Source organism: Diadema setosum, chromosome 20, assembly GCF_964275005.1.
Source record: "Diadema setosum chromosome 20, eeDiaSeto1, whole genome shotgun sequence".
In the NCBI taxonomy this organism is placed as follows: domain Eukaryota; kingdom Metazoa; phylum Echinodermata; class Echinoidea; order Diadematoida; family Diadematidae; genus Diadema; species Diadema setosum.
In genome coordinates, this window is record NC_092704.1 from 2,487,098 (window position 1) to 2,559,186 (window position 72,089).

Consider the following 72,089-nt stretch of genomic DNA (forward strand, 5'->3'; position numbering starts at 1 on the left):
CAAGTGGGCGAAGTTGTGCCTACCAACTATTAGGGGCACATCCTCAAGGTCAAAGGTCGAGGTCAAATGCTGAAAATTTCACTATTTTCCCCATATTTATGCAATATGCCAGGAGTTTTTTTTTTTTTTTCTGGAAACTTGGTGTATACATGTAATACCAAAAGATTCTCCAGAGAGAGTTCCAAGTCATGAGTTCAAAGGTCAGAGGTCAAGTGAAAATGTTAGAATTTCACTTTCTTCCATATCTTAGAAATGTTTCAAGCTATCTTCATGGAACTTAGTATATATGCATACGGTATGTACTGACTAGCAGTGATTATCTAGGGAATATGGGGGTCATGGGTCGAAGGTCATGGATCAATCTAGGTAGAGGTCAAATTCTCATAATTTCAATTTTTCCCTCATTTAATGCAATACTAGATGGATTTTTCTTGAAACTTGATACATACATGTACATACCATAACCCAACAGAGGTTCTGTTGAAAGTTTCTTGCCCAAAGGTCGAAGGTCAAGGGAAATGCTAAATTTCATTTCTTGGTCCATATTTTGAAAGAGACTCAAGATATCATCATGAAACTTAGTACATAATATCTGTTCTACCTGGCAGTGATTCTCTTGGGAATTTTAGGGTCATAGGGTCAAAGTTCCAGGGTCAAGGCCAAGTTACACATGGTATATTGCAAAAGTGTTACTATATGATCGTGAAATTAAACTTTTTCTCCATACCTTAAAAGTTTAATCGATGCATAGACTTATAAAAAAAGGTTCAAAAGTGAAGTTAAAATTCTCAAATCCCCAAATACCTGCGCTTTTAGGCCATATAACCAGCCATCCCATTAAACCTAGTTCAAGGAAAGTGAACATTCAACACATTTGTGACAAACCTGTCATTTTGATATTTTGCCAATTATGTCTTCAATAAGCTTTAGAAAAAAAGGGCCACCTCAAGCAGCTGGTGGATCTTTTTTATGCCTCCGCCACGAGGTGTCGCCAGAGGCATTATGTTTTCGGGTTGTCCGTCCGTCCTTCCATCTGTCCTTCCGTCCGTCCGTCCATCCGTAATCAATTTTGTGGACAGTGTACCGGTATCCAAAAATCCGTTAGAGGTATCCTAATGAAACTAGGCATGTATATGTATTAGGTGGTGAAGTTGTGCCTATCAACTTTTGGGTGCACATGCTCAAGGTTAAAGGTCAAAAGGTCAAGGTCAAATGCTCAAAGTTTCACTATTTCCCCTGGGCGTGTTTACAAAATTAAAGGGGGGCGCACGCAGCCCTCCTCCATTTTTTTCTTTTCATTTCTTTTGTTTCAACAAAAAATAAAGGGGGGGGGGGTGGGCCGGTTGTGGTCCTCCCTGGATCTGGCCCTGTTCAGCATGTCAAAAAGTCGTGTCACAGAGTCTAGACTATGTTGATCTGTTTCACCATTTTTAGTCCTTACACGAAATTGGGGTGTGTAGCTTTTTGTTGGTTTTGTAATGTTTGTCACATGCGGTCTCATCTCCTGTGCAATAAAACCTCTCATTCATCTCATGTGATAACAGATTCAGTCCCTTTTTGCTTTTCTTTTTTCAGTTGCAGACTCCCTTCCAGTATACAAGAGATGGACATGGCAGTCTCATGGATTAAGATGGAGGAAGAAGATGATGACGAAAATGAAGCAGGGGAATATGAATCCCAGTGGCAGGCGGTCTATATGGAAGACAGCACTGAAGCAGGTACAGTGTGCATGTAAAGTGATTTCTGTCAAACTGACGCGGTTTTTGTCAAATTATTTGCCTAAGAATATGATTATGAATGCAGCCTGTATGATGAAGTATATTAAACGCCAAGAAAAAAAAAATGTATGGGCTTATCCCGTCAGACCCTGAAATATTGTTGACCCTAGAGATTTAAGAAAAAAACCCTTCGCTATCGCGAATACGATAGCACATTTTCGCTTCCATGCAGTCGCTATTTTATCTCAATATAATTTGCCATTTTATCTCATGTGAGTTTCACAACTGTCATCTTTGTTTAATGCAATTTAGCAACTTGTTTACATTTCATCCTTGTGTGTGTACATTTATGCCAACTATTCCCAGGGACAGTTCATATACATATATCTTCTTTTACCCACTCCCAGTAACTTCTAATTCTAGATACCCCTAATCTCAGCGGGTTTTTTGAGGGACTTGAAACGGGGGGGGGGTCTTTTTGGCCCCCCTTTCAGATCTTGGTCATGGATCATGACTTGGCAAAAATTTGCACTAAGGTAGATGCCAGATCTACAAGAGTTCATTGGTTGATTTTTATGCCTCCGCCACAAAGTGACGCCGGAGGCATTATGTTTTCGGGTTTTCCGTCCTTCCGTCCATCCTTCCGTCCGTCCGTAATCAATTTTGTGGACAGCATAACTGAAAAATTGTTGGAGGTATCATAATGAAACTTGGTAGGTATATGTATGTATCACCAAATAAAGATTCTCTCGTGAGAGTTTGGGGTCATGAGGTCAAAGGTCAAGCGAAAATGTTTAAATTTCACTTTTTTCTCCATATCTTGGCAATGGTTCAAGGTATCTTCATGGAGCACAGTACATATGCATGTACTGACTGGCAGTGTAATTATATATCTGTGGAATTTTGGGGTCATGAGCTCAAAGATCGGGGGTCAAAGGTCAAGGTCAACTCATTAAATTTAATTTTTCTATCATATTTTTGCAATGCCCGTCGGATTTTTTCTTGAAACTTTGTGTATACATGTATTACCCAACAAAGATTCTCTTGGAAGTTTTTTGGCCAAAAAGTCAAAGGTTAAGTGAAATTGCTAAATTTATTTCTTCCTTCATATCTCGAAAGTGGCTCAAGGTATCATCATAAAATAAATATATATGGGTAATTCTGTGAAGTTGGGGCACAAAGTGTGACATTTTGGCATAACTCAATACTAATTATACTATACATGTTCTTTATAGGCTTTACATTTGTATTGAGACCATACATTTTCCTGGAAATTTTGTGCCATTTAGACTTAATTTTGATGAAGTTATTTTTTTTTTAATGTAACGGTGTCCTGTAGCATCGTGATGTGTCCATGTAGCATCGTGATAGTTAAAATCTGGTCCTGAAAGACAAATTAATGCAATTAGCTGGACCAAAATTTGATATTATATGCATAATTACTAGATTAGTCAGATAGCTAAATATCTTAACTCTCCTTTCCACAGTTTTACTTTTACAAGAAAATTACACAATGTGTCACTATGCTACGCAGTGTCCACCAAATGTCACAAAAAAGGACACCGCGTAGCATCGTGATACATTTTGTAATTGTATTTTTAAAATTGTGTTTAATAACTTCATCAAAATTGAGTCTGAATGGCACAAAATTTCCAGGAAAATGTGTGGCCTCAATGCAAATGTAAAGCCTACAAACAATAAATGTACAGCATAATTAATATTGAGTTATGTTGAAATGTATTTCACGATGCTACATGGACACTGCCCCAACTTCATGGAATTACCCATATGCATGTTGTGCCTGACAGTGATTCTCTTCAGGTCATAGAGTCAATGGCCAAGGGTCAAAGGCCAGGTCAAGATGCTAACAATTTACTATTTAACACAGAAATTAGAGTTTTTCTCTGTAACTTGAAAATTACTCAATGCATAGAGACTTATAAGGGTCTAAAGTCATGTAAAAGTCCACAAATCCCCCAAAATACGTGCTCTTATAGAAAATGTAGCCATTCATCCAGTTAAGTCTAGTTCAGGGAAAGTGATCATTCAACACATTATAACATGTCAACTTAATATTTTGCCATGAGATGAAACTGTCATCACACACTTTCATGGCATACTATAGAACTATTAGGAGAATCATACATTATGGCGGAGGCATACCAGTCGCCATAGTGACATTTCTAGTTCAAATTTTAGTTGATGTATTTTGTATCAAATGATGTATGCTAATTTATGCAAAAATGTTTTTTTTTTTTGCCTATAGATAAAAAAATTTAAGATCCAAGACTTCTAATTCTTGTTGAACGTATTCTTTTCAATATCCTCAACAATAATATTGAAGGGAAAATTTGGCTCCATAATTATTTCTTATGTATTTTATTGTTTTATGAATTTCTTTTTTTTTTTACTTTTTTTTTTGTTGCTTTATTTTTTGGTCAAAACTTGTTGCAGAAACTTTTTAAAGGGTAATCAGGCTAAAATAAGTCATTACCAGCCATTGAAAGTAGAAATATACAAGTGAATTAATTGTAAAAACACAATTTACATTGGATTTGTACACAAAATCACATCTCCCCCCCCCCCCCCCCCCCATGGGAATAGGGTTAAAGTTGTAGTACTGTAGTTAATAGTAAAGCATCTATTGCCATGGACAATTCACCTTGTCACTCCCCACAGGGGTATTCCATTACGGTATTAAATAAATGGACTTTATGATGACCATCTTCATGAATGGTGCCAGCAACTTCTAATTCCTTGCAATGTATGTCTTTCAATACCCACTTGCAGAAGAACGTGATACCAACCCATGCTCAACTTCCTCAATTCCAAAACTGGAGAAGGAAAGAGAAGTCGTGGTGAAGACTTACAAGCTACCTCTGTATGAGGAGTATGGAGGAGAATTCACAAGTAGTGAAGATTTCAGACAGCACCTAACAAGACATGGATCCAGACACACCCAAGAGAGCCCTACCCCACCAAGTGATGATGGTGGTAGGAATGTCACCAGCATGCATTATTCTCAAACCATAAAAGTGGCATCTGATGACAAGTTGGTTCTGGTCCAAAAGCAGCAACTTCCAACTTACCAAGCTGATGGTTTGACAGTCTTTGATGGACCAGTAGATTCCATGTATACCACTGATACAATTGTCAAGGTTGAATCGTCACTGCCAGGAGACCTCCATATACAAGCAAGCAGCCATGACAACTACCATGACTGTGATGGTGATTAATTTTGAATTTTTAGCAATGCAAACGTGGCAAGAAATATGCCAAGTTAACGATTAACATTGTGCATTATGTGAAGAGCTGTTTAGACATGTGGCAGATAGATATTTTTTGCCAAGGATATCTGCATTTTAATAGTGAAGATGCTTTTAACAATATTTAAAATTAGTTGGGAGAGTGAGAAACCTTGCTTTTCTAAAGAAAAAAAAAATGCCCTACATTTTTGTTGAGCCCACCGGAGGTGTGGTGAGACTAAGGGATCGCCTGTGGCGTCTGTCCGCCCGTCGTTTGTCCGTAACGCTACAAAAACTTGAATAATTCTCTACTGAGGATTTCAATCTCAATCAAACTTGGAGGGAAGAGTGGTTATACAAAGTTACACATTTTACTAAACATGAAGGGCACCTCAAGGTCAAAGGTCACAGGCAGAGGTCAATGAACTTTAGGGCCCTATGTTAAGTTTTTAGGACGTGTTTCGTTTATGGCTCCTAACTTTTGATGTATCTGTCTGTTTGTGACCAAACTTAGTTGGTAGATGTCCCTTGGGAAGGTAAAGGTTGCCACAATGTCAAAGGTCACAAACGGGTCAACGAACTTTTAGGGCCCAATGTTAAGTTTTTATGGCGTCTTTTGATTATGGCTCATAACTTTTGATCCCTTTGTCCATTTGTGACCAAACTTGGATGGTAGATGTCCCTTTGGGAGGTGAAGGTCATCACAAGGTCAAAGGTCACAAACAGGGGTCAATGAACATTTAGGGCCCAATGTTAAGTTTTTAGGGCGCGTTTCGATTGTGGCTCATAACTTTTGATCCCCTTTTCCGTTTGTGACCAAACTTGGACGGTAGATGTCCCTTGAGGAATAAAAGGTCATCACAAGGTCAAAGGTCACAGAAAGGGGTTAACAAATTTTTAGGGCCCATTGTTAAGTTTTTATGGCGCGTTTCGATTATGGCTCATAACTTTTGATCCCTTTGTTTGTGACCAAACTTATATTGTAAATGTCCCTTGGGGAGTTGAAGTTCACCACAAGGTCAAAGGTCATAGGCGGGTCAATGAACTTCTGGGAGGCCTTATTTTGTGAAAATGATAGCCTACATTTCTTTTTTCAATGGGAAGAATTATGATATAAGAAAACAAGCCCTAAGTTAATCCACAATATATAAATTTATTCCAATACTAAAATGTATAGGCTTTGTGATCTGCATTTGTACTTTTAATCTTCATGAATGGTGTCAGTAAATTCTTATTCCAGATGCTCGAATTTAAAGGTGTAGTATACAGTTAGTAATGCATTTCTTGGCAAGGACAATTCACCTTTTTGCTCCCCTAAAGTGTTTTTCATTAAGGGAATGAATGGACTCTGTAATGAACATCTTCATGAATGGTGCCAGTAACTTCTAATTCTTTACCATTTATGTCTTTCAATACCCACTTCCAGAAGAACATGATACCATACCATGCTCAACTTCCTCAATTCCAAAACTGGAGAAGGAAAGAGAAGTCGCGGTCAAGACTTACAAGCTTCCTCTGCGTGAGGAGTGTAGAGAAGCATTCACAAGCAATGAAGATTTTAGACAGCACCTAGCAAGACATGGATCAAGGCACACCCAAGAGAGCCCTGCCCCACCAAGTGATGGTGGTAGGAATGTCACCAACATGCATTATTCTCAAACCATAAAAGTGGCATCTGATGACGAAGTGGTTGTGGTCCAAAAGCAGCAACTTCCAACTTACCAAGCTGATGGTTTGACAGTCTTTGATGGACCAGTAGATTCCATGTATACCACTGATACAATTGTCAAGGTTGAATCTTCACTGCCGGGAGACCTCCAGATACAAGCAAGCAACCATGACAACTACCATGACTGTGATGGTGATGAATTTTGAATTTTTAGCATTGCAAACCTGGCAAGAAAAGTATTAAAAATTCTGCATTATGTCAAGAGCTGTTTACACATGTGGCAGATAGATATTTTGGCAAAGGATATCTGTATTGCAATAGTGAAGATGCTTTGACCAATATTTGAAATTAGTTGGGAGAGTGAGAAATCCCTAAGTTAATCCACAATGCAGATTCCATTACTAAAATGTATAAGTTTTGTGATCTGCATATGAACTTTTAATCTTAAATTTAAAGTTGTAGTACAGTGTATATAGTAAGTTAGTAAAGCATTTCTTGTTAAGGACAGTTTACCTTTTTTGCGTTATCCATTTTTAGCTCACCTGAGCCAAAGGCTTAAAAGAGCTATTGCCATCACTCTTCGTCCAGCGTCTGTCATCCGTCCTTCGTCGTCTGTTGTTGGTAAACTTTTTACACTTTCATTTTCTTGAGAACCCCATGACCGATTTTCACCAAACTTGGCAGGTAGCATCCCTAGGGGAATAGGATCTCAATTTGTTATAATGGGCACCGTGCCTTACCCAGGGGGCCCCCAGAGGGACCCAAACCCTCCAAAATTAAGGAATCTTAACCCTAAAGGTGTGATTTCACGGAGCACGCAAACGATTTGTGAAGGACGCGAATGGCAAAATCCAGCACTCATATTTTAGTCTGCAAAAAATCGCCAAACAAACGTAAGGGTTTGGAAGCGTCGCCAATTGTTCGCGAATGTCGTTTTTACTCCTGCGAGAATTTCAAAAAAGTTTGAAATTTTTTGCGAACCTTTTCCGCACACGTGGTCATGATTTGCTCTTGAATTGTTCTCGAAAGTGTCTTTAAAGCCTCGTCATATGCTCAAGACCTTCGCAAGACACGCGCGATGTTTGCAAAATGTTTGTGAAACCCCAAACAGACTCCGAATCTTTGGAGAATGTCTTGCGTATGTTACGCGAAATCTGCAAAGTTTTTCCGATCATTTTACGACGTAATCGCAAACTGTTCGCGTACCTTTTGAGACACTCTCGCGAATGTTTAGCGCAAGTTTTGGGGATGTATGACCTATACTTTTTCTACAAATAAAATCGTAGCATACATCTGAACATCAAGCAATTATTAACAACTATAGTAACAAAAAAAAAATTAAAGACTAGCAAAGAGAAAGAAGTGTTTGATAGACAAAAAAAAAATCACAGAATACACTTAAAATTAATCTAAAGTATGTAAACTTTCCTTTGAACTATAGAGATTATTTGTTGGAGGAACTGCAAAAAAAAATCAAATGCTTTACTAGTGGAAATAGGTCCTAGGAAAAACAAATGTAGCAAGGCACACGATAGAGAAATGTGAGAAAAAGAAAGTAGAAATAGAGGAAAGAAAAAAAAATCAACTCAAGACAGCTTCCGCCTCTCCTTGGGTACGTTTTCTCCAATGATTATTGAAAATGCTTCGTTGTTCGCATTTCCGTCGCGTGTTCTTCGTGTACGTAACGTGCTGTACTTTAGCGATGATACACACGACATTCGCACATACGTCGTGGAAACTTCGCACAAATTGCGCAAGAGTAGTTTTCGGCTTCGTTGTCGGAACACATTCGGAGATTAACTTTTCCAAATATTGGATTTTTCCATTCGCATCCTTCGCAAATCGTTCGCGTGCTCCATGAAATCACACATTAACTAGACCGGGCTATTTAGGTAGATCATAGAGCCTGGGGGAGGGGGGACCGCGCGATCGCGATGAAAATTGGCACACACATTGCCTATGACGTAATCTAAAGTACTACGAAGTTAGATTTTTAAGAAGATGTCAGTTATGCTAAATTACGCTAATTTATGCATAATGATGCATGAAATCAGACAATTTGGTATAAATCAGTAAATAAGGCTCTAAATGGGCACATTTTTTGTGTAAATATTCTTTTTAGTGTCCTGAGCAAATATTAAGTGCCATCAAAAAAAAATTCTTAGGTATTTTATTGTTTTTTTTTTATTTGTTATGTATTTCTGTGTTTTTTTTACTTTATGCTTTCGTTGTCTTTTCGATAAAATTTGTCCGCAACATTGTTTTGAACAAGAAAATATGTTATTAATTGATTTTAATCAATAAAATCCCCAAATAGTCATACTTTATTCATTGACATTTGCCTGTAAGCACAGTTTGCATTGAAATTGTACACAAATTCATATTTTTGAGCAATTTTTGGTCTGACATGCACGTACATATTTATGCGCAACTTCGGAACCGCGCGCCCTGGCATCACAAATTTGGTGTCAAAAGATGCGGGAGACTCGAAAGAAAAAAGTCATGAAATGTCGCGGCGATAGCTTTTCGCATTAGTGATACATCGCGCGAAACATCGAGGGGGGGCCCTCGGAGCCCACCCCCTGGCCTAGTTGAGGTTAAAAAATCTTCTTCTCTAGAACTAGAATTGATAGGGCTAAGTTAATTCAGTGCACTCCCGTTACAACGAACACGGTTGTAATGAAGTTTTGTTATAATGAAGTAAAACTTATGGTCCCAAAATTATCGCCATTCAAGTGTATGGTACAAAATTCGCTTATAACGAACACGGTTATAGCGAAATTTTTCTTTTAACAAAGTCTTTACCGAGTGCCACTGACGAAGAAAAACAAAAGGTGCTCTGTTATAATGCACTGAGGATCGCTTTCAAAAATATGTAGCGGAACAAGCACTTATAGGGTCTCTGCATGAGTGAATGCGTCACGTCACTGTGTGTTCCCCTGGTGTGTCACGCATAGTTTCCGAGGGGAACTTCCGTTATTGTAATACAATAATCTGATATTGAATAACTATTTGTTTTATTGTTCATATTGCTTTCCAGTGTATGAAGAGTATTCAACAAAGAGAATAATATGCTTTGCTTCCTTTTTTTCGTTAATTTGATTTGTATTTGTTTTTTGTTGTATTTGTTATAACCAAATTTCGTTATCACAAAATAAAACTGCCAGTCCCGAGCATTTCGTTATAATGGGAGTGCACTGTATTATGAGTTGGTACATTGATGACTGTAATTTCAAGTTTGTTCATGGTGGAATCAGGGGTGCCCCTTTGGGACCCAGGGGAAGGGGGTGGGGAGGGGTCCTTATGGGGCTCAAATTTAACATATTTATCTTTTTCTTGAAAATGCCGTAATGGATTTGCACCAAACTTGGCAGGAAGCATCCCTAGGGGAGTAGAATCTCATTCCCGTCATATGGGCACCATGCCCAGCCTAAATTGGGGCCTGGATTGTAAATTTTTTATATTTTCTTGAACACCCCAAGATGAATTTTTACCAAACTTGGCAGGTAGCATCCCTAGAGGTATAGAATTTCATTTCCATCAAATAGGCACCATGCCCACCTGATGGTCCCAGGGGGCCCAAAACTGCATAGTCCAACATTCTATGAAGTACAGTGTACCTTGCAGGTATTTTTACCAGTGAGATGGAATATAATGCAGATAGACACCATGCCCCCAGCTCTCAAACTACCCCACCACAAGTTTCCTATGTTCTCACGTAAGAGTCTGCCAGAATGCATGGAAGGTGAACTTGCGATACTTGGGTGAGCGTCTCGTACTGAAATGAATGGGCTTTATGATGAACATCTTCATGAATGGTGCCAGTAACTTCTAATTCTATATAATGTACAATTGTATATCTATCAATCCTCAGTTGCAGAAGACTATGATGCCAACCCATGTTCAACTTCCTCCATTCCAAAACTGGAGAAGGAAAGAGAAATCATGGTCAGGACTTACAAGCTACCTCTGTGTGAGGAGTGTGGAGAAGCATTCACAAGCAGTGAAGAGTTCAGACAGCACCTAAGAAGACATGGGTCCAGACTCAACCAAGAGAGCCCCGCCCCACCAGGTAATGATGGTGATAGGAATGTAACCAACATGCATTATTCTCAAACCATAAAAATGACATTTGATGATAAAGTGGTTCTGGTCCAAAGGTAGCAACTTTCAACTTACCAAGTTGATGGTTTGTCAGTCTTTGTTGGACCAGTAGATTAGATGAGACAATTCATTGAGACAATTGTCAAGGTTCAAACAAACACTATTTATTGAGAGGACGCTGGTCACAATGTGGCATAGACTGGTTTCCAGACCCTTTGCCAACTGGACTCCGCAGCGACAAAGTTGGCGCCCCGTGGTGGTATCGTCGCCTTTCCAAAAGACACCTTTTTGAACTATACTAGTTTTCAACGTTGAGAGCGTTAATATCCTGAATAGCAAAATAGTACGGACAGAGGGTCTGGAAGCCAGACTAAATTTGGTACCAATGGCCCGAATTCTCGAAGGTGGTACGAATGAAACCATGGTTTAAACCATGGGACAAAAACCATGGAGCGCCAACCGGAATATTCCGTTATGAAATCAGTAATTTCGTCGATGAAATGATTACAGTGATGTATTTTGTAACAAAATAACAACATTTTGTAACCTAATGAACGTTTCGTCCACGAAATAATAATTTCGTTAACGAAACGGTCATTTTGTCAACGAAATGACCAATTTCGTAACGAAATATTTTGTGTGACACTTGGCACTCCATGTTTTAAACCATGGTTTCATTTGTACCACCTTTGTGAATTCGGGCCATTAAGTCCAGTTTGTGTTTACAGTGAGAAAATGCCGGGCTCGGCTGCAGCTTGGCCGTGGCCAAGACTACCTCCAGAGCTTGGCCAAATGTGCGGCCAATTTTGGTACCGCAATGAACGGTTGAGCCCGGCCTTTTCACTCACTGTAAATGTGACCGTGCACCTCAAAACGAACATAAAGTCGCACACACTGATTTTGTGTGAGGACTGAAAATAAGTGAAATGGGTCAACCTAGCCGAACTTGACTTTTTCATATTTTCTGAAAGAGGGGGTCTTCTTTTACATTATGCTAAAATTTGGTATCATAAAACGGGCAGGAAAGTGGTTTTTTTTAGCAGTTTATCTCGAACATTTTTGGTAGAATAATGTGATTAGTGTGTCTTTAGAATCCCTTTTTCATTTCTGAAAAACCTTGTCCACACTCTTCACTTTCAACTCTAAAAATCTTTTGAAAGGATAGTGCTACTGCTTTGAAAGTTGGCATTAATTATGGACAGAATGTGTTTATTAGGCATGCTTAATTTCAGTTTAAAGGTCCAGTTTACCTTTGGGAGCAGTGATTTCAAAAATGTTCCAGATATCACATTTGATGCATATGTGTAGGTCTCTTGTATCATAAAACATCCTACCATATGAAATATTTGCAATAAAACCTAAAATATAAGGAGATATCAGGGTTTTTCTCAATAAACCGTAACTGTATACGGTTTAGTCTGGAAATATTTTTATTATAACTATTGTTCACATTTTGTGTATTTAACAGCACTTAACATCGATTATACGGATTCAAATTTCGACAGTGGTTGTTTCTATCCCTAACTCACATTTTAGAACTATTTTAAAGCACTAATGCTTTCATCTGCAAATGGTAAATTATGCCTTTAATCTGATAATCCCTTCATTGTTGTTACTCTGGTGGTTTACTTCCTGTTTTTTGTCCCATTCATCACACAGCCAGCACGGTTTGGTAAAGATTAAGCACTGGAATAGACACCGTACTTCAGAGCCTCTTTTCTCAGTTCACACTTTTCCTGAGTTTGTGCTTTCTTTCCAATATTTAGATAGGTTAGGAGAGTCCATTTGATTTGAGTTATACCTCATTTTAAAGTTTAAAGTCTGTTCTTTCAGAATATGGTCTTAACTAAAAATTCATGCAACTCGACGGAAGAAATTCATGAATTTGAATAACAAAGCAGTACCCGCTGCATGCTATAAGGATTAGAACCAACACTTGCTTTCGGGCGAAAGCTCGGTGGTCTAGTGGAGATGACGCCTGTCCGGTGATCAGGAGGTCGTAGGTTCGAATCCTGCTCGAGTATGTACGCCCATGATTTTTTATCATGGCTACTACTAAACACTGATCAATTCAGTGCTTGTTTATTTACGTCGATGTAGGGCAATTTGTCAATCAGTTGCAATGAAAACATCTCGACGGAAGAAATTCATGAATTTGAATAAAAATTCATGTATGGCAACTTTTTGTTTGTTTTGAGGTGCAGGGTCACAAATGTGGTCTCATAATGCAGTTGCATGCTTGAAAATGAAACTTGTGACACAAAATGTGACTTCTTGTGAATAGCAAAAAAGAAATATACTTTATGAGCTGTTATTGTTTTCGAATTTCACGAATCAAAGTTGGATCGCGGATTTAAGAACACGCGAAAATGTCTCCATGTGCCGTGTTTATAGAATGTACATTGAAGAGTGTGTACAGTTCTGGTCGAGGTAAGGATTTAGCATTTAACATTTTTCGAGATGTTCAGAAACCACTCTATGAGATATCAGACAGCATGCAATTCTAAAGGGTGTGAAAAGTTTATTTGATGAAAATCAGGTTTAAAATGGTTGAGATATCCAAATACAAGGTGAAACAAAGAGATTGTAATAAAAGGCGTGGCCTGTCACCTTTCATTATTATCACTTTTTTTGATATCTCAGCCATTTGAAAACCAATTTTCATCAAATAAATGTTGAATCCTTGTTAAAATTACATGTTCTTTCATATTTCATAAGGGGTTTCTCATCTCACTCAGGAATGTTCAAAACATGAATCCCCACCTCAACCAGTACTGTACAGTCCCTTTAACGTAAGCGTTGGCATCAAAACAACATCTTGTGCAAATGTCTATGGCCCTGTCATTCGCGAAAATATCTGTAAGCGAAAATAACAGCGTATACACTAAATTTGTATATTGTAATTCTGCATCACAAAATCAACGAAAAGTCGCAAGACACAGATTCTTAGTTTAGGGCAGATCCTGAAAGAACAGACTCTAAGCTTTAAAATGGTCTATAGCTCAAGTGAAATGGATTCTGCAAAAACTATGTAAATATTGGAAAGAAAGCACACTCGGGGGAAAAGTACAGGGTCTCTTCAAGCGCTTAACCCTAACTTACGTGGGCTATTTAGCAAACTTGAATTCCTTCAGATCTCGGCCGTTGATCGCGCGATCGCCGCAAAATTTTACATGAACACAAAGCCGGATGTAATCTACAAGACTGTTAAGTTGAATTTTCCTAAAATTTGCATTTTCTATTTTGAATTAATTATGCAAATATATGCAAAAAACCTCATTTTCATCTGTAATTGGCTTATAAAAGCTTATGGAATGCTGATTTTTGGTTGAAATATTCCTAGTGACTTTCCTAACATTTGAGCGTAAAAAAAAAAAAAATCAGAATCAAAATTAATTTCTTATGCTTTTTATTGTTCTATCAATTTTTAATGTGTTTCTGTGTTTTTTCGAACTTTTGTTTTTGTTTTTTGCAGCAGAATTTGTCATACACATTTTTTTTGAAGCATAATTATGCTAAAATAAATTGATTTCAGCCATTCAAATTAGAAATATGAATCTTTAAATGAATTAATTGAAAAAACAATTTGTATTGACTTTGTACACAAAATCACGTTTTTGAGCAATCTTTGAGTTGACGAAAATTTTTTGAAGGGGCGTGGCTTCCGAACGGTATGCCAGGGCGCGACAAATTTGGTCTCAAAAGTTGCGCGAGACTTGAAAGTAAAAAGTCAGCGAGCGGGGCGGTCAAACCATGCTAGCTGTGCAATGAACAGGACCAAATACAGGGTGTAAACCACTGGAGCAACAACAGTGAAGAGAGTATCAGATGAAGCTGAAATTTTATGCTTCATCAACACATTCTGGTCATGATTAATACCAACTTTCAAAGCATCAACATTAGCCCTTCAAAAATTAGTAGACTTGAAAGTGAAGAGTGTGCAAAGGAATTTCAAGAAATGAAAAGGGTCTCTTAGACATACCTGATCTCACATTATACTCTACAAAAAAAAAAAAAAACTGCAGCTGAAAATGCACATTCCCATTCATTTTGATCCCGACTTAAAAATATAATGTACAAGAACGGTAGTTCTTTCAGAAAATGTGAAGACCCAATATTGACGTGGTTGAGCCATTTCACCTTTATTGAGTCCTAACTTAATATCAAGGGGTGCGACTTTTGTTAGCTCACCTGAGCTGAAGGCTCAATTAAGCTATTGCAATTGCTCTTCGTCTGGTGTCTGTCATCAGTCGTCCGTCATGCGTAATTTTGTTTTAACATCTTCATCTTCCTGTTGAGAACCCCTTGACTGATTTTCACCAAACTTGGCAGGTAGCATCCCTAGAGGAAAAGAATCTCAATTTCTTCAAGTGGGCACCATACCACACTTGAGGGGCACAAAAGGGGACCAACCCTCCCCCCAAAAAAAAATAAAAAAAAAAAATAAAAAAAAAATTAAGGAATCCTAAAAAAAATCATCTCTCAAGAACCAGAAGTGATAAAGCTGACTTAATACTGTGACTTAGTAGGCGTACATTGATGACTGTAGTTTCAAGTTTGTTTATGGGGGAATCAGGGCTGCCCCCCTTGGGACCTAGGGCATGGAGGGGAGTGGGGAGGGGTCCTAATGGGCCCAAATTGTACATTTTCAGATTTTTCTTGAAAACACCTTGATGAATTTTCACCAAAGTTGGTAGGTAGCATCCCTAGGGGGCAAATTCTCATATCCATCAAATAGGCACCATGGCCCACCTTGGGCCCCAGGGGCCTAAATTGGGGCCTAAATTGTAAATTTTCATCTTTTTTCTTAAATACTCCTAGATGAATTTTCACCAAACTTGGCAGGTAGCATCCCTAGGGGAATAGAATCTTAATTTCTTCAAGTGGGCACCATACCCCACTTGAGGGGCACAAAGGGGGACCAACCCCCCCCCCCCCCCAAAAAAAAAAAAAAAAATTAAAAAAAAATTAAGGAATCTTAAAAAATCATCTCTCTGTAACCAGAAGTGATAACGCTGACTTAATACTATGACTTAGTAGGTGTACATTGATGACTGTAGTTTCAAGTTTGTTCATGGGGGAATCAGGGGTGCCCCCTTGGGACCCATGGCATTGAGGGGAGTGGGGAGGGGTCCTAATGCGGCCCAAATTTTTTCAGATTCAATTTTTTCAGATTTTTCTTGAAAACACCTTGATGAATTTTCACCAAAGTTGGTAGGTAGCATCCCTAGGGGGCAAAATCTCATACCCATCAAATGGGCACCATGACCCACCTTGGGCCCCAGGGGCCTAAATTGGGGCCTAAATTGTGAATTTTCATCTTTTTTCTTAAAAACTTGGAAATGAATTTTCACCATACATTACAGGTAGCATCCCTAGGGGGACAGAATCTAATTTCCATCAAATTTGGCACCATGCTCCACCTGGGGGCCTCAAGGTTCTCTATCCACCCCCCCCCCCCCCCAAGTAAGGAGTCTTTAAAGATTTTCTCTAGAACCAGAAGTGATTGAGCTAAGTTAATACAATGAGTTGAGATATTGATGACTGTTATTGCAAGTTTAATCATTGCAGATTCAGGGAGACACCCCCCCCCCCCCCCCCCCGCGACCCAAGGGAATGGTTGGGATTGGTCCAAATAGTGATGTAAATTGTACCGTACGTGTTCATCATTGTTGAAAATCCCTCTATGAATATTCACTAAACTTGACAGGTAGCATTACAGGAGGTTAAGATCTAAATTTTTTCAACAGGGCACCGTGCTTCCCTGTGGGGACCCAAGGGGACCTAATTCTCCCCCCCCTTCCACATTAAGGGATATTGACAATTGTCTAGAAGTATTGATGACTGTACATAGTTCCAAGTTTGTCCATTGCACATCTAGGGGGAACCTAGATTTTCATCTTGCTGAAAACAGCATAATGGATTTATAGTCCAGGCTAGAAGGCACCCAACCTTGTTTTTATGCCTCCGCCACGAAGTGGTGCCGGAGGCATTATGTTTTCGGGTTGTCCGTCCGTCCGTCCGTCCATCCGTCCGTCCTTCCGTCCGTCCTTCCGTCCGTAATGAATTTTGTGGACAAGGTAACTATCAAAACCTGTTGAGGTATCCTAATGAAACTTGGCATGTATGTGTATTAGGGGGTGAAGTTGTGCCTATCAACTTTTGGGTGCACATGCTCAAGGTCAAAGGTCAAAAGGTCAAGGTCAAATACATAAAATTTCACTATTTCCACCATATCTATTGAATGCCTGAAGATATTTTCTGGAAACTTAGTGTATACATGTATTACCCAATTAAGATTCTCTGGTGAAAGTTTGGGTCATGAGGTCAAAGGTCAAAGGTCAAAAGGTCAGGGTCAAATACATAAAATTTTACTATTTCCACCATATCTATTGAATGCCTGAAGATGTTTTCTTGAAACTTAGTGTATACTTGTATTACCCAATGAAGATTATCTGGTGAAAGTTTGGGTCATGAGGTCAAAGGTCAAAGGTCAAAAGGTCAAGTAACAATATTAAAACTTCTTTTTTTTTTCTCCATACCTTGGAAAATTGTTCAAGGTATCTTCATGGAACATAGTATATACATATACTGACTGGAAGTGATTATCTAGAGAATGTAGGGTTCATGGGGTCAAAGGTCAGTGGTCAAAGGTCAAGTGCAACACTTCAAAATTTTACTATTTCCCTCCTATCATGCAATGCCAGCAGGGTTATTTTTTTTTTTTACACTTAGTGTATGCATACATGTGTAACCTAATAGAAATTCTCTGGAAATTTTTTTTTCTTCTTTTTTTGCCTCAAAGGTCAAAAGGTCAAAGATCAAGTGAAAGTGCTGAACTAACTTTTTCCTCCATATCTCGGAAGTGGCTCAAGTTATCTTGAAACATAGTACATATTATGCATGTTCTACCTGAAAGTGATTATCTTATGAATTTTAGGGTCAAGGGCCAGATGAAAATGGTAACAATTTACTATTCAATTCAGAAATTGCACTTATTCTCCACACCTGTACCTTATGGGTCAAAGTCGAGTTAAAGTCCTTAAATCCCTAGATACATGCTCTCCTATTCATCCAATTAAACCTAGGTCAAGGAAGGTGAACATTCAACACATTTGTGACAGACTTGTCATTTCAATATTTTGCCAATTTTGTGAAAATGTAATCACACATTGTCCACATGTACTATCTAGACCTATTGGGAAAATCATGCATTATGGCGGAGGCATACCAGTCGCCAAAGCGACATTTCTAGTTTGATATATACAATGTTTTTTGATGGTTTCTTGTCAATTCGAGGGTGCTGATTCCAAATCCGATTGATGCCACTCGCGTAACCTTGAGCATTTTCGGCAAAATGCAAAAATCCAAAATGGCAGCCAAATATACTAATTCGGCCGTGATAAACACAATAATGTACATTATATGACCAATTATTCCACCAAACTTTGTACATTTCTGTTCCTAGAGTTACTCCATCTGCATTTGCAAGCAAATTTTCATTTCATAAAGGCTCATTTAGCATTTAAAGCTCATTTTTTTATTCAAAATGGCCACCATTCCTATGCTTATGTACTATATGAATGGCAAAACATATGCATGGAAATATAGAACTAATTTACTGTATTTCCAGTCCCGTACCTACGTTATCATAAAGTGTTGCATGTGCAATATGTTGGGTGTCACTTCCAATATATAGGGGGCCAACATATATGAGCATTTAATATTCATAAACCTTACGATATTGAACACAATTTCTTATATATTTCATTTTGTCTCAACAAAAGTTTTAACAATCATAAGTTCACTAAATGTCTCGCAAGGAATCAATATGCCATCATATTCTACATGCAGGTTGAATATAAAAATGTAATACTAACACAATATATTAAGGAGCCTAGATACATGGTATTTATCAAACAATGTTGAAAATGGAGGGGAAGCTAGAAAGCAAAGCTTGTAATATGCATTCCCCTAAAACCATATTAACAAAGTACAGAAAAATCCTATACAGTAAGTGTAGAGATACATGGTTGCAGACAAAACACATCGGACATTAATGACACAACTAAAAACCCTTTACATTGCAGATTTTTTTTCCAGCAAGGAGTTGGTGGGGGGGGGGGGGGGGAGGGTGCAGTCCTGAGGCGAGTTCAAAATGGATCATAACCTCCATCACTTTGATATAATTTAATTTAGAAATGCCGCCTTGATATTATGGAGCAAACCTGATTTTCTTCTTGAATTAAAACAGCAACAAAAACTGTTGAAGGCATAAACGAAATTGTCCTAATGCAATACCGTACAAACTGTTCATTAAAAACATCAACCAAGGAGCAATGTGAGATACCTCTTTCAGTTCTCTCACAGTACCCAGGTGTTGATAATATACACTTTGACATCATGATCTCATTCAGTCTTGTCTTAAAACTAAAACTGTCATTTTTATTGTCTTTAAAGAACCCTTTAATTGTATGTTTAGCAGCAGGCGACATCAGCCCCAAATTTGCAGAATTCTCAGGCTAAAGATGCATAATATTAGTTCTGCAATTGTTTTAATTGCAACCACATCTGGTGATGTTCAGCACTTCCTCAGGGGTCAGATGGCAATTATTTGCCATAGAAACAGGATGAAGACATGAAGACTTGCTTGATCACCACCCGTTGAAGCTCTATGGCATTGTTGCCAGGCCAGAGACAGTGTTAGGTAACTTGGGTGGTATCAGAGATGACATCAGACCAGCATCTGCACCAACCTGTTTTGGGGTCAAAGCTTTCAAGTTACAGTATGGAAATCTAGGCTTGTGGGATTTCAGGCGCATTGATGGCAGGTTGTTCAAGGGGGCATTTCATGAAGTGTTTTGTCAGATCTTTTCTTTTTGACAAACTGTTATAAGCTACTAAATTCCTTGCATCTGATCAACTGAGAGCAAATTTGTCAGACAAAAAGCTTCATGAAATGCCCCCCCCCCCCCCATGCTATTGTGTTTGGAAGGTCAGGGTATGCGTTGACGGCACTGGTGACACTTGCCATCCTTTCCTTCCAGTGTGAGGGAGAGTGATCGAGTGTCAGTGAAGGAGGGTGGACTTCCTTAGCCTATGCTTGGAAGACTTGCCACAGAGGGCTACCTTGAACATAGCGCTGGCAAGATGGTTACTAAGATGGAAGGCATGCAGTTGGTCTGATGATAATCTAGTAAAGGTTGGGGCAAAGTCTCCAGAAGATCAAGTACTCCACTATTGTCTTGAGATGGGGCAGTACTCGGCTCATGTCATCCAAGGACTTTCTATGGGACTTAAAGGCAAGATCATCTGCTAACTTCCTACGTGAAGTGAATGTGATGTCACCACATATATGTTAAAAAGACCTCTAGTGGAGTTAGTTTACATCCACCATTAAGGAGGCCATCATTCAGAGTCCTAACACAGCTGGTCTGGTTACCGAGAGCAATCCTGAATCTGCAAATGCTGAAGATTAAAGACAAGCAGTGTGAAGTTGTTATAATACTGCTTTCAGAATGAGGCAGCACTGTACCTGTACAGATCTCAGTCTCCCTCGACATCATATGCCTATACTCAGACACATTCACTCCGAAAAAAAAAAAAAAAACGGTGGTAAAATTCATCTACCATATATAATTCATCTGGGTTAACATTGAAAACTTTTGGGCATTGTTTTCATTTCAGAGATTTGACAACAGGAAGTGAGGTGGTCCCTTTTTTCCACTTTCCCCTGCCTCATGTTCTTTCTTGGATGAGGGGACTGAAAAGTTTGTATTATATCGCTTTTAGATAATGTAGAACAGGACAGTTAATTGGAAATTTCATTTGTGTCATCATCTAGGATTCAACCTTTTAATTCAGTAAATCAGAATGAATATTTTGATGTTGAACATCTCAAGGCAAGTAAGTATCAAATGTTCATATCTAATAATTCCTGATAAACGATCTTGATGTTGGCGTCAATTCAAGTTTTGGTGGATTTTTCCAAATACCTAGGGAAAAATTCAGATTGAGGTAGCAAATTTGGATGTTTGCATCAAAAAATAAAACAGCCTTTGTTAGTAACAACCTTCTGATTTATAATCAGCACACAAATTGGTAAACAGTGTACCTGAGTGACAGGAAAAAAAAAGAAATTTGTTTATTTCACACGCTCTGCCGTTCATATTGTGCAGGGGTATATGAGTGGCATCCATTTTGAAGTGTTGTATTAAGAAGAATATAATAAGCCTAAAACAATAAACTTTCTGTTTGTTTGCTTGTTTGTTAGCTTGTTTAGCTAGTGGCACTCATCAGATTTGCATTACACATGCAAAACTTGATAAAAGCGTAGGTATGTGACTGAAAATTTGTCTTCTATTTCTATGCATATTTTTTGCCATTCATATAGTACATGAGTATAGGAGTGGCAGCCATTTTTAATTGAAAATAAGCTTAAAATACTAAATGTACCTCTTCAAATGAAAAATTTCTGGCATGTGCAAGTAGAATTACTCAAGAAACAAAAATTTAAAAAACTTTGATGGAATAATTCGTCATAAAATTGACATAACTGGGATTATCATGGCCAAATTAGCATATCTGGCGGCCATTTTGGATTTTTGCGTTTTGCCAAAAATGCTCAAGGTTACGCGAGTGGCATCAATCGAATTTGGAATCAGCACCCTCGAATTGACAAGAAACCATCTAAAAACATTGTATCAAAAAGCAAGGTTAGGTGCACTTTCTATGGAGCCTAGCCTGGACTATTACCAAACTTGGCAAGTATCATTCCTATGGGGATAGGATCTCAAAGTGTTTGAATGGGCACCATGCTTTCCCTGGGGCCCTAGGGGGGTCCAAAACCTCCTTAATTAAGGAATATTCAAGAATATTCTTCTCTAGAATCAAAGTGATATTGCTTTAGGTCTTTTTGTCCCCGCCGAACGAGTTCGAGCAGGGGACTATGAAACGGGCTCCGTACGTGTGTGTGTCCGTCCGTCCATCCGTGTGTGCGTCCGTGTGTGATCAAAATGTTCAATTTGCTACTTCTCTGTCATATATGAGCCAATTTTGATTCTGTTTCCTTTATATGATAGCACCACATGGGAGCTTTGAAACTTCAACACAGAATTTCAGTTGTGACCTTTGACCTTGACCCTTGACCTATATTGCACATTTTGCGTCAAAATGCTACTCCTTCGCCATTTCTAACTCGATTTTGATTCCGTTTGCTTTATATGATGGCACTAGGTGAGGGCTTCAAAACTTCTACACAGAATTTTGACCTTTGACTTCTTTGACCTTTGACCTTGATTTTTGACCTGTATTGTACATTTTGCTACAAAATGCTACTCCTTCGCCATTTCTTACCCGATTTCGATTCCGTTTGCTTTATATGATGGCACTAGGTGAGGGCTTCAAAACTTCTACACAGAATTTTGACCTTTGACTTCTTTGACCTTTGACCTTGATTTTTACCTTTGACCGTGATTTTTACCTACATTGTACATTTTGCTACTAAATGCTACTTCCGACAGGGACATATATTATGCACCGCGTAATTTCTACTTTTCCTTGTTTTCCAGCAAACAGCATAATCCAACATTCTAAAAAGTACAGGGTACTTGGCAGGTATTTTTACCAGTGTGAAGGAATATGCAAATGGCACCAGCTCTGAAAGCTACCCCTCACATGTTTCCAATGTTCTCAGGTAAGAATCTGCAAGAATGCATAGAAGGCGAACTTGCGATACTCAGGTGAGCACGAGACCCCCAGGTCTCTTGTTCACTTTGTGATGCATCGTCACATATGTATGTATTTATTTTACATTGTAACATTCAAATACTTTGTGTGATATTTGTGACAAATGTTGTCTATAATTGTTTGGCTCCTTTGAAATAGATGATGCTTTGGACACTGGAGTCCAAGGTGGAGCTGATGCTGAGAAAAGTTTGGCATCAGAGGCATTCAATCAGATGCAGTCTGGACCTGGGAAACTTAGACCACTGGCCAAGGTCCTGAGTATGTGTGCCAGAACAGACACTTCGGTGGAATGCAACTCTGGGTCTCATGGGAATGTGCCTTTGACCCATAGTGAAGAGTGTCGTATTTGTGGAGGCCGTTTTGCCAATCTTGCAAGACACATGCAACTACATGAGGGGCGAAAAATATGGCAGTGCAAGTTGTGTTCAAAAGACTTCTGGACAAAGTTGGGCCTGAGCAAGCATGCGAGAATAGTGCATCCTGAAGAAGTACAACTACATTTTGGGCAATCCATTTACAAGTATGAAATGTGTGTCAAGGAATGGGAGCTCAACAAGCACAAGAAACTGCATTCACAAGAAACCCTTGCCCAGAGAAATGTGTTGAAGTGTGAGTGCAATTCCAGGTGCTTTCCACATGGCTGGAATCTGGAAATGTGTAAAATTGTAAAATATGTAAAATTGTCTATATATTTTCTTTATTATCATTCTACACATGTGACATCACAAGCTGCAGTTACATAGTCTTTTCATCCAGCAGTAACTGAGCAGAAAATTAAAAGATTCATAATTTCTGAACGGATTGCTTGATTTTCCTCAAACTCACACTGTACAATGGATTCTCTTGTTACATTCACTCAATGTGCATGTCTGTGAAGATGGACCTAAAAATTACATTGATTGTGCTTGGGATACGATACGGTACATGGCATGAGTACGTACTCTGTCCCGTGCGAGATCTCATGATTTCAAATTAGCATGACTGTACAGTGTTGGGGCAATCGTTAATGACCCAACACTGTACAGTCATGCTAACTTAAAAAACATTGAACTGCACATTACTTGAATATGAGACCAATTTGAAGCAATGATTTTCACACAACAATAGATACAGTGTACTCTTAAATGAATCCCACAAGGATTGGAACGGTCATCAAGAAATAATTATACTTTATAACTGCATAAACTTTAAGGGCCCAGATTTGACTAGCATTCACGCTATTTTGTGGTTCCTATTATCCTCGCTTTTTTATGTAACTGATACGACTATAAACATGTACAATGATTGCTATTGCATTGGATAATAAGTTCATTCATTCATTCATCCCCCAGCATTCCTACTTATTCCCTCTGATCAGTTACTAGCCATCCCCTTTAATTATTATGTACACGTAATTGGAGCTGTTTGCCTCACGACATTAGACGTGAACTTGTACCTCTGATAGTCGTGAGTGTTGTGACTTTTATAATCCTGAGATAGAAACTGCAGAATAAAACAATTTTAGAGACTTTTCAGGGTAAGAAAAGTTTCAAAAACATGTTTTTTTTTATCAGGTCTCGTCCGTTACGGCAGATATTTTCTTTTCTAGAATATGCCTGTCATCTTCATTTTTTCATTTTTCTTCTTTTTTTTTTACATGATTACCATGATTACGTATACTTCTCCTAAATAACAATGGCCATGATGAAGTCTAGAACAATCAGGGGCCATTTACACTAGTTTTCAGGCCACAAAGGCCTCTGAAATGTCCCATATACAATGTGTAATTATCTTTGACTTGCCCTCTTTCAGAATTTGCCCTCAACTAATTTATGTCTGACTATTTTTTGTTATGCCTCTGCCACGAAGTGGTGCCGGAGGCATTATGTTTTCGGGTTGTCCGTCCGTACATCCGTCTGCTTTTGTTTACGCGATAACTTGAGTAATATTGACTTGAATTCTACCAAACTTGGTCCAAGTATAAAGTATGATAGGGCAATCGGTTGATTAGATTTTGGGTGAAATCAGTCAAAGGTCAAAGGTCAAGGGTCAAGGTCAAATCATGAAATTGTATCCGATAACTCAAGACTGGATCAAGCAAATTTCACCAAACTTTGTCGGAGGATGATGTATGATGGGACAATTACTTGATTAGTTTTTTACTGAAATCGAACAGAGGTCAAAGGTCAAAGATCAAGGTCAAATCCTGATATTTATCTGTTTACGTGATAACTCAAAACTGGATGAAGCAGCTTTCACCAAATTTGGTCCGAGGATGATGCATGATGGGACAATTAGTTGAGCAGATTTTAGTGACATTGGCAAATGGTCAAAGGTCAAAAGATTAAGGTCAAATGCTTAAAGTGTTGCTATTTCCCCAATATCTATGCAATGCCCAAAGGTATTTTCTTGTCATAAGGTCAAAGGTCAAAAGGTCAAAGGTTAGGTGAAAATGTTGTAATATTACTTTTCTCACAAATGTTTCAATATATCTTCATGGAACTTGGCACATGTGCATGTACTGACTGGCAGAGATTGTTCTAGGGAATTTAGGGGTCATAGGTCAATAGTCATGGGGTCAAAGGTGAAGGTCAATTCCTGAAAATGTTACTATTTCCCTCATACACTAGTATATGAAATGCTTGCATTATTAGTTTTAAAACTTAATATATACATGCATTACCTAATGGAGATTCTCCAGGAAATTTCCAGCCAGAATGTCAAAGATCAAAGGTTAAGGGTCAAAGGCCAGGTTTCAATACCCCCCTCCATAATTTTTTTTTTTTTAAATCTATTTTGTACTGTAATTACACTCTTTCTTCATACCTTGGAAATTACTCAATGCATAAACTTATAAAAGGATTCGTCAGAATTCAAGTAAAAATTCTCAATTCCCCAAATATGTGTACCTGCACTCTTCGACAATTATAGCAACCCCAGTTCAAGGAAAGTGAACATTCAAGTCATTTCTGACCAATCTGTCATATCAGTATTTTGCCAGTTATGTGAAACTGTCTTGGATCAAGTGATTGTGAAGACATTGTATGTACTACAGTGTATACGCCTATTGGGAGAATCATGCATTATGGCAGAGGCATCAGTCACCATAACGACATTTCTGGTTGGTTTTGTAGTGCAGAATCACTATTAAGTGTAAGGTTTTCCGCACAATCCTGCACAAAGAATGTTGATGCACACAATATTTGTTTTTTCTGCTGCCTTTTCCTGATTGTATGTCAGATCATGCTACTCATTATTGTAATTTGAAATCTTTTTTCTTAAAAGATGAAAATCATGAATGTAATGACACTGATTATAGTATTAGGTAGGGACCATTAATTGTTGCTTGACAATGCAATACAACTATAGTGTGCGTAGTTTCATGTCATTTTTTTTTTTTTATTTCAACAGGTGAAACAAAGAACCCTGTTCTGAATGGTGATGAGGATTCTGTGTCGTGGACAAGCACTCTCAATCAAAATGAAATCCAGAAAGACTTTTATGAAGCAGGATCCGACCAACATTGCAACTCTGCACTTGTTGCAAGTAATGCAAAGTGCCTGGCAATTGCAGGGGTAATGAATGACACACCATCAGTGGACAGTGAGAAGACTAATACAGCCCCATCAGCCTCGACAGGGCAAGATGTATCAGCAGAGGATAAGGAGGGGCTGGTTTTCCTAGCACTTGGTCCTAGACCAGAAAGGCTTACACAGGCTGCAGACCCCCAAGAAAAAAATCTTACCAGCCATATATCAAGTGATGCCTACAACCCAGATTCCTTCAGTGAGACTTTAGGGGAACCCCATCATGTGTCACAAAAGAGGATGAAATACGAACACCAAAGTAAGTTCCAATTAAAGGCACACAAGTACTCATTTCAGAGAGAGAAGTGTAATGTGTGTATGAATTTTGTATTAAAGCACAATATGCATGACCATATGAGGGTGCACACGGGGGAGAAGCCATTGCAATGTAAAGTTTGTTCAAGGTGCTGCTCACAAAAAAGTTCCCTCAAACGTCACATGCACACATGTGATACAACTAACCCAAATTCGTTAAGTGAGACAGTGAGATCAACCTCTCTTGATTTGTCAAAGAAGAGGATGAAATCACATGAACACCAGAATAAGTCCGAAGGGGAGGGATCCAAGCACTCTTTTGAAAAAAGAGAGCAGTGCAAAGTGTGCAGGAAATCAATATTGAAGGGATGGATGAAGATCCATATGAGGGTGCACACGGGGGAGAAGCCATTCCAATGTGAAGTCTGTTCAAGGTGCTTCTCACAGAAGTGGTCCCTCAATCAGCACATGAGACTGCACACGGGTGAGAAGCCATTCCAATGTAAAGTTTGTTCAAGGTGCTTCTCACACAGATGGTCCCTCAAACGGCACATGTCTTTGCTCGGTCACATGCACAAATGTGATACAAGTAACACAAATTCGTTTAGTGAGACTGTAAGGGCAACCTCTCTTGATTTGTCAAAGAAGAGGGTGAAATCACATGAACACCAGAGTAAGCCCGAGGGGGAGGTATCCAAGCACTCTTTTCAAACAAGAGAGCAGTGCAAAGTGTGCAAGATAACCATATCAAAGGAATGTATGAGGAGGCACATGAGGGTGCACACAGGGGAGAAGCCATTCCAATGTGAAGTCTGTTCAAGGTGCTTCTCACAGAAGTGGTCCCTCAATCAGCACATGAGACTGCACACGGGTGAGAAGCCATTCCAATGTAAAGTTTGTTCAAGGTGCTTCTCACTAAGTGATTACCTCAAACGACACATGTCTTTGCATGATCCTGAGCACTTTTATGGAAGAAAGCAGTGCAAAGTCTGTGGGAAATCTGTATCAAAGGACTATATGAGGGTCCACATGAGGGTGCACACAGGGGAGAAACCATTCCAATGTAAAGTTTGTCCAAGGGGCTTCTCACGAATTGAGTACCTCAAACGACATATGTCTGTACACGGTCCCAAGCAGGCATATGATACCTGTAATAAAGATTTGTTTAGTTTGACTAAGAGGGCAACCTATCGTGATGTGTCCCAAGAAAGGATGAAACATGAGCACCAAAGCAAGTTCCAATTAAAGAAACGCAAGCGCCCACATCTAAGAGAACAGTGCAAAGTGTGTGAGAATTTTATATTAAAGCACAATATGCGTGACCATATGAGGGTGCACACAGGGGAGAAGCCATTCCAATGTAAAGTTTGTTCAATGTGCTTCACACAGAAAGGCTCCCTCAAACGGCACATGTCTTTGCATGATTCTAAGCACTTCTATGCAAGAGAGCAGTGCAAAGTCTGTGGGAAATCTGTATTAAAGCACCGTATGGGGGTCCACATGAGGGTGCACACGGGTGAGAAGCCATTCCAATGTAAAGTTTGTTCAAGGTGTTTCTCACACCTATGGTCCCTCAAACGGCACATGTCTGTGCATGATCCTAAGCATGTTTATGTAAGAGAGCAGTGCAAAGTCTGTGGGAAATCTGTATCAAAGGACTATATGAGGGTCCACATGAGGGTGCACAATGGGGAGAAGCCATTCCAATGTACAGTTTGTTCAAGGTGCTTCGCACATAAAAGTTCCCTCAAACGGCACATGTCTTTGCTCGGTCACATGCACACATGTGATACATGTACAACTAACCCAAATTGATTTAATGACACAGTGAGATCAACCTCTCTTGATTTGTCAAAGAAGAGGATGAAATCACATGAACACCAGAGTAAGCCTGAGGGGGAGGGATCCAAGCACTCTTCAGAAAAAAGAGAGCAGTGCAAAGTGTGCAGGAAGTCCATATTGAAGAAATGTATGATGATCCACATGAGGGTGCACACGGGGAAAAGCCATTCCAATGTAAAGTTTGTTCAAGGTGCTTCTCACACAGATGGTCCCTCAAACGGCACATGTCTTTGCACGGTCCCATGCACACTTGTGATACGACTAACCCAAATACATTTAGTGGAGACAGTTAGGGCAACCTCTCTTGATGTGTCAAAAGGATGAAATACAAACACCTAAGCAAGCCTCAATTCAAGAAACACAAGCGCTCATTTCTAAGAGAGCAGTGAACAGTGTGTGAGAAATTTATATTAAAGCACATTATGCGTGACCATATGAGGGTACACACAGGGGAGAAGCCATTCTACTGTAAAGTTTGTTCAAGGTGCCTCACACAGAAAAGTTCCCTCAAACGGCACATGTATGTCTTTGCATGATCCTAAGCATGTTTATATATTAAGAGAGCAGTGCAAAGTCTGTGGGAAATCTGTATTAGAGCACCATATGACACAGCAAGGTTCCCTCACACAGCACATGTCTTTGCATGATCCTTAGCACTTAATGTAAGAGAGCAGTGCAAAGTGTGCGGGGAAATCTGTAGGGGAGAGCGGGGAGAAGTGGGTTATATATTTTCAAGTTCGCCGATTTTCTTCTGATATCTTTTTATAGAAGAGAATGATTACATTTCCCTTCGGGCTTGCATGAAGGTGGATATGGTAGGTTACACAAGGAGTCATAAGTTGGGGGTGGCACTGTTCTCAATTTTCTGCTGTTAATGAAAAGAAGAAAAAAAACTTACTTTTGGGGAGAAGTTGACCCACCCGCGGGTAAAGTGGGACAACGGCAAGGGAGAAATGTGATGGTGGGACTTAACCCTAAAGAGGCCAGGCTTCTTTGGCTATGCTCAGACGGGGGGATGGTTTGAAATTTTGCATGCGTGAGACCCATGTCATAATCTACAAGATTGTGTCATAAGATTTTTTGAAACAATCAATTTCTAATTTTAATTAATTATGCAAATTAAGCTCAAGATGATATTTTAGACTAATTAACAGCATTGAGGGTCTAATTTTTGATCTGTAAATCTGTTTTAACATATTCAACAATTGTACTTCACCACAAAAACTTGTTTTCAGAATTTATGTATTTCTTTGTTTTTCAACTATAGTTTTTTCTTCGTTTTTCATTGGAAATTGTCACTGACCACTTTTCTACCATAATTAGCACAAAATTAATCAATGAAAGTGTTTAATCGTAAAAATAATCAGGTTTTTATGACTTACATGACAGAACACTGTTTTCCATAGGAAATGTACACAAATTCACAAAATTGTGCCCGTTTTGGGGCGACATTCCATTACAACGCGTGGCTTCGCAAAAGTATGCGTGGACGTTGCAAATTTGGTCTCAAAAGTTGCGCGAGATTTGAAGGAAGAGAGTCAAGAAGCCTCGCGACGAGGCCTTTTGCCTTGCAGATTAATAGCGCGAAACGTCAAGGGGGGCGGATTCCTCCGGCCCTTTTACCCTTTTAGGGTTAAGTTGGACATCCTATAGATATGTCAAAGTTCAAAAGCATAATGAAACATTGGTAATGAAAACAGTCAAACATGATTTAAAATGATCTTTATTTCAACAAAACAAGTTTTAACAACATGTTTGAAAATGTGAACTGCTTTGGTTTCCTGAAGAAATTATGTCTAGTACATAAAAGGCCTGCTGTATCTCCATTATTTGTCCCCGCCGAACGAGTTCGAGCAGGGGACTATGAAACGGGCTCCGTACGTGTGTGTGTCCGTGTGTCCGTCCGTCCGTCCGTCCGTGTGTCCGTCCGTCCGTCCGTGTGTCCGTGTGTGCGTCCGTGTGTGATCAAAATCTTCAATTTGCTACTTCTCTGTCATTTATGAGCCAATTTTGATTCTGTTTGCTTTATATGATAGCACTACATGGGAGCTTTGAAACTTCTACACAGAATTTCAGTCGTGACCTTTGACCTTGACCTTTGACCTATATTGTACATTTTGCTACAAAATGCTACTCCTTCGCCATTTCTAACCCGATTTCGATTCCGTTTACTTTATGTGATGGCACTAGGTGAGGGCTTCAAAACTTCTACACAGAATTTTGACCTTTGACTTCTTTGACCTTTGACCTTACTTTTTTGACCTATATTGTACATTTTTGCTACAAAATGCTACTCCTTCGCCATTTCTAACCCGATTTCGATTCCGTTTGCTTTATGTGATGGCACTAGGTGAGGGCTTCAAAACTTCTACACAGAATTTTGACCTTTGACTTCTTTGACCTTTGACCTTGATTTTTGACCTATATTGCACATTTTGCTACGAAATGCTACTCCTTCGCCATTTTTAACCCGATTTCAATTCTGTTTGCTTTATATGATGGCACTAGTTGAGGGCTTCAAAACTTCTACACAGAATTTTGACCTTTGACTTCTATGACCTTTGACCTTGATTTTTGACCTATATTGTGCATTTTGCTACAGAATGCTACTCCTGCGCCATTTCTAACCCGATTTCGATTCCGTTTGCTTTATGTGATAGCACTAGGTGAGGGCTTCAAAACTTCTACACAGAATTTTGACCTTTGTCTTCTTTGACCTTTGACCTTGATTTTTGACCCATATTGTACATTGGCTACAAAATGCTACTCCTTCGCCATTTCTAACCCGATTTCGATTCCGTTTGCTTTATGTGATGGCACTAGGTGAGGGCTTCAAAACTTCTACACAGAATTTTGACCTTTGACTTCTTTGACCTTTGACCTTGATTTTTTGACCTATATTGCACATTTTGTTACAAAATGCTACTTCCGGCGGGGACATATGTTACGCACCGCGTAATTTCTACTTTTCCTTGTCTTTATTAGTCCTTAACATTTTCTTTTCAGAATACATCAGCTATGAATTTGGGTAATAAGTATTGTTTGATTTAACTTTCATCTTAATATGTCTGTTTGTTGTGTATGACTTTCAAATACATGTAATGGTATTTTGACTATTTAGATAAATATGAGGGACAAATGAAACACATTGTCAGCTGGTCTTTCAAAACACACACACACACACACACACACAAAATGATAATCTGCCCTGGTGAACTAGGGTTTCATTCTAATCGAATTTTCGTTGCAGTAGAGTGGAATCTTAAAAAAAAAATGGGGCTGTTAAGGTTGCTGTAATGTTACCTCTTCTATTCTTCACGTGCCAAGACATGTCTAGCTTGCCAGTCGTGGCATACAATGTATGAGGCTTCTGTCCAGTTAAGCCTTCAAAACTCATGATTACACAGTTTATATTTCCGCAGAGTAATGTAGATGTGGTAGATCAACTTAATATTCCTAGTTTACATGTATATATAATGACAGCGTTGTTATATCTAGTGAGAGTTTATGATTGATCATGAAATGAATGACAACTCTGACCCATTTATAAAGACTCTATTTAAATTCAATGTTTGAACAATATTGATTACATATATGTACACATGTCAAAGAATCTGCCTCAGTAAATCAACACTTTGATGTTCTGACATGAAAGTTTTCGTTAGTTCAACCGAGGTGAACGTCGTGCATGGTGAATTCCATGTACAGTACATTGTACATGTATAGTCTGTCCTAGACGGTTTTGCTATATTGAAATGTAGCCATTTTTATATGCGTTTTGCAAGCAATCCTGCTCAAAGAATGCCATTACACACACACACATTGCAGAGTTGTTTCAGCTTCCTGTGGTTCTCCCCATAGAAATATCAGATGATGTCACCCACTCCAGTTGTCTCTTCGTAAGGATAAAAGCCAGGGTTATACTGGATTATCATGCTGTGGACAGAACCATTAGCACTTACTCTGAAATGTTGGCATACAAATGTCACTGTGCTAGTCATGCAAGTTTTGTGTAAGTCTTTTATTACATATGTGCAGCAAGAAAACCCTGTTCTGAATGGGAATGAGCATTCTGTCTCTGGAACAAGCAATCCTATATGCAAATCAAAGTGCCAAGAGACTGTGATGAAGCAAAAGAGTCCTGCAGTCTTCTTTATGAGGGCTGTGATTTGTTTTGGGGTCATCATACATGTACGGAAAAGACTTTGAAATCCTGGAGAGCACCTAAAAAATTCAAAGAAATTCCATAAAAATGTATGTGAGGGAATGGACAAGATGCGCTCACAAGAAATTACACCGACACAGTGTAAATTTGTTGGTTCACGGCTCTGCTGGGTACATGTATATAGGCCAGTTTTATTTTTATTCCCAACAAAAGAGGGCAGAAGATGCCGCTTACATAACCGAACTAAAGGTTCTCCCTGTCCTCCACAAACATGAACAAATTGTCACAACTGGAGCACTTAGTTGTACATCTTGCAGTCACGAGCTCACATAGCAAAATGAGGGTATGAGGACAATGTCAATGCAGTGGCCAGCGTGGGTAAGGGGACAGCTCTTTGTCTCCTTAGTTTGATGTGGCTGGTCATAAACTTCAGGGTCACAATAGATACATAGACATTGTTTGGCAATAAACTTCATGGTCACAATAGGTGCATGGACATTGCTTGCCCCCTTCTTAATCCAATACCCACAGTGCATGTGTTGTAGGAATGGGTTGGGACCAAAATTTATCTCTACCTGTATTCCACATAGAGAGCTACATACTGTATGAGTACAAGGGAGATATGTTATAGTGACTTATAAAAGTGACACCATATTTCGGGCATCTAATCAAAGTGCTATGGCTGAAATGAAATGATTTAGGTGAAAGTGCATTCCCTTACATTCCCCCCCCCCCTGCTTTTTCAGAAGTTTGTCCTCAAACTTACACTTTTCTTCGATCAATGTTGGAAATTTGCTCCATTTGACAACAAACCCCAAACAATTATAGTGACACTAACCCATTCACACAAAATTTTCCTGACCAGCCCATAAACATGCACTAAAAGAACCAATATAGTTACATTAGACAATAATAATTATGTACACTATTTACAAAAACAACAATCCACGCTGAAATGGTAACACTATCCTTAGGATGTCAGTGCACCTACCCTACGACTAATCACCAGTCATCCCATTTTACTTCGCTATCAAGGCCTCGCTGAAGCCTCTTGATTAATTCTTGACTGTTGACTTCACTTGAAATTACTCTGTTTGTTGAGGCATCAACATCTGCATCATCTGAAAGGGTTTTGACAGCTGAGCGTGGAAGATTGAACGGATTACTATGGTTTCCCTTCCTAATTCTTGCACTACGACGGAGAAGGTATGGAGAATGATGACATTCATCACTATACAAGTACCACTTTTGTCTACCAGAGGATCATTAGGATACCTTCCTACTACCACTAGATCTGGCCAGGAAGAAGAACTGGAGTCATCTGATGTGACATCTGCTTTTGGGCGTGTGTGGGCCCGACATGCCTTTCTTCGCCTGCTGGGAGGGGCTGGATCCCATCCCTGGCTGGTGGGACACTCTGCGATGGACAGTCCGTTGATCGCCGGCGCCGTCTGCTCTCTCTACGACATACACTGCTCCGTCCCCGGGACGAGAACCAACCTTATACACATTGGGTTGCCATTCATCTGCAATCTTATGTCTGCCTTGTGGGTGGTTTTTTAGGTACACCCTAGTTCCTATTCTTGGGTGTCTCTCTCTAGCAGTTTTGTCAAATTGTGACTTCCGATTGTCGGCCTCTTGGATGAGCTTCTCCCCTGCCTTTTGGTACGCCCAGTGAAGAACCTCAGTATGGTCGGCAACCCAGTCATGAACATTGGCGAAGTCTTTGTGTGCTTTCTCTCCTAACAGGAAGTCAACTGGGAGTTTGGGATCCCTTCCAAACATAAGGTAGAATGGGGTGAAACCTGTAGAAGAGTGAGTGTTGGCATTGTATGCATACAGGACTTCTGGGAGGAACTCTGACCACTTACGTTTCTTCTCAGGAGGGAGTGTCTTGAGGAGATCATGTGGTGTCCTATTAAATCGTTTTGCCTGGCCATTTCCTTCAGGATGGTATGGAGTGGTATGAGACTTGTGTACTCCATACTGCTTGCATAGAGAGTGAATAAGTACCGATTCAAAATTCTGACCCTGGTCCGAGTGGATTCTCTGAGGCACCCCAAACTTGCTGAACCACTCTCTCATGAGAACCTTCACTGTTGTTTCTGCGGTTTGATTTCTTGTCGGTATGGTTAATGAGCACAATTGTATTTTGAAAGTACATTAGTCATGACAAGGACATTCTCCCTGCCTGTTGAGTCGGGTTCCAGCATTGTGAAGTCCACCAAGCAACTCATTTGGGCGAGTTGCTATCATACCTCTGAGTGGCTCATGAATTTTTGGTGGGTTCTTGGCTTTAGTGCAGCGATCACATTGGGCACACCATTCAGTAACATGATTTGTCATCCTAGGCCAGTAACAGCGGCTCCTAACCAGGCTTGTTGTTCTCTTCACGGCCTGGTGTCCTGCTTGATCATGGCAAGCCTTCAGCACATCACCGACCAGGACCTGGGGTAACAGTAACTGCCAATGTCGTCCTTCCTCGCACACACGATAAAGCAGCCCGTCTTTCTCCCTCACCTTATCCATTTGCCTCAGCAGGAGGATCACATCTTCCTGCTCGCTAGCCCTCTGCTCAGCATCAGGTTTCCTACCTTGCTCCCAGTAATAGCGCAGACGGCTTATGGCTGCGTCCCGCTGCTGGAACAACTGTAGTTGGTTGTGTGTGTAGTTTGGGAATGGCGCCTGTGTACTGCTGTCGTCTATATTCCCCCATGCACTCTGGGCATTAGACTCGGCTGTGGTATGTTTCAAGTCATCTGGTAACCGGGTAACTCCAACCATCTCGCAGCAGGTCTGTGAACCGTCTGTGTTCCCGTCTGGGAGGTGTGGTCTGCGAGATAACCCATCTTGCTGTTGAAAAAGCACTGCACCAAGCCCATGAAGACTAGCATCAACCTCCATTTCAAACGGTTTTGTGAAGTCTGCAAACCCCAGCACTGGCGGTGAACACAGAGCACACTTCCGCTCTTCAAAAGCCTCCTGATCTGCATTCCAGTAGAAGGGAGATGGCTTCTTCAACTTTGACTGGTTCCCTAGCGCAGCAACCAGGCTGTGCAGTGGCCCAGCAATTTGCGAGAACCCTCTCACGAAATGCCTGTAAAAGGAGCAAAACCCCAGGAAGGACCGAAGCTCATGGAGACGTGTTTGGGTTGGCCAGTCCCTTACCGCTGCAATCTTCTCGTGGTCTGTATGTACACCTTCACTATTCACCCGGTTACCCAAGTAGCGCACTTCTGGCTTGAACAGCTCGCATTTCGAGGGTTTTATTTTCAGTCCATGTTGTCGAAGCCTCTCCAAAACTCGATCCAGTCTCTCCAGATGTTGTTCAAAAGTTGAAGAGTATACTAGCAAATCATCCAGGTAGCACAGAAAAGACGAGAAGAATTGGTCCCCAAGACAAGCCTGCATCAGTCGTTGGAAGGTACCTGGAGCGTTGCACAGCCCAAAGGGCATCCGCACAAACTCAAACAATCCAAATGGCGTAGTGAAGCTCGTCTTGTGGCGGTCTCCTTCATCCATTGCTACCTGGTGATATCCTGACAGAAGATCAAGCATTGAGAACCATCGGGCACCATGCAGAGCATCCATTGATACCTCAATTCGGGGAATAGGGTGCACATTCTTCCTTGTCTTTTGGTTCAGTCTCCGATAGTCCATGCAGAGACGAAGGGAACCATCAGATTTACGAACCAAGACAATAGGAGAGGCATATGGACTGGTACTTTCCCTGATGATGTTCTTGTCCAAGAGCTTCCTGAGGTGCTCCCTCACCTCTTCAAGTTGGGATTGGGGAATTCGACGATAAGGCAATCGGACAGGCTCATTGTGTTTAGTTCGGATCTGGTGGGTGACTTTTTCAGTAAAACCGAGATCATCTGATGAGGCGAAGACATCTGCATGCTTCCTTAGGAGAGCTTCTGCCTCTGGTGGATGTCCAGTCCCTCCCAGACCAAGCCTGGAGTGTTGAATAGCCCTTCCTCCTTCACTGTTTGGTCTGGTTCTACGTGGATGGCTACACGCTCACATAGTACACTGTTGTCATCAATCATGGATGTGCGCTGGACAGACCCGATGGGGGTGCGGGCATTGATGAAGATGTCTTCTTCAGTGGTGTTAACCAGCTGAACCCACAGTCGTCCGTTTGGTGTCACAGCAGGATTTAGGGTGATGCCTTTCGGCGTCTGGGTGATTTGGTCTATGACGACTGCTGTCTCTGGGGAACATGTCGGTGCTGTCACTTGAATGATCTGTGCCGACCGAGCAGGAATCGACACTTTCCCTTTACCTGCAACGCACACTAGTCCAATAACATCTCTACACTACTTCCAGGGTTGTTTGCTACTTTGGCACCGATTATAGTTGCCAATGTATTTTCTGGGAGATCTCAAAGAACATTCATCCCAACAAGTACTGGATACCTCAGCCTGTGCTCAACCTTGGTGACAAGGATCCCTCTTTTAGTGATTTTCTTGCCAGCAACTTCAACATCAATCTCGAAGTATCCGGAATACGGGATGGGTGTTCCGTTAGCCGCACTCAGCGAAAGCCAGTTACTTTCTTGCAGGGCTACCCCGGAGAACAATTGCTGAAAAGAGTCCGCTGTGATAGTGGTAACTTGTGAACCAGTATCCACTACAGCCCACAATTCCATCTCACCAATCATTATCTTTGTTGTGGGGCACTTTCCAACAATGTCCCCTAGTCCCCTACTTACTGAGCCCTTCAGTCTTCCTTCTGATGCCACACCCAGTACTTGGCTCTCAGTCCTGGGTGAGATAAGTTTCCCTGATGGGAAGATTGATGGTGCGCTGACACGGATGGTTGACGTGTAGGCGGTTGGGGACATCTCCTGGCATAATGTCCTCATTGGCCACATTGATAGCACTCTATGCTTTTGGGGTCTGCCTGTTGCCGTGGACGAGTGTAACTTTCAGACCTCCCCTCAAGTTTGGCCATCCGAACAGCAATTCCCCCTGCTGGTACTGCATCTTTTCCAGCACCTCCGTCTGGTTTTTGATGGCAGAGGTCAGCTCCTCTACCATCTTACCCATTGCCATCGTTGCGTTTACCTGGCAGGAGGTTCCTGCTTTCCGATAGGGACGGGCGCTTCTCTCTCCCTCATCCATCTCCACAGCCCAGTCCCTGACTTCAAGGAATGAGAGTCCTGGACTGTCCTTGACGAGGCGCCTCACCTCCCTTCTTAACACCATGTCCCGTAGCCCACTTTGGAACTGCTCTTTGAGGGCAGCTTCCACTTCCGGCGCACCTGTCTTGCCCTCCATCTTATCTGCGACTCCCATCAGGGCATATCCAAACTGGGCCACTGACTCCTCCTCTCGCTGCGCTCTGTTGAACAACTGCCGGGTCAGTTGCCCAACAGTCTTCCTGTCTCCGAAGGTGAGCTCCAATGTGCGGAGGATCGACTCAGCATCCTCCTTCTCACCTGCTGGCCGATGGCGGATCTCCTGCCTTGCTGCTCCCTCCAAGTGTGCCATTACATAGTCCAGGGCGCCCTCTCCTTTAAGCTTCCTCAGCTTCATTCCAGCTCGGATGTCCTCATTGAAGTCATCCACGCCATCTGTTCCATCGAAGGGGCGGATCTTTTTCTCCTTGGGTGGAAAGAAAACCTCCCTTCTTTGCAACTCCAGTTTCAGCTTCGCCAGCTCCTCCTGCATCGCCTCCATGGTAGCCATACTCCTGCCCTCTTGTTATTGTTGGGTAATCTCTCAATAGTGGCCAAGCCAACAGATGATTTTGTTAAGTCACAACTTGCCATACCCCATTCGTACTACCAAATGTGAGGGAATGGACAAGATGCGCTCACAAGAAATTACACCAACACAGTATAAATTTATTGGTTCACATCTCTGCTGGGTATATTGACCGATTCGGGTTTGTTGAGGGCAGCAGACATTTTATGGCACTGGGCGCAGCCATGAGCTCAAATTGCGGTGTCTCAGCCGACCCCCCCTGCTCTCCCCCACTCCCCGGGCAACATGTTTATCGCGCACTTGTAACAAAGGTTTGCGCACTAAGCAAGCATTCGCGCACTTAGTACGAGACGCCCATTGGCTAAAGCAACCATGCATCAGTTTTTCATTCTGCGCGCGTGCTAATGTAGGGAGAGGGGTGGGGAGTGGGAAGGGGGGGTCGGCTGAGATACCGCGTAATGGCGCTGCCCATGCCAAAAATACACATAGCGCGTCACAGAATCGGTCAATAGGCCAGATTTATTTTCATTCTCAACAAAAGAGGGCAGAAGATGCCGCTTACATAACCAATCTAAAGGTTCTCCCTGTCCTCCACAAACATGAACAAATCATCACAACTGGAGTACTTAGTTGTACATCTTGCAGTCACGAGCTCACATAGCAAAATGAGGGTATGAGGACAATGTCAATGCAGTGGCCAGCGTGGGTAAGGGGACAGCTCTTTGTCTCCTTTGATATGGCTGGTCATAAACTTCAGGGTCGCAATAGATACATAGACATTGTTTGGCAATAAACTTCATGGTCACAATAGATGCATGGACATTGCTTGCCCCTTCTTAATCCAATACCCACAGTGCATGTGTTGTAGGAATGGGTAGGGACTAAAATTTATCTCTACCTGTATTCCACATAGAGAGCTACATACTGTATGAGTACAAGGGAGATATGTTATAGTGACTTATAAAAGTAACGCCATATTTCGGGCATCTAATCAAAGTGCTATGGCTGAAATAAAATGAAATGATTTAGGTGAAAGTGCATTCCCTTACATGTAGGAAATCTAGAAATTTTAAGAAAATTCCTGGAATTTAATCACTTCCTTGAAAAATTCTTGAAAAACTCAAGTTCTGGAAGTGCCTGAAAATGACAAGAAGTTCAAGGCCTGCTTGCTATATACACTGACTAAACACTGGACTCTCCTATTCTTACGCCTCTTCCACGAAGTGGTGCCGGAGTCATTTTGTTTTCAGGAGGTCTGTCCGTGGGTTCGTCCTTCTGTCATAATCAATTTTGTGAACAACTTACCGGTAACTAAAAAGCTGTTTGAAGTTTAGCGTGTATAGGAGCACGTGCGTAGAGTCAAAGGTCAAAAGGTGGAGGTCAAATGCTCCCCCATATCCACACAATGTCTGAAGTATTTTCTTAAAACTTAGTGTATACATGTACTACAATTCTCCAGAGAGAGTTTCGGGTCATGAGGTCATGGGTGAAAGGTCAAAATGTTAAAATTTCATGTTTTTCTCCGTATCCCTCAAATGGTTCATGGTTTAATGAAACTTAGTATATGTACATGTACTGACTGACAGTGATTATCTTGTGAATTTAGTGTCATGGTACTAAGGTCTGCAGAATTTAGCTTGAAACTTGTACCCATGCATTTCCCAACAGAGATTCTCTGGGAAGTTTCTTGCCAAAAGGGCTGAGGTCAAAGGTCAAGTGAAGTGCTGAATTTTACTTCTTCCACCATACATGTACATGTATCTCGGAAGGGACCCAAGGTATCATCATGAAACTTATTACATTTTTGTGCATGTTCTACCTTACAGTGATTCTCTTGGGAATTATAGGGTCATAAAGTCAAAGGTCAAGGGTGAAAGGCCAGATGTAAATGCTAATGTTTTACCATTAAATACTGAAATTACTTTTACTCCATACCTTGAGAATTTACTTACTGCATTGTCTCATAAAAGGGTCAAACTCAAGTAAAAACCCTCGAATTGCCCAAAACCCGACTCTTAAACAATTTTGCCATTCATCCAATCAAGCCTAGTTCAAGGAAAATAAACATTCAGCACATTTTTGACAAATCTGTCATTCTAGCATTTTGCCAGTTATTTGAAACTGTCATCACATTGTGTCAAGACATTGCACTATAGACATGTATTAGGATATATAGTTCGTGCAAACTTCTGGCATGCAGAACTATTTTTCTTTTTTTGTTAGTAAATATTTCATGTATACATTTTGTACATTCATAAATTAAATATCAATGCTGAAGAATTTTTTGCAGTTCTGTATAAAGAAAATTGATAACTCATATACTTGTACCAACAGAATTCATAGTGACATGCACTGCAGTATGTACCTCACAAAGTAATGTACCGTAATGGAAGAAAAGCTAAAAATGGTACATTGTACAGTAAGAAACTTGTCTAGTGAGGTAGTATTATGAGTAACAGTGAATACACATGTAGTATCAATGTTGGCATTGTTTTGTTTTTAGCTAAAATCAAGAGAAAGACTGGTCATGAAGAAAAAGATCACATTTGAAAGTGGAATTGAGAGGAACAGACTATTTTGGACATTTCTTTAATCTCAATTCATTCAAGGCTTTTTTTTTAACTATCGTGTATCAAACGATAGGCTGATGTAGGTTTGTCTCTGTCATCACATTTACAGTGGTAAATGGATTGGGTTTTTTTTTTGATAAACTAGGTAAACACTCAAAGAAATAAAGTGCATTCACATAGTGTTACATGTTGCAGTGATTTTAGATCATGAGCATCTAATGATAGAAATTGGCAGATGTTTTTCTTGTTATTTTTTTTTTCTTGATGAACTAGGTAAACACTCAAAGAAATAAAGTGCATTCACATTGTGTTACATGTTGCAGTGATTTTGGATCATAAGTATCAAACAATATTGGTGTCATTGACGGATTTTTTCTGTAATTTTTGTTGTTTATCAGTAATTTCTCGTGTTATCATCCCAAAAATCAAACCATCTCGAACGCTTCAGTGTTCGTTGATGAGACGTGTTATCATGATTAATGTACCTTTTCCAAAATTTGGATTGTCAGTACATTGTATTTCGATTTCACATTGTAAATCTCTTTGTATGACTTGCATGTAACTTTCATGCAGCTTGGTTGTAAGAATATCAGACAATGATGACCATTCTGCTTATACGTTGCAATCCCCCAGACCTTAATCTTGATGTCACATACCGTTTCATTCTAACTTGATTGCTATACAACTGTGCTGCGTGCGCATGTGTCTTTATGCTGAATTTAATTATGCCATCCTCAAGGAGCTACCAGTATTACATGACTAATGAGGACCGGCTGAAAATGGAAATTAAAGTTTATACAGAAAAGTATATTTCTGGTAATATCAAATGTGTGAGTGGTTTCATTATTTTTCAAAATTTGATGTATGGAATTAAGAGATGTATATTGAGAGAGAGAGAGGGAGAGAGAGAGAAGGGGATGTGTGTGTGTGTGTGTGTGTGTGTGCAATAACTGTATGCATGAATGCAAAAGATCAAGAAAGAGAGGTACAGGTATGAGAAAAGAGGATGACAGCAAAAGAGTGTATGGCATTAATGGCAGTGATGATGAAATACAAGAAAATTATACATGTAATCAGTATCTTATTATCATCAACATAACAATAATTATGTTTCATACACTTCAAGATTACTACATTAATTTCTGAACATTAACATTTTCAGAGGTACGAAAAATGTACACTATCTCCATTCCCACTTACCAAGTGACTAAAATGGTTAGCAAAAGTGTCCCAGCAAGTGAAAACAAGTCAAGTGAAACAAGAAAATATTCCTTTATAGTAAAATGTATGTCCACTTAAGTCCGTGCACTTTTTGTTGCAACACTGTATGCACCATATCTCCTTCACAGCAGAAAAACTAATCTAATACACAGGCAAATGAAGACCTGAATATAAGAACGATCCAAGTCCATTTTTTTTTTTTTTTTTTTGGCCAAATTCAGTTTGACATGGGAAATTGTAGCTTATGCATGGACTCATCTTGTGTATAATGATAAATCCTAATTACCCCCGGAAGTGCCTGAAATGAATTAGTTAAATCTTTTATTGATGTAAGAATAAAGGACTTGGGTCATTTTTACATTCATATTAAAGCGCCCTCTCTCATCCTTCTCTCATCTCTATACCAGAATATCATGTATATGATTCAAAGAACGACCCAAGTCCATATCACAATTATGTTAATTGTCATTATAGTATAATGTTCTAATTTGTATATACGATGTTGCATTCCCATCAAAGATCAATAGAATATTACTGGAGAAATAAAAAGGATAGGAAGTTCTGTGTGTGTTTTTTTTTTTAAGTTTACTCGAAATGCTTTTCCATGGACTTGGGTCGTTCTTATATTCAGATACTCAATTGCCCTAGTGTCCAATTTTGATCTCAAGATGGCGCTAACCATACCTGAAATATTAATGTATGATAACTTGTACACTTTTTCGACTTGACGAGTTTGTGTGGTTGTTAATCAAAACAAATCTCTATATTTTCGCAATATTTCATTAAGTTGCCACAATATGGTCACAGAACACCAAAAGTTAGAGCACTTTTTTATGTATGCATCTCGCCCTATTGTGCGGAAAATACTCCACGATAGGCAGTAAGAGACAAGATTTTAAAAAAAAAACCGGAAGGGTAAAAAGAGTGACTCATGCAGAAAGGTGAAGTCGTTTTATTTGTGAAATATCTATAGAATATAGGCAACAATACTGTTTTGTTTTACTTTGATTTGCTGTTATACAATGTAGGGGCCTAATCATATTCAACAGTCTTTGCGATCATGCATTTTATTTTTGTAGAAAACAAAATTTTTGTTTTGAAAATTTTGAGATTTCCCAAGAGGTTCATGGTCTGCGTCTAGAAGGGAGGCAAAAACTGATGCATGAGTCAAAAGACATGGTTCTAGGCTCCTTGACATAGAAATCGATGACCCGAGAAGAACTGGGCGGGACGTAAATATTAGTGAAGTCGGTTTTTGACACCTCCAAACTTGCGCTTTTCACGAGGACAAAGACATATTTTTTTTCTGTTTGTTTTCGATAAAGGGGTATCTTTAATAGCTGTTTTTTTTAATCAGTACCAGAGCCGTAGACAAGTAAACATCTTTACTTTTTTTTCCCACGTTGAAAATAGAATAGAGCAGCCTAGCAGTGTAAACTTTCGTATAGGTGTACTGACATTATACTTTTAAAGGTGTTTACTGAGAGACCCTACCAAACTACCGTCTTTGCAATGGACTTTGGGATAGATGAACAACCCTATTAAGTATACCATTATCATTGTCGTTTTGAATGATTATCATATGTTGAATTTTGCACACTGTTTATTAAGATTCTTTATCTCAAATTATTTAGCGATTTGTCGAGTCAGGAAACTTTCGGATTTTTCTTGTTCCTTGATTTCTTTTATTAATATTAAAGGTGCAGTGGCAAAGCTAGGTACGTCACACCCATAGTGAACATGCTCACAGTGACGAAAATTGTATTTAAAAAAAATGTATTACTCATCATTATAATAGCGTGTCTTTTCCATCTCCCTGCGAGGAGAGTCAGCTTACATTTATTAAACATCAAATGGAAACGCGCTGCACTCCATATCCTAAACTGGTCATCGAAATAACGAGTATTAACAATTCATTATTATGATAAGAAGAATAGGCATTAGAGCAGTAATGTTAATTATAACAATGACAGTGATAGCAAAAATAATGATGATCACAATAATTATAACAACAATGATGATAACATTATTAGAAACAATGACAACAAGGTATAGTTTACTAATAAACCTGATGTCACGTATAATAATTATAGATATCAGATGTTGATAATACTAACAAAGGGCATGTCAGTCCTGTGGATTATAAAAAAGATTTTGAAAAGAGAAAGTAGGCTAAACACTTTTTCAAGGTCATCTTTCTCAGACTATCTGGCTAAAATAGTGTTTTATGTACCATGTTAAAGATAATTGTAATTAGCTATCAATCTAGTAGGTTAATGAAAAGGGTAAAGGGATGGTACAGTATTGGTGGAGATGAGAATTTAGGGCTTTCAACTTTTTGCGAGATACCTAGAAAACACCAGAGCATACCATTTTGAGAGGAATTCAAAGTTTATTTGATGAAAATCGGGTTTGGAATAACTGAAACATCAAAAAACAAAGTAAAAAAAAAAAGCGATCGTAATAAAGTATGGGTCCCACACTTCATTAGAATCGCTCTTTTTTTTTTTCTTTTTTTTTTTGGATATCTCAGCCATTTCAAAACCACTTTTCATCAAATAAAGTTGAATTCCTCATAGAATTACATGATCTTTCATATTTCATAAGAGGTTTCTCATTATCTCACCAAAAAAATGTTAGCAACCTGAAATTAGGTCTCAAACAGAACTGTACGATCCCTTTAACTTTACGCATGAGTGACCACATTCGTTTTTCTCTTCCAAGGCACAAAGGTAAAATTGCAAAATGGACAGGTTAATATTCAAGCGTATTTGCTCTTCCATGGAATAATGAGAACAAAACGTCGGTTGAGAATGATAAGGGCGTTAAGTTGCCACTAAACCCATAGGCCCGAATTCACGAAGGTGGTACAAATGAAACCATGGTTTAAACCATGGACAAAATCTATGGAGCGCCAAGTGTCGCATGGAATATTTCGTTACGAAATCAGTCATTTCGTCAATGAAATGATTATTTCGTAACGAAATGACAACGTTTGGTAACTAAATGAACACTTCGTCCACGAAATGATAATTTCGTTAACGAAATGGTCATTTTGTCGACGAAATGACCAATTTCGTAACGAAATATACCGTGCGACACTTGGCACTCCACAGTTTTTGTCCATGGTTTAAACCATGGTTTCATTTGTACCACCTTCGTGAATTCGGGCCATAGTGTTCAAGACAACTTAATGCCCTTCTCATTCTCAACAGACGACTGTTAAAGACAAATTCAGCACAATAGAAATGCAAATTGAATTTGCGCAAATCAACCCATGATCTCTTTAATGTCGCTATAACCCGCCAAAGATTTTTTTAAAAAAGGCAAAAAATAATGGAGGAAAATCTTCTGTCAAATCCCCAGTCAAAAGACAAAAAATATGGTAACAAAGAAAGTTGAATTTGAAACGTTTATTTCCAAATTGAGAAACTTTGAAATAATACTTGGTTTTTTAATTTCTCTCTTGCATTACTAAATTCTTTAATTAACAGGTAAAATGAAGAAATTCTGTCGATTTTTTCACCTTTGCGGCTTATACTCTTTACGTCATTTAAAGCTTGAATTGATGGAAAATGCATAATATGTTCCACCTTCAGTTTCCATTTTCAGAAAATTGTCCTCCCCGACTTTCGGATCCTTTTGTTGTAGCGGGTCACATTTTTTCTTGTGATATTTTGATATCTTTTTATTTTTTATTTTGTGAACACAATTCAACCGCTGCGTGTGCCTCCTTAAAATGAAGAGAATGAAAGGAAGGGAGGGTTTTTTCCATAGGCTCACGTGTTAAGAAGCTCTCGGTATTATCAACTAGAAAAGCACTCTGAGAACGCAGACCTCCGCCAAGTATATGCAGCTCATTTCCACCGTCCCACTGATCTTGTTATGTTCTTCATAGTGATTTCCACCCATACGTACCGTTAGTGCACCAGTTTTCGACAGGACCCAGATTTCGACACCCAGCAGATAATTCTTATTAAATTTTATACTCAATACAAACGTCTGACTTCAACAATCAACCAAGTTATCAATCACATTTCTAGTCTTATATAAACACCGTTTGTCACTCGTCATCATAATCTGACGGTAGAATATTTAGGAGAAAAGCAACACAGTGTCAGCAGAAATTTTGATGTCGGCCATTTTCAGGGGTTCAAACAATATGACGCATTTTGTATACATCGCCGTAAAATGAAATTCACCCATGCCGGTTATCTTACTTTAGTATCAGTTTGTTTGCCAAATCCTGATGTTTGATTTCATAATCGTCTTTAGTAATTTCATGGCTGAATTCGTGATAAATGAGCAAACGTGTAGAAAGAGTTGGCTTTGAGAATGTGGCACCAGATTTCGACATTCCCATAATAAGACACGTTATAGAGGAAACAACAAGTTTTTGCGCCGGTAGTTTGCTGGTTTGCGTCCACAATGCAGTGTACGCATACTGTACGCGCCATGTGATTTCTGTGTGATGCGCGCTGTGATTGTGTCGAAAAATGATGCTGGGTGTCGAAATCTGATGCCAGCGACAGCGTGAAGGAAATCGCTAAAATTGAACACGAGTGCATTCAAACTGGAATTCGTTCAAGGCATATTATTATTGCCTTTGTAGCTCAACTTCATATCGAAATTCCGAGGTAAAACGGTGCAGTATTGATGGTAAACAAGGAAATGTGCTAAAGTGTCGAAAACCGGTACCCTTACTGTACTTCGTGTGCCGAGTGTCGCCAGATTTCCCAATATAGAAGCCTTTGTTACGTCATAAACCCTCAGCTGCGCAGCGCGCCTCGGCCTAGCAGAAACTAGAGCACGCACCTTAGCGCGCATGCAAACCTCAAATACGCGCAGCCTGAGCTCCCAAGTTCATTGACCCATTACAAAAAGACTACAGTATGTAATAATAATAATAATAATAATAGTGGCTACTTGTATAGCGCACAGGTCCACTTTTCAGTGCTCATGGCGCTTCAAAAATGAAAAAATATCATATATTTACATGCATATACATATTCAAACATTTCAACAAAGAAAAAAATGGTAAACAAAAGCAGATATATACCAAATAAAGAATACAACATAATAATTATATCAATTAAAAATACAATATTAATCCAATATTAATGACATATAGTCTGGGTGCCAAAGCCACTTTTGGGGCCTAACCTTGTTTTACCGTCCACCCAATGTTTTTTGATGGTTTTACCCTATTTCGAGGGTGCTGAATCCGAATCTGGATGATGCAACTCTTGCATCCTCGAGGGTTTTGAGATATTCAAGATGGCCGCCAAAATGGCCGCCAAAACCGGAAATTCTCACGTATTTCATTCTCAATGGTGAAAAATTGAAAACACTTGATGGTTTTACCCTATTTCGAGGGTGCTGAATCCGAATCTGGATGGTTCAACTCTTGCATCCTTCAGGATTTTGAGATATTCAAGATGGCCGCCAAAATGGGCACCAAAACTGGAAATTCCCATGTATTTCCTTTTGAATCGTGAGAAATTGAAAACAATTGATGGTTTTACCCTATTTCGATGGTGCTGAATCCGAATCTGGATGATGCAACTCTTGCATCCTTGAGGGTTTTGAGATATTGAAGATGGCCGCCAAAGTGGCCGCCGAAATAACCGCCAATTAAAACCAGAAATCCCGATGTATTTCCTTCTAAATGGTGAGAAATTGAAAATAATTGATGGTTTTACCGTGTTTGGATGGTGCTGAATCCGAATCTGGATGATGCAACTCCTGCATCCTCGAGGATATTGAGATATTCAAGATTGCCGCCAAAATGGCCGCCAAAACCGGAAATTCTCACGTGTTTCCTTTTAAATGGTGAGAAATTGAAAACAATTGATGGTTTTACTCTGTTTGGAGGGTGCTGAATCCGAATCTGGATGATACAACTCCTGCATCCTTGAGGATTTTGAGATATTCAAGATGGTCATCAAAATGGCCGCCAAAACCGGAAATTCTCACGTATTTCATTCTCAATGGTTCAAAATTGAGAACAATTGATGGTTCTATTTTATTCCGATTTCAAAATGGCCGCCAAAACCGGAAATTTCCACGTATTTCAATTTTAATATTTCGCAATTGAGAGCAATTTTATTGATGATTCCACCCTATTTTGATCACTATGCTGAATGCGAATCTGGACGAAACCACCCTTGCATCATTGAGAGTTTGGAGATATTCAAGATAGCCGCCAAAATGCTCGGCAGAATGGTGAGAAATTGATAACATTTGATGGTTTTACCCTATTTCAGGTTTTCGTCAATGGCAAAATCTAAACCCAACCATACTCTGCTGATAAACGAATGCATATTGTACATCCCAGTTTGAACTTGCTGTACAGTGAAACCAGCTTCACCGGATATCTTGGAGTTTGTAAGATACAGCTGTGCCAGGAATGAATCCTGCAAGACTACAGATGCGGTTGAATATTTGAAAGATTACACTGTTTCATCTACATATCATGGATATGTTTTGAACACTAACAATCAGCGGACAAGACATACCCATCTCGATCATATTGTAATAGTGATGTAGAGAAGTTTACTGAGATTCCCAATATTACCTGTTTTAATCCATGAACAGTTTTAATCGTTTCATCCGTGAACACTCACATTGGTTATTTGGTTTATATTGGTGGTCTTGATGACATTGTCCAAGACAAGAGTTGGACATTTTTATTGTTCTGCTTCAAATTTTTCTTCAATATGATGTGATATTATATATATATATATATATATATATATATATATATATATATGGGGCGACAAACCTCGCATCTACAAAATGTCACATGTTCAGGAGAGAAAAACAAAAACAAAAACAAAAAGCAAACAAACATGGCAGCCAAAGCACTATAACAAATGAGAGAACCTTTCCTTTGACATGCCATGGTAGCTTCATTTTTGGGGTGAAGACAGCAAAGGTTTGGACAGGACATCATTAACTGATTATCTGTTTATTCAAAAATGTGATTTTCACTAAAATTTCAGATACACAGGGTCTTGTCGCCCAAGCGACGATATCATACACACGAGGGGATGGAAAAATCACAGGTAACGCGCAGTAAAACAAACAAACAAACAAACAACAACATGTAAGGTAATAGTTGATAGTCCAGTACTTACGAATATCATAATCACGCAGAGTGCTTTTGAAACTACCTTTATATTGATATTTACTATAGTGGTCATGGATGCAACCATTTCTAGTGATGTAATCAGAATATGTTACAAGTTTCATAAGAGTACGCGGCGAGACTCATAAGAATACAAGACAAATTTGAACACCAAATACCAGCAGGCCATAATTTAATATTACTCTTATAACCAAAAAGGATTAACTTCACATCAGTCTGCGGAGCCCTTATTGGCTACCACAGGCATTACTCTATAACAATTATTGTGCATAAAGAAATTTTCAGTCTTATCTTTGTGTTTGTACGTTTCAGTATGATGTCAATATCATTTTCTTTCCATTACGTGTTAAAGTTCCGTTTGAGACATAGCGGAATATCTCAGTATATTACAATACCATTGTGACAGTTTTTTTGGATGCCATTAATTGTTGGCTGATTTGACAAATTTGCTCAACCGAGTTGAATTCAAGAATACGGATTATTGCTTTTAATCACTCGCTTCACTTTATAGCACAATATTAATTTTCACAATTTATAAGAAAATATCAAGGAATTTCCGTTTATACAGGACATTTGTGTTGTAAATATCTCAAAACCTTCAGCACCCTCGAAATGGGGTGAGACCATCAATTCATTTTCAAATTTTTACCATTTAGAAAAAAAATATATTAACATTGGAATTTCAATTTCTGCCAATTAATTTGGCGGTCATCTTGGCCATCTCAAAACCCTAAGGAACGCAAAAATGGCAACAACAAAATGTCGATGGTGCTGAATAGGGTCTCAAAAATTTCAATATTGACAGTTATTTTGGCGGTCATCTTGGAATTCTCAAAACCCCCCAAAACACAAGAGTTGCATCAACCAGGTTCGGGCTCAACACCTTCAAAATAGGGTAAAACCACCAATTGTTTTCAATTTTACACCATTTACACCGAATTAGGGGGCCTAAATGGGAATTTCCGTTTTTAACGGCCATTTGGGGCCATTTTGGCGGCCATCTTTATCATCTCAAAACCATTAAGGATGCAAGAGCTGGATCCTGCAGCTTGAAATTCAGCAAACTCAAAATAGGGTAAAACCATCAATTGTTTTCAATTTTATACCATTTAGAAGGAAAAAGGGGGTCTCTTCTCTACATGTGAGTTTCCATTTTTGGCGGTCATTTTGGTGGCCATCTTTATTATCTCAAAACCCTTAAGGATACAAGAGTTTTATCAAGATTCTGATTCAGCACCCTCGAACTACGGTAAAACCATCAATAGTTTTTCAATTTCTCACCATTTAGAAGGAAATACAGGGGAATTTCCGGTTTTGGCGGCCATTTTGGCGGCTATTTTGGCGGCCATCTTGAATATCTCAAAATCCTCAATGATGCAAGAGTCGCATCAGCAAGATTCGGATTCAGCATCCTCGAAATAGCTCAGAACCATAAATTGTTTTGAACTTCTCACCATTTAGAAGGAAATACATAGGAATTTCCGGGTAATTTGGCTACCACTTTGGCGGTCATCTTGAATATCTCAATATCCTCAAGGATGCAAGAGTCGCGTCATCCTGATTCGGATTCAGCACCGTCAAAATAGCTTGGAATTATCAATTATTTTCAATTACTCACCACTAAGAAGGAAGTACATAGGAATTTCCGGTTTGGGCGGCCATTTTGGCGGCCATTTTGGCGGCCATCTTGAATATCTCAAAATCCTCAATGATGCAAGAGTCGCATCAGCAAGATTCGGATTCAGCATCCTCGAAATAGCTTAGAACCATAAATTGTTTTGAACTTCTCACCATTTAGAAGGAAATACATAGGAATTTCCGGATAATTTGGCTGCCATTTTGGCGGCCATCTTGAATGTCTCAATATCCTCAAGGATGCAAGAGTCGCATCAGCCAGATTCGGGTTCAGCACCCTCGAAATAGCTTAGAACCATCAACTGTTTTCAATCTCTCACCATTTAGAAGGAAATATATAGGAATTTCCGATTTTGGCGGCCATTTTGGCGGCCATCTTGAATATCTCAAAATCTTCAAGGATGCAAGAGTTGCATCATCCAGATTTGGATTCAGCACCCTCGAAATAGGGTAAAACCGTGAATTGTTTTCAATTTCTCACCATTTAGAAGGAAATACATGGGAATTTCCGGTTTGGGCGGCCATTTTGGCGGCCATCTTGAATATCTCAAAACCCTCAGGGATGCAAGAGTTGCATCATGCAGATTCGGATTCAGCACCCCAGAAATAGGGTAAAACCATCAAAAAACATTGGGTGGACGGCAAAACAAGGTTCAGCCTTTGGCACCCAGACTAATACAGCAATTACAGTCCTCAGTATGAAAGGAACACATAAGTTTTAAGTTTGGATTTGAATGACTCTGTAGATGACAGTTCCCTTAACTGAAGAGGTAACTGATTCCACAATTTTGGTCCCATAACGGAAAAAGCACGATCACCATACCCATGTTTTACTCTGGGTGTTTGGAGTAAGAATGCATCTGATGATGAACGTAGCCTTCGTGTCGGATTGTATTTTTGAACAGAATTACTTATGTATATTGGGGGAAAAGAATGAACTGAATGATGTACTAATAACAGAATCTTGAAAATAATCCTTTTTTCTACAGGTAACCAATGTAAGGAACTGGTGACATGGAATCAAACTTATTAGTAAAAGTTAACAATCGGGCAGCAGAATTTTGCAACCGTTGAAGTTTTGTGACATCTTTTTTTGAAAGATTACACAACAATGAATTCGAAATATCCAACCGAGAAGAAATCAAAGCATGAATAAGTATCTCAGCTGCAGATTTAGACAAATATTTCCTTATGAAACTTAGATTACGCAACTGATATCGAACATTCCGCTGAATATGAGTTACATGACTTCGAAATGACATTTCCTGATCAAATATGACACCTAAATTACGGGCTGTTTTCGACGGAGTAATGTACACGCGAACGGTGACAAACAGATAATGAGCTATATGACGTAGATCCGTCATTTGCATACCACCAATCACAGTGCGTTGAGCGTTAAAGAATAATACACATTAATGATGAAATCACGCGCCGCAAATGCTACGTTGAGCTAATGTATTAATGAAATCTAAACAGTAATAAAGACGCGCGCGCCTATTGTCACGTCACGAATTTGCATACGCGCTACTCAGTATATGTCACGATCACGCGTTGACCCGATGCGACCTCGTAATGCCAATGACATTTAGCCAATCAGCGTAGCGTAATCAAGTGAGAAGCACGTACGCTATTCACTCGAGGCAAAACTGACATGGTTTATGAATATTGAAAATGTACCGATGGCGAAGTTTCACGAAATTCCTCCAAACTCAGTATGAATACACGTGGGTATTTCCTGCAAATTGCTAGGCAGGTGCACTGTACAAATACAACAGGTATGGCAGTAAAATAACCCTCCCAAAATGGCCTTCAGGCTCACAGTTGGCACACCGCGCTGTCAATGTAAAATTGCGTGTTGTCGTAGAGCTGACTGCGTTTGAGTGAGAAATGACACCTAATTTTCAACTCGAAAGGTACCGATATAAAATTTTCACAAAACTCTACAAATGAGGTGTGTAGAGCAGGCCTGAAATTTAGATTTTCATAAAAACCAGGTGCACAGAGCTACCAAGTCTCATGCATTCTGCGTGAGACTCAAGCATTTAGGGACCGTCTCACGATCTCACGCATGGCACCCATTTTTCTCACGCATCTTGCGAAGTCTTCAACTTAGGCCTTTAATAATGAACACAGCTCACAAGATTAAAGTGATAATTGCAATTGAAGGTATATTTTCCTTTTGTCTTTCAAAATAAGTAAAAGATAGTCACTTAAGTATGCACCTGATATTACCATTAAGAGCTAAAAGTTGAAAAAGCTCCCTACCGTCGAAGGCCACAGGGGGGGAAAACCCCTCCCACACCCTCGCTCGCGCGCACATTCGCTCGCCGAGATGGCGACACATGAAAATCTCACTCATAAAATTTTTTGTGAACTTGGCATCCCAGGGTGCATTTAAGCAAAAAGACATAGGCCTATTCTCGGAGGTATGAGTTCGTAAAGTCGAGAGTCCGTGTAAATGTCCTATACCTGATTGTGCGCTCTGCGCGGTGCATTTAAAGGACAAGTTCACCTTCATAAACATAAGGATTGAGAGAATGCGGCAATATTAGTAGAACACATCATTGAAAGTTTGAGGAAAATCAGAAAATCCGTTCAAAAATTATGAATATTTGAAGTTTTTGTGCAGTCACCGCTGAATGAGAAGACTGCGTATGATGTCATATGAGTACAACAATATAAGGAAAATATAAAGAGAATTTCACAAAATTTCATCTTTTGAAAAAAAGTACACATTCCCTTGACTCGTTTATACTGACTATGGGTACTATTATTCCCCCTGCCTTTAGAAAGAGGCAAGTCAAGTGCTCTTTTATTATGCGAAAAAAGTGAAAATATGCTGATTTTTTTTAACATTTTCTTTATACTGTTGTACACGTTGTAACTTTTGCATCGATTGTCTAATTTTCCTCAAACTTTCACCGATGTGTTCTACTAATATTGCTGCATTCTCTCAATCCTTATGTTTATAAAGGTGAACTTGTCCTTTAAAAACCCTCGTTTCCTATGGAGGATGTCACCGCACTTTTTGTAAAGCTTACCTGCCAAAATGTCAAAATCCTTCATAAATTACCCAATAATTTTCGGGTCACTACCAAAAGTTAATCGTTTCTTGTGTCATTCTAAATCTTTCCTGCAAGTTTCATCCCAATCCGTTAAGTACTTTTTTAATTATTTTGCACAAGGACAAACGAACTAACAAACTAACGAACAAACAACCCCCGGTAGCGGCGAAAACATAACCTCCCCCCTCGGCGGAGGTAATAAAATGGCCGCCGTTTTGCTCCATATGGCCATGGGGCTCCATGTCGTGCTACACGTACCGGTTTTCGTGCGAAATCGCGAGAGTACGCCTTCTAGCGTAGCTTCTATACTCTTTGGTACGTACACTAGATGGCGTTAATGGCAGCGATGGCCAGCCATAATTTCAGTGATGCAAATGTACGTACGTACACTACACACAGCTTGCATGCAGTATAGTATATACGCACTGTCGGCCAACTTTTGTCGTCAAATAGAAGTCACATTTCGCTAGCAATAAGAATTAGAATCTGGGTATCCTATCATCAGAATTCACCTTTTTTTACAACGGCTGTCCACCAGGAGCTTAACTGGGAAGGAAATGACGTGGCATTATCGCTTAAACTTGATCTCGACCATCAATTGGCTTCAAAAGTGTGCACAAAAATTGGGATTAATCGCTAGCGACGCAATGTTTAATAGTCCCACCTACGTGAAATAAAGTTTGTGAGTAAATTTTCATTGTATTACATAACATAGGCAATATAGCCAGCAATAGTTGTGTAAAATTTACTGTCAACTCTACTGAATTTATATGATAGGGGTTCTAGATAGAATCTAGTAAGATATGAATGTGTTTTATGACTAAATGTAATTTTTTATTTATTTTTTTTATTTTAGCGGGCGGTAGACATATGGAAGCCCTAGGCCTACGACGAGCCAGTCTAGCCCTTATTTATCATCATTTTCATTAAGGGGGTAAGTAAGGCAGGCCCTGTCTACCGTCTAGTAAGGCCAGGGTTCAAGAAAATCTTCGGTTTTCATGGTAACCGTCCTGCCAAGTTTCAAGCGCAGCATTGAAATTTTACTGACTAGACCCTACTGTACTGACTATAAATGACTGTAATTACTGAACACAGTCGGCATTATCACTCCATTCATTTTGTCATAACCGGTAACTGCTTTCACACGTGTTGTTCAACCTCCATACTGCCATATTTGCACATAGTGAAGACGCACACGAAAACGATTTAGCCACACACTGCGTAGTCCTGGCATTTCTTTTGTTTTTGTTTTGTTTTTTCTTCTTTTTTTTTTATTGCACTTTTAGTTTTAGCAATTTCATGCAAGGGATGGTATATTGGTAGGTAACTATACACAGCCGTCGCCGCTGTACATACGTAGCGCGACAGGGCTGTACCAACGAAGCTCCAAACACGAAGAGGGTCCAACGATCGCATGCGATCGGATTGAATTTTGATACTTTAGATCATTTTTTTGTCACTTCAAACTCATCTGACGAACAAAATGATAATGAGACTTCATATCTATGCTATGAATATTGAAATTTAGATCTAATGACTTACCTAAAATGATGGTTATATGCAGCATGTGTGAACGGTTCACGAACGGTACATCGTCTTTCACGCCAGGCCATTTCCAATATCCGGGAGGTCACATGATCTGAATGCCCTTTCAAAAGGTTGCGCTGTCGACCGTGCTGCTACACCAACACTCAAGCAGCGCATCGCACGCACGCAAAAGATTTCCGCAGAGATCAAGGCGCCATTTTGAATTCTGCAACGATGAACCCTGACGGTGTTAGGAAATCCGCCAGAAAGTATCATTTTTTGGTTCCACGGACTTATCACGAGGGCTCTCAATGGACTTACGAACCTTTTGTAATACAAGCATGCACTTAAGGTGAGTAACGTTTGGTAACGTGTACATTGTTTATAAAGAACGTATGAATTTTCATAAGTTTTGTAGTTGTGTTGTGGTTCCCCACTTTGTAGGTGCCCGCTCGTTGGTCAGACGCTGTATTCGCGTAGCGTATTAACAGCGTCTGGTCGGGCTAATTGGTAGGTTGAGGAGTTAAAGCCTGATGTTTGAAGTGTAAGCGGGGAGACCAGACTGCATTAGCCATTACCGTACTCAAGGAGGGGACGTACTAATCCTTGGCTGGCTTTGTACAATTTGGAGATTGTGGACATACATGTATCATGACATTGATAAATACACCTGAGTGATACTTATGTTTTCGGGTTGTCCATCCCAGCATCCGTCCTTCTGTCCGTCCGTAATGAATTTTGTGGACAGCGTAACTAAAATACTGCTTAAAGGTATCCTAATGAGACTTGGGATGCTTAAATGCATGAGTGGGCAAAGTTGTGCCTACCACAGAGACTCGAACCCCAAGCACCTTCTGATCGGGAGATTCTCCTGCCTGAAACCCCTAGCAAACAGGAGACTCCAATTTTGCGCTAAGCGCACATCACGAGCGCAAAGCACGAAGTTCCTTGCGGGTCCTGGGCCCATTTAAGGGCCCTGGAAGCTCGGTTCTAGATGCTCTCTCGTGCTATCTAAGGCTTATTTTTCAACATACAGTGATACCATTACCAAGTAAGAAATAATTTCAAGCGGGAGACACAGAGCCAGGGCGGGAGAAATTAAATATCAAGCGGGAGAACGAGAGATTTTGCAAAAATGGACTTTCGGCGGGAGATCTCCCATCGAAAATGGGAGAGTTGGGGTCTCTGCTACCAACTTTTGGGGGTACATCCTGAAGTTCAAAGGTCACGGTCAAATGCTCAAAATTTCACTATTTTCCCCATATCTATGCAATATGCCAGGAGTTTTTTTTTTTTTTTTCTGGAAACTTGGTGTATACAAAATAAAGATTCTCCAGAGAGAGTTTCAAGTCATGAGATCAAAGGTCAGAGGTCAAGTGAAAATGTTAGAATATCACTTTTTTTCCATATCTTAGAAATGGTTCAAGCTATCTTCATGGAACTTTATAGTACTGGTATATATGCATGTACTGACTAGCAGTGATTATCTAGGGAATATGGGGGTCATGGGTCGAAGGTCATGGATCAAAGGTCAAGGTCAAATTTTTGTAATTTCAATTTTTCCCTTGTTTAATGCAATACTAGACAGATTTTTCTTGAAACTTGATACATACATACATAACCAAATAGAGATTCTCTTGGAAGTTTCTTGCCCAAAGGTCGAAGGTCAAGTGAAAATGCTAAATTTCATTTCTTGGTCCATTTCTCGAAAGTGACTCAAGATATCATCGTGAAAGTACATAATATCTGTTCTACCTGGCAGTGATTCTCTTGGGAATTTTAGGGTCATAGGTAAAGTTCCAGGGTCAAGGCCAAGTTAAAATGCAAAAATGTTACTATTTGATCGTGAAATTAAACTTTTTCTCCATACCTTAAAAGTTTAATTGATGCATAGACTTATAAAAAAAAGGGTCAAAAGTGAAGTGAAAATTCTCAAATCCCGAAATACCTGCACTTTTAGGCAGTATAACCTGCCATCCCAACTGTAGTTCAAGGAAAGTGAACATTCACCACATATGTGACAAACCTGCCATTTTGATATTTTGCCAATTATGTCTTCAATTAGCATTAGAAAAAAAGGACCATCTCAAGCAGCTGGTGGATCTTTTTGTCCCCGCCGAACGAGTTCGAGCAGGGGACTATGAAACGGGCTCCGTACGTGTGTGTGTCCGTGTGTCCGTCCGTCCGTCCGTCCGTCCGTGTGTCCGTCCGTCCGTCCGTCCGTGTGTCCGTGTGTGCGTCCGTGTGTGATCAAAATCTTCAATTTGCTACTTCTCTGTCATTTATGAGCCAATTTTGATTCTGTTTGCTTTATATGATAGCACTACATGAGAGCTTTGAAACTTCTACACAGAATTTCAGTCGTGACCTTTGACCTTGACCTTTGACCTATATTGTACATTTTGCTACAAAATGCTACTCCTTCGCCATTTCTAACCCGATTTCGATTCCGTTTGCTTTATGTGATGGCACTAGGTGAGGGCTTCAAAACTTCTACACAGAATTTTGACCTTTGACTTCTTTGACCTTTGACCTTGATTTTTTGACCTATATTGTACATTTTTGCTACAAAATGCTACTCCTTCGCCATTTCTAACCCGATTTCGATTCCGTTTGCTTTATGTGATGGCACTAGGTGAGGGCTTCAAAACTTCTACACAGAATTTTGACCTTTGACTTCTTTGACCTTTGACCTTGATTTTTGACCTATATTGCACATTTTGCTACGAAATGCTACTCCTTCGCCATTTTTAACCCGATTTCAATTCTGTTTGCTTTATATGATGGCACTAGTTGAGGGCTTCAAAACTTCTACACAGAATTTTGACCTTTGACTTCTATGACCTTTGACCTTGATTTTTGACCTATATTGTGCATTTTGCTACAGAATGCTACTCCTTCGCCATTTCTAACCCGATTTCAATTCCGTTTGCTTTATGTGATAGCACTAGGTGAGGGCTTCAAAACTTCTACACAGAATTTTGACCTTTGTCTTCTTTGACCTTTGACCTTGATTTTTGACCCATATTGTACATTGGCTACAAAATGCTACTCCTTCGCCATTTCTAACCCGATTTCGATTCCGTTTGCTTTATGTGATGGCACTAGGTGAGGGCTTCAAAACTTCTACACAGAATTTTGACCTTTGACTTCTTTGACCTTTGACCTTGATTTTTTGACCTATATTGCACATTTTGTTACAAAATGCTACTTCCGGCGGGGACATATGTTACGCACCGCGTAATTTCTACTTTTCCTTGTTTGTTGTTGTTTTTCTTTTTCTTTTTCTTTGCTTGCGAGTACTGTACGTGACTCGGTCTCCCGTGCACTGGACAAGGAGGCAGAGTAGTAAAAGCACAAAACCACTCGGCCCATGCCATTCAGACTACATGTATTTGCCAAGTGATGGACATGCACCTGTAAATCAACAGGAAGGACCACAACTGATTACGGGATTATGGCCGTTCACCCGACAGGGCGCACACTGTCATTATTGTTTGCTTCAACTATTACACTGAAGTCTGCATCTCTTCAATAGAACAATAATGCACTGAGTTATAATATCGATCATGGTTTGAAATTTGCACTTGAGTAATGAACAACTTCACTGAAATATGTCATCACCAGCCAGTCAGCTTTTAGGAGTTGCTAGGGGGCAAAACTTAGGAAATTTGCTGAGCATAGCCCTTGCTCAAGCTGTTCTGCAAAAATTGGGGAGCCAAAAAAAAAAAAAATCCTTACAAATGCTTGAATATTTCTCTCTTTTCTGGTAAGCATGATATATTGAAATTTGAGCTCACGATAGATAAAACCATATGATTTCCAATCAGCTTAGAAGTCAAATTTAAAATCTTTTATTGGTACGTGTACCTCAACTAAAGTCTAATTCTAATTTCTATTCTAAGTTCGATGCCAGTGGCGTGCGGCTGATTTTCAAGGACGGGTCACAGGTTCTATCATAAGACTGACACCAACTTTAAACACTGTCAATAGCATTTAGTGTAATCTTTCAAAAGTGATTTGGTTCGAGGTGAAAAGTGTGTAGAGGATTATATAAAAAAAAAACATGAAAAGGCACCTAATCAGAATATTCTACAGAAAATATTTTACATAAAAGAGTTAAAAATGTCATCTCCCAATTGTTTTACATTTCCAGGAAATTGAAAAATATAGAAATACTCTCAGCATGTCAAAAAGTCATGTCAAAAGAGTCTAGACTATGTTGACCTGTTTTTTTAGACCTTGCACGAAAATGGGATGTGTAGCTTTTTGTTGGTTTTGTGATGCTTGTCACATGCGGTCTCAATTCCAGTGCAGTAAAACCTCTCTTTCATCTTATGTGATCACAGATTCAGTCCCTTAGCTTTTCTTTTTTTCAGTTGCAGACCCCCTTCCAGTATTGTACAACAGATGGACATGGCTGTCTCATGGATTAAGATGGAGGAAGAGGATGATGATGAAAATGAGGTAGCAAAATATGCATCCCTGTGGCAAGTGGTCTATATAGTGGAAGACAGCACTGAATCAGGTACAGTGTGCATGTAAAGTGATTTCTGTCAAACTGATGCAGTTTTTGTCAAATTATTTGCCTAACAATATGATTTTGAATGTAGCATGTATGATGAAATATATTAAACTCATTAAAGGTCAAGAAAAAAAAAATATTGGCATATCAAACATCCTAACAGACCCAAAAATTTTGTTGACCCTAGAGATTTAAAGAAAAAAAACCTCCGCTATCGCGAATACGGTAGAACATATTTGCTTCCATGCAGTCGCCATTTTATCTCAATATGAGTTGCCATTTTATCTCATGAGTTTCACAACTTTCATCTTTGTTTAATGCAATTTAGCAACTTGCTTTTTATTTCATCCTCGTGTGTGTACGTTATGCCAACTATTCCAGGGACAGGTCATACATATATCATCTTTTACCCACTCCCAGTAACTTCTAATTCCAGATGCTTGGATTTAACCCTAATCTCATCGGGTTTTTTGAGGGACTTGAAACCACCTTGCCCCCCTTTCAAATTTGGTCAGGAATCATGCGACCTCGTAAAAATTTGCACTTGCACTAAGGTAGACGCCAGTGTAATCTACAAGAGTGCATACATCACTATGGTTGATTTTTTGCCTCCGCCACGAAGTGTTGCCGGAGGCATTATGTTTTCGGGTTGTCCGTCCTTCCGTCCGTTCATAATCAATTTTGTGGACAGCATAACTGAAAAACCGTTTGAGGTATCATAATGAAACTTGGTAGGTATATGTATGAGGGGGTGAAGTTGTGCCTATCAACTTTTTGGTGCAGATAAAGGATGCTCAAGGTCAAAGGTCAAAGATCAAGGTCAAATGCTCGAAATTTCACTATTTCCACCGTATCTACAATGTATGCAATGCCTGATATTATTTTCTTGAAACTTAGTGTAAACATGTATCAGCAAATAAATATTCTCTAGTGAGAGTTTGGGGTCATGAGTTCAAAGGTCAAAGGTCAAGTGAAAATGTTTAAATTTCACTTTCTCCATATCTTGGCAATGGTTCAAGGTATCTTCATGGAGCATGCATGTACTGACTGGCAGTGATTATCTATGGAATTTGGGGGTTATGAGCTCAAAGATCAGGGTCAAAGGTCAAGGACTTATTAAATTTCATTTTTCTATCATATGTTTGCAATGCCCGCCGGATTTTTCTTGAAACTTTGTGTATACATGTATTACCCAATAAAGATTCTCTGGGAAGACGCGTAAGTTTTTTTGACCAAAAAGCCAAAGGTCAAAAAGTCAAAGGTCAAGTGAAAGTGCTAAATTTTCCTTTTCATGCCTCCGCCACGAAGTGGTGCCGGAGGCATTATGTTTTCGGGTTGTCCGTCCGTCCGTCCGTCCGTCCGTCCTTCGTCCGTCCTTCCGTCCGTAATGAATTTTGTGGACAGCGTAACTAAAAAACCTTTTGAGGTATCGTAATTAAACTTGGCATGTATGTGTATTAGGGGGTGAAGTTGTGCCTATCAACTTTTGAGTGCACATGCTCAAGGTCAAAGGTCAAAAGGTCAAGGTCAAATACGTAAAATTTCACTATTTCCACCATATCTATGCAATGCCTGAAGATATTTTCTTGAAACTTAGTGTATACATGTATTACCCAATTAAGATTCTTTGGTGAAAGTTTGGGGTCATGAGGTCAAAGGTCAAAGGTCAAAAGGTCAAGTAAAAATATTAAAACTAACTTTTTTCTCTGTATCTTGGAAATTGTTCAAGGTATCTTCATGGAACATAGTATATATACATGTACTGACTGGCAGTGAATATCTAGAGAATTCAGGGTTCATGGTTCAAAGGTCAGGGGTCAAAGGTCAAGGGCAACACTTCAAAATTTTACTGTTTCCCTCATATTTATACAATGCCAGCAGGATTATTTTTTTTTTACACTTGGTGTATGAATGTATAACCTAATAGAGATTCTCTGGAAGCTTTCTTTTTTCTTCTTTTTTTTTTTGTTTGCCTCAAAGGTCAAAAGGTCAAAGATCAAGGGAAAGTGCTGAACTAACTTTTTCCTCCATATCTCAGAAGTGGCTCAAGTTATCTTGAAACTTACTACGTATTTATGCATGTTGTACCTGACAGTGATTATCCTATGAATTTTAGGGTCAAAGGCCAGATGAGAATGGTAACAATGAACTTTTCATTATAGAAATTGCACTTTTTCTCCATACCTTGAAAATTACTCAATGCATAAACTTATGAATGGGTCAAAGTCAAGTTGAAGTCCTTAAATCCCCAAGTATATGCTCTCCTATTCATCCAATTAAACGTAGGTCAAGGAAGGTGAACATTCAACACATTTGTGACAAACTTGTCATTTTAATATTTTGCCAATTTTGTGAAAATGTAATCACACATTGTCTACATGTACTATAGACCTATTAGGAGAATCATGCATTATGGCGGAGGCATACCAGTCGCCTTAAGTAGCGACATTTCTAGTTCCTTCATACAGGTGTATCTTGGAAGTGGCTTAAGGTATCATCATGAAACAAATATATGCATGTTGTGCCTGACAGTGATTCTCTTCAGGTCATAGGGTCAAAGGTCAGGTCAAGATGCTAACAATTTACTATTTCACACAGAAATTACAGTTTTTTCTCTGTAGCTTGAAAATTACTCAATGCATAGAGACTAATAAGGGTCTAAAGTCAAGTAGAAGTCCACAAATCCCCCAAATACGTGCTCTCATAGAAAATGTAACCATTCATCCAATAGTCTAGTTCAGGGAAAGTGAACATCCAACACATTATAACATGTCAACTTAATATTTTGCCATTGAGATGAAACTGTCATCACACATTGTCAAGGCATACTACATAACGTATGTAGAACTATTAGGAGAATGTAACGAAGTAAAACTTATGGTCCCCAAATTATTGCCATTCAAGTGTATGGTGCAAAATTCGCTTATAACGAACACGGTTATAGCGAAATTTTTGTTTTAACAAAGTCTTTTCAGAGTGCCACTGACAAAGAAAAACAGAAGAAATGTGCTCTGTTATAATGCAATGAGGATCGCTTTCAAAAATACGTAGCGGAACAAGCATTTATAGGGTCTCTGCATGAGTGAACGCGTCACGTCACTGTGTGTTCGCTTGGTGTGTCACACATAGTTTCCGAGGGGAACTTCCATTATTGTAATACAATAATCTGAAATTGAATAAGTCTTTGTTTTATTGTTCATATACCTTTCCAGTGTATGAAGAGTATTCAACAAACAGAATATGCTTTGCTTCCTTGTTTTCGTTATTTGTTTTTTGTTGTATTTGTTATCACCAAATTTCGTTATCACGACAGAAAACTGCCAGTCCCGAGCATTTCGTTGTAACGGGAGTGCACTCTATTATGAGTTGGTACATTGATGACTGTAATTTCAAGTTTGTTCATGGCCGAATCAGGGGTACCCCTTTGGGACCCAGGGGAAGGGGATGGGGAGAAGTCCTTATGGGGCTCAAATTTTACATATTTATCTTTTTCTCGAAAATGCCGTAACGAATTTGCACCAAACTTGGCAGTTAGCATCCCTAGGGGAATAGAATCTCATTCCCGTCATATGGGCACCATGCCCAGCCTAAATTGGGACCTAAATTGTGAATTTTTTATATTTTTCTTGAATACCCCAAGATGAATTTTTACCAAACTTGGCAGGTAGCATCCCTAGAGGGATAGAATCTCATTTCCATCAAATAGGCACCATGTCCATCTGATGGTCCCAGGGGGCCCAAAACTGCATAGTCCAACATTCTATGAAGTACAGTGTACCTTGCAGGTATTTTTACCAGTGAGATGGAATATAATGCAGATAGACACCATGCCCCCAGCTCTCAAACTACCCCACCACAAGTTTCTAATGTTCTCACGTAAGAGTCTGCCAGAATGCATGGAAGGTGAACTTGCGATACTTAGGTGAGCGTCTTGTACTGAAATGAATGGGCTTTATGATGAACATCTTCATGAATGGTGCCAGTAACTTCTAATTCTATACAAATTCATGTACAATTGTATACATTTCTCAATCCTCAGTTGCAGAAGACTATGATGCCAACCCATGTTCAACTTTCTCCATTCCAAAACTGGAGAAGGAAAGAGAAATCATGGCCAGGACTTACAAGCTACCTCTGTGTGAGGAGTGTGGAGAAGCATTTACAAGCAGTGAAGAGTTCAAACAGCACCTAACAAGACATGGATCCAGACAAACCCAAGAGAGCCCCGCCCCACCAGGTAATGATGGTGGTAGGATAAACCATCATGCATTATTCTCAAACCATAAAAATGGCATTTGATAATGAAGTGGTTCTGGTCCAAAGGTAGCAACTTGCAACTTACCAGGCTGATGGTTTGACAGTCTTTGTTGTACTGGTAGATTAGATGCCACTGAGACAATTGTCAAGGTTCAAACAAACACTATTGAGAGGATGCTGGTCACAATGTGGCATAGACTGGTTTCCAGACCCTTTGCCAACTGGACTCCGCAGCGACAAAGTTGGCCTCTTGGTGGTATCGTCACCTTTCCAAAAGGCACCTTTTTAAACTATACTAGTTTTCAGCATTGAGAGTGTTTATATCCTGAATAGCAAAATAGTACGGACAGAGGGTCTGGAAGCCAGACTAAATTTGGTACAACATTAAGTCCAGTTTGTGTTTACAGTGAGAAAAGGCCGGGCTCGGCCACAGCTTGGCCATGGCCAAGACTACCTCCAGAGGTTGGCCAAATGTGCGGCCAATTTTGGTACCGCAATGAACGATTGAGCCCGGCCTTTTCACTCACTGTAAATGTGGTCTAAGTAATCCATAATGCAGTTGCATGCTTGAAAATGAAACTTGTGACACAAAATGTGACTTCGTATGAATAGCAAAAAAGAAATATACTTCATGAGCTGTTATTTCTTTTTTAATTTCACGATTCAAAGTTGGATCGCGAATTTAACAACACACGAAAATGTCTCCATGTGCCATGTTAATAGAATGTATGTGTACACTTCTGGTCGAGGTGAGGATTTAGCTTTTAACATTTTGCGAGATGTTCAGAAACCACTCTATGAGATGTTAGAGAGCACGCAATTCTAAGCGGTATGAAAAGTTTATTTGATGAAAAATATTTTTGAAATGGTTGAGATATCCAAAAACAAGGTGAAACAAAGAGATTGTGATAAAAGGCCTGGCCTGTTGCCCTTTGTTATTATCACTTTTGTTGATATCTCAGCCATTTGAAAACCAATTTTCATCAAATAAATGTTGAATCCTTGTTAAAATTACATGTTCTTTCATATTTCATAAAGGGTTTCTCATTATCTCACTCAGGAATGTTCAAAACATGAATCCCCACTTCAACCAGTACTGTACAGTCCCTTTAACGTAAGCATTGGCGTCAATTCGTAAAAACAACATCATGTGAAAATGTCTATGGCTCTGTCATTCATGAAAATATCTGTAAGCGAAAATAACAGCGTATACAGTAAAATGTAATTCGGCATCACAAAACCAACAAAAAGTCGCCAGACACAGATTCTTAGTTTAGGGCAGATGCTGAAAGAACAGACTCTTAGATCAAAATTAGTTGAATCAAGAAACTGGAAATAAACTCACTGTTGCGACGTTTATCCGCTTCAATTTATCGCACGCGTGGGACTGAGCTGTTCGCAAAATACCAAGTCATCTTTCGCGCGCTGGACAAGGTCCAGTGCGCTCTGCACAATCTAGCACTATTTAAGGACCATTCCATCATCGCGAGCTTCATTCGCCCGAAGAAGCCAATTGATAATTGGCGAAACGTCGCAACAGTGAGTTTATTTCCAATTTCTTGATTCAACTAATTTTTGATCTTGTACTTCGACTGGATGAATGAGAAGAATTTACATCAGTCTAACAGACTCTAAGCTTTAAAATGATGTATAGCTCAAGTGAAATGGACTCTCCAAAACACACACACTCGGGAAAAGGGTGAACCGAGAAAAGCTGCTTTGAAGTACAGGGTCTCTTCAAGGGTTTATTGCCACTTGGTCCGTTCCCACTTGGTCTACAGTAATCACCAGTTGGGTTAACACCATTCAGGCTAAACCCATTTGGTCCAATTCTCACTCGGTCTACTTGCCACGTCTTCTAATAACCAGTTGGTCTAATGACCACTAGGGCTAATAATGTTACTTTGTCTAATTCCCATTTCGTCTAATTGCCAGTTGGTCTAATGTACCGGTATTTTTGTTTTTTGGGTCTCATGTGTTACGGCAGAGAGTTTCTTTTCTAGAATATGCATGTCAAGGGCATTTTTATAATTTTTCTCCCTTTTTTACGTGATTATACTTCTCCGAGATAACAATCGCCATGATGAAGTCTAGTATAATCAGAGGCCATTTACACTATTTTTCAGCCCACAAAGGCCTCTGAAATGTTCCATGGAACGTGTGGGTTACCTTTGACTTGCCTTCTTTCAGAATTGGCCCTCAACTAATTTATATCAGACAACTTTTTGTCGGTTTTGTAGTGCAGGGTCACTAAGTACAAGGTTTTCCACACAATCCTGTTCAAATGTTGATGCACACAATATTTGGTTGTTCGACTGCCTTTTCCTGATGATATGTCAGATCATGCTACTCTTTCTTTTAATTTGAAATCTCTTTTCTTTATAAAGATGATAATCATGAATGTAATAACACTGATTATACAATGTACATTATGTAGTATTAGGTAGGGACCATTGTTGCTTGATAATGCAATACAAACTAGGTAGTATCATGTCATTTTTTTATTTCAACAGGTGAAACAAAGAACCCTGTTCTGAATGGTGATGAGGATTCTGTGTCACGGACAAGCACTCTTAATCAAAATGAATTCCAGAGAGACTTTTATGAAGCAGGATCCGACCAACATTGCAACTCTGCACGTGTTGTAATTAATGCAAAGTGCCTGGCAATTGCAGGGGCGATGAATGACACACCATCAGTGGACAGTGAGAAGACTAATACAGCCCCATCAGCCTCGACAATGCAAGATGTACCAGCAGAGGATAAGGAGGGGCTGGTTTTCCCAGCACTTGGTCTTAGAGGAGAAAGGCTTACACAGGCTGCACACCCCCAAGAAAAAAATCTTACCAGCCATATATCAAGTGATGCCTACAACCCAGATTCCTTCAGTGAGACTTTAGGGGCACCCCATCATGTGTCACAGAAGAGGATGAAATTGAACAAACACCAAAGCAAGTTCCAATTAAGGGGTCACAAGCACTCATTTCAGAGAGAGAAGTGTAAAGTGTGTATGAATTTTGTATTAAATCACAATATGCATGACCATATGAGGGTGCACAACGGGGAGAAGCCATTCCAATGTAAAGTTTGTTCAAGGTGCTTCTCACAAAAAAGTTCCCTCAAACGGCACATGTCCTTGCATGATCCTAAGCACCTTTATGCAAGAAAGCCATTCCAATGTAAAGTTTGTTCAAGGTTCTTCACACAGCAAGGTTCCCTCAACCGGCACATGTCTTTGCATGATCCTAAGCACTTTAATGCAAGAAAGCCATTTCAATGTAAAGTTTGTTCAAGGTGCTTCACACAGCAAGGTTCCCTCAACCGGCACATGTCTTTGCATGATCCCAAGCACTTTTATGCAAGAAAGCCATTCCAATGTAAAGTTTGTTCAAGGTGCTTCACACAGCAAGGTTCCCTCAACCGGCACATGTCTTTGCATGATCCTAAGCACTTTTATGCAAGAAAGCCATTCCAATGTAAAGTTTGTTCAAGGTGCTTCACACAGCAAGGTTCCCTCAACCGGCACATGTCTTTGCATGATCCTAAGCACTTTTATGCAAGAAAGCCATTCCAATGTAAAGTTTGTTCAAGGTGCTTCACACAGCAAGGTTCCCTCAACCGGCACATGTCTTTGCATAATCCTAAGCATATTAATGTAAGAGAGCAGTGCAAAGTCTGTGGGAAATCTGTATCAAAGGTCTATATGCGGGTCCATATTAGGTTGCATAAGGGGGAGAAGCCATTCCGATGTAAAGTTTGTTCAAGGTGCTTCACACAGAAAAGTTCCCTCAAACAGCACATGTCTTTGCTCGGTCACATGCACCAATGTGATACAACTAACCCAAATTTGTTTAGTAAGACAGTGAGATCAACCTCTCTTGATTTAATTGTCAAAGAAGAGGATGAAATCACATGAACACCAGAGTAAGCCTGAGGGGGAGGTATCCAAGCACTCTTTTGAAAAAAGGGGCCGTGCAAAGTGTGCAGGAGGTCCATATTGAAGAAATGTATGACGATCCACATGAGGGTGCATAAGGGGAGAAGCCATTCCAATGTAAATTTTTTCAAGGTGCTTCTCACACAGAGGGGGGGGGGGGGGAGTTCTTCTTTAGGGCCTATGGACATGGATATTTCAGTGGGAAGATCTGCTGTTCTCTCTTTCCATAAGGCTGCTCTGGTGCTTTCAGCTTCGGCACTTGGTTCAGTTTCTTTAGGAAGCTTGGCCAAGACTTCAGCTGGCTCGTTGCAGGTCGATGGCCAAATAAAGGATGTCGCTCATCTGTGGTCTGGCGATAGCGTTCTCTTGTACTTGCTGCTCTGCGACGAGTCTCTGGAGGTACTATACCAGATAGTAAGTAAAGACTGTCAGTTGGTGTTGGTCTGAGACATCCAGAGATAAGACGACAAGTTGTGTTCAGGGCTGAATCAATTTTCCTAGCATGGGCAGATCTTTCCCATACTGGGGATGCATACTCTGCAGTTGAGTAGCAGAGGGCTAAGGCAGTTGATTGTAGAGTGCCTGGGCTAGCACCCCATCTTGTTCCAGTGAGTTTGCTGATAATGTTATTTCTTGCACAAACCTTGGCTTTAGTCTTTTCAACATGGGTCTTGAAGGAAAGGTATCGATCAAGGGTGACACCCAGATATACTGGATGGTCACAGTTTTCAAGAGGAGTACCCGACCATCTGACATTTAGGTGATGTTTCGCCTCTCGGTTATGTAGATGGAAAGCGTATACCTGCATCTTGGATGGATTTGCACGAAGGTGGTTTGCTTCATAGTAGGGTGTCAGATCACTGAGAGCATTTGTAAGTTTCACTTCAACAGTACTGAAGTCGCTATCTTGTGCAGCTATACCAAGATCATCTGCATAAATGAAGCGTCGAGTGCCTTCACTCTTTGATTGGTCATCTGTGTAGATGATAAACAGTAGTGGAGCCATCACACTACCCTGTGGGAGACCATTCTTCAGCTTTCGCCATCTGCTCTTCTTACCGCCCAGCTCAGTGTAAAAATACCTGTTCTCTAACATGCTTTCAATCAGTTCTGTTAGACAGATGTCTTTGGTAAGCTCTACTATCTTATGGGGAAGACACCTGTGGTTGACTGTGTCATAGGCCCATGAGAGGTCAACGAACACTACACCAGTGACTTTACCCTCCTCAATCCATCTTCAATATGCTGGGTGATGGTGAGTACTTGGCTCGTGGTAGACTTACCTGGGTGGAAACCAGCTTGTTCAGGGATGAGGAGTTCATCAACAACTGGTCCAACTCTGTTGAGTATCAGGCATTCAAAGAGCTTGTAAGTGTGGCTCAGGAGTGAAATAGGCCTATAGCTCTTTGGGACTGATGGGTCTTTCCCAGGTTTCAGGAGTACCAGTACATGTGCTTTATTCCAGATCTTGGGAAGTTTGTGGGTCGATAGGCAGTAGTTGTACAACTGTAGCAACCAATTCCTAGCAGCAAGTCCAAAGTTCTTAATCTGCTCTGTGGAGATGTTATCAAGACCAACTGCTTTCCCTGGCTTCAATGAGATGATGCCTTTTTCCAGCTCTTCCATGGTCAGAGGTGTAGTAAGACCTGGGTCTTTGCTGTACTTCTTGCGGTCGAGTTTGATCTTGTTCTTCACCATGCCACTTTTGCCATTCATGAGCAGCTGGTGAGCAACTTGATTTGCAGTGACTTTGGGCTGTGCAGGTGGTGCTTTAGGATCACCTCGGAGCTTTAGGATTCTTGACCATGCTTTCTTGCTGTTCTTTGACATATCAGTTGACTCTATTAAAGCCTGCCAGGTCTTACGGCGTTCCTGAAATATGGATTCCATCACCTTCTCACCTAACTCGGTCATATTCACAGAGAAGGGGTCCACTTCAAACATGGCAACACAATCTTCATATAATTCTGAGCTCTCCTTGGTGAGGCCAGGGATATACTGCATCCTACAACCCCATGGAATATATCTTCTTGCAGTCTTCTTCAGTTCTGCAAATTGGTCATAGTTGCATGATGTTGGTGCAATCTTCTTGATTTTCAGCTCTAGCTCCTTGGAAAAACCCCTCCAATCTGCTTTCTTATAATTGAAGTGCCTCTTAAAAGGGACACTAGTTGGTCTTATAGCAGCATTGACTTGGATGCTAATAGGTCGATGTTGGCTTGCTGGGATGGGGTCCGTCACAAACTTTTGACATAGACCTGCGATGTTACTGGTGACAATGACTAGATCTGGGTTATATCCTCGTCTCCAATGAGCACTATGGAAGGATGATGGCAGCTTAGAGTCATGAATGGTATTGAGTTGGTTAGCCTCCATCCATTCTTATACTGCTTCTCCATCTTTATTGGTTTCCTTGTACCCCCATTGGGTGCTCTGGTTGTTGAATTCACCAATGATGACCTGTGGCTTGCTCTGGTTGTTGAATTCACCAATGATGACCTGTGGCTTGTTCTGTACGTGTTGGACGGGATATGGGAATTTAAAGTCAACTGCTGGTGGTTTGTAGAGAGATGTTACAACTGCACTACTCAATTCCACTGTCAAAACTTCCATGTTGTCATCAGAAATGGTTGCAGCTTCTATGGCAGATCCTGCTCTGACAAAGATTGCACTACCATATTGGCGATGTGGTCGCTCAGTGATGAGTACCATACCAGGTATGGAAGGGCAGTTGTTGTCGCTCCCTCTGTGGGTCTCCTGTAGACAGAGGACATCACATTGGAGATTGCTGCAGAGTTCTGCTCACAAAGATCTGTTGCTTGGCCGTTGACAAATCTTCAATGTTTGCTGAGATGACTGTCAGGGCAGGCCCTAGGAAGGGTCTACTCTGACTTCTTCTATCATGTCCATTGTTAGCCATAATGGCGATGTTGATTCTTGTGCGTGGTGGTAGAGTTGGCATTACCCAGGGCCGCGACGTGGACGCTTCTACCGTGACAACAAGAAGAAATTATGTCCAGTAGTTAATAAACGGCCTGCTGTATCTCCATTATCTTGATCAGTCTTTACATTTTCTTTTCAGAATACATCAGCTGTGAATTTGGGTAATAAATATTGTTTGATTCAACTTTCATCTTAATATGTCTGTTTGTTGTGTATGAATTCCAAATACAGTTGAACCTCTCGTATCCGGACAAGTCGGGACCGGGGTTCATCTGGATAAGGGATTTGGCCGGATACGGGAGACTCGATGCTTTATACATGTACATAATATGTACTGATGTAGCCCATTGTAGTACCACATGTAGTAATGTGTATACTGCAACCTTTTCATTGTTACACTCAGTAACATACCCCAAAATAGAGGTTTGTGTTTGCAAGAATGAAATCATTTTCTTTTATAAATTCTTGGGATGATTTACCTAAATGATTATTAAGAAATGTATCAAGTATACTGTCAAACGAGGAATTTTTGCGTGCACTTTAATTTCGCGAATTTCGCGAGCCGCCAAGATTCGCGAAATTAAAATGCACGCAAAAGTCCTTGTTTACACTATATGCATTGAACGCCAGTGGCACTTCGCGAAAATTTCATGCCACGAAAAAGGCTGTCGGTTCCAATTCGCGAAAAATTCATGCCGCGAATATATCATGTTTTACAGTATGTAATTCATTGTGTTTGTGTAGGAGATCTCAAGGAGTTGGGAATCCCCCTTTCCTCCCGTAATTATAAAAAAAAAAAAAAAAATCACGGCGAGATTGCGTCCGTGTAATAGAGAGATCCGGATAAAGGGAGGCCGGATAAGAGAGGTTCAACTGTACATGTGATGGTATTTTGGCTATTTAGTTATATATAACATACTTTATTTCCTTTGCAAATTAAAGCATGTGATGAATACTCCTAGGATACTACCTGCCCACAGGCAGGTAAGTACAAGGAAAGAAATACAGTGGACCCGGTCCATCACACCACAATTGACAGTTACACAAATATATACATGTATACAAGTACATTTACACACAAACATGATACATGAACAGCTGTTTCAGGACGAAAAGAAAAAAAAAACACTCAAATGAACTTATATCAGCATACATTTAACCTAAGAAACACACACACACACACACACACACTAAATAACTCTAATCATTCGTTCAATTATACGAATCTAC

At 39.8% G+C, this 72,089-nt stretch overlaps 3 protein-coding genes across 3 annotated transcripts; 2 read left to right on the forward strand and 1 right to left on the reverse strand.

Moving 5' to 3' along the window:
* Window positions 1-1,603: 1,603 nt before the first annotated feature.
* Window positions 1,604-28,440, forward strand: LOC140244009 (uncharacterized). Its single transcript, XM_072323662.1, has 6 exons — window positions 1,604-1,718; window positions 10,507-10,704; window positions 22,623-23,141; window positions 25,875-26,484; window positions 26,686-27,420; window positions 28,353-28,440. The coding sequence occupies exons 1-6, from the start codon at window positions 1,604-1,606 to the stop codon at window positions 28,438-28,440; spliced, it is 2,265 nt and encodes a 754-aa protein (XP_072179763.1).
* Window positions 28,441-33,629: 5,189 nt separating this feature from the next.
* Window positions 33,630-34,397, reverse strand: LOC140244010 (uncharacterized). Its single transcript, XM_072323663.1, has one exon. The coding sequence runs from the start codon at window positions 34,395-34,397 to the stop codon at window positions 33,630-33,632; it is 768 nt and encodes a 255-aa protein (XP_072179764.1).
* A 32,101-nt stretch (window positions 34,398-66,498) lies between these two features.
* Window positions 66,499-68,011, forward strand: LOC140243641 (uncharacterized). The gene has a single exon (XM_072323306.1). The coding sequence runs from the start codon at window positions 66,660-66,662 to the stop codon at window positions 67,893-67,895; it is 1,236 nt and encodes a 411-aa protein (XP_072179407.1). The 5' UTR covers window positions 66,499-66,659; the 3' UTR covers window positions 67,896-68,011.
* The last annotated feature ends 4,078 nt before the right edge of the window (window positions 68,012-72,089 follow it).

Bases quoted from the DNA above. Each gene is read 5' to 3' on its own strand.
- LOC140244009 (XM_072323662.1), top strand. From the start codon at position 1,604: ATGGACATGGCAGTCTCATGGATTAAGATGGAGGAAGAAGATGATGAC. The intron at 1,719-10,506 runs GTACAGTGTGCA...ATCAATCCTCAG, and splicing joins GGAAGACAGCACTGAAGCAG to TTGCAGAAGACTATGATGCC. The intron at 26,485-26,685 runs TCACATGCACAC...ATGGATGAAGAT, and splicing joins CAAAAAAGTTCCCTCAAACG to CCATATGAGGGTGCACACGG.
- LOC140244010 (XM_072323663.1), bottom strand. From the start codon at position 34,397: ATGAGAGAGTGGTTCAGCAAGTTTGGGGTGCCTCAGAGAATCCACTCG.
- LOC140243641 (XM_072323306.1), top strand. From the start codon at position 66,660: ATGAATGACACACCATCAGTGGACAGTGAGAAGACTAATACAGCCCCA.